The sequence below is a fragment of the Elaeis guineensis genome, chromosome 3 (genome assembly GCF_000442705.2).
Source record: "Elaeis guineensis isolate ETL-2024a chromosome 3, EG11, whole genome shotgun sequence".
In the NCBI taxonomy this organism is placed as follows: Eukaryota; Viridiplantae; Streptophyta; class Magnoliopsida; order Arecales; family Arecaceae; genus Elaeis; species Elaeis guineensis.
Window position 1 is genome coordinate 106,174,653 of NC_025995.2, and position 71,898 is coordinate 106,246,550.

General features: G+C 38.1%; 4 protein-coding genes and 1 non-coding gene across 7 annotated transcripts; 2 read left to right on the plus strand and 3 right to left on the minus strand.

Moving 5' to 3' along the window:
• Window positions 1-2,029: 2,029 nt before the first annotated feature.
• Window positions 2,030-14,164, minus strand: LOC105041174 (uncharacterized). Of its 2 annotated transcripts, none has more exons than XM_010918028.4 (10): window positions 13,987-14,164; window positions 13,153-13,781; window positions 9,624-9,749; window positions 9,336-9,533; window positions 7,488-7,712; window positions 6,079-7,230; window positions 4,748-5,038; window positions 3,881-4,394; window positions 2,619-3,489; window positions 2,030-2,386 (listed from the first exon to the last, which is right to left on the minus strand). In XM_010918028.4, the coding sequence occupies exons 2-9, from the start codon at window positions 13,723-13,725 to the stop codon at window positions 2,684-2,686; spliced, it is 3,885 nt and encodes a 1,294-aa protein (XP_010916330.1). In that variant the 5' UTR covers window positions 13,726-13,781; window positions 13,987-14,164; the 3' UTR covers window positions 2,030-2,386; window positions 2,619-2,683. The 2 variants fall into 2 exon arrangements, with proteins under 2 accessions (XP_010916330.1, XP_010916332.1); XM_010918030.4 differs by having other exon boundaries at window positions 13,905-14,164.
• A 2,128-nt stretch (window positions 14,165-16,292) lies between these two features.
• LOC105041175 (ABC transporter G family member 7) lies at window positions 16,293-26,614 on the plus strand. Its single transcript, XM_010918032.3, has 11 exons — window positions 16,293-16,647; window positions 17,161-17,351; window positions 17,488-17,638; window positions 18,493-18,625; window positions 20,313-20,514; window positions 21,196-21,472; window positions 22,194-22,325; window positions 23,794-24,014; window positions 24,619-24,831; window positions 24,928-25,012; window positions 26,013-26,614. Exons 1-11 carry the CDS (start codon window positions 16,411-16,413, stop codon window positions 26,172-26,174), a joined length of 2,004 nt encoding a protein of 667 aa, XP_010916334.1. The 5' UTR covers window positions 16,293-16,410; the 3' UTR covers window positions 26,175-26,614.
• Window positions 26,615-28,280: 1,666 nt separating this feature from the next.
• Window positions 28,281-32,015, minus strand: LOC105041173 (small ribosomal subunit protein RACK1z). Its single transcript, XM_010918027.4, has 2 exons — window positions 31,047-32,015; window positions 28,281-28,573 (listed from the first exon to the last, which is right to left on the minus strand). The coding sequence occupies exons 1-2, from the start codon at window positions 31,917-31,919 to the stop codon at window positions 28,472-28,474; spliced, it is 975 nt and encodes a 324-aa protein (XP_010916329.1). The 5' UTR covers window positions 31,920-32,015; the 3' UTR covers window positions 28,281-28,471.
• Window positions 32,016-33,510: 1,495 nt separating this feature from the next.
• LOC105041171 (uncharacterized) lies at window positions 33,511-39,503 on the plus strand. Of its 2 annotated transcripts, none has more exons than XM_010918025.4 (6): window positions 33,511-33,809; window positions 36,747-36,823; window positions 36,928-36,998; window positions 37,098-37,619; window positions 37,691-37,781; window positions 39,235-39,503. In XM_010918025.4, the coding sequence occupies exons 1-6, from the start codon at window positions 33,668-33,670 to the stop codon at window positions 39,319-39,321; spliced, it is 990 nt and encodes a 329-aa protein (XP_010916327.1). In that variant the 5' UTR covers window positions 33,511-33,667; the 3' UTR covers window positions 39,322-39,503. The 2 variants fall into 2 exon arrangements, with proteins under 2 accessions (XP_010916327.1, XP_010916328.1); XM_010918026.4 differs by having other exon boundaries at window positions 33,512-33,809; window positions 36,753-36,823.
• Window positions 39,504-48,536: 9,033 nt separating this feature from the next.
• On the minus strand, window positions 48,537-48,642 carry LOC114914037 (small nucleolar RNA R71). The gene has a single exon (XR_003800470.1). It is a non-coding gene; the product is annotated as a small nucleolar RNA R71 (small nucleolar RNA).
• Window positions 48,643-71,898: the final 23,256 nt, after the last annotated feature.

The following is a 71,898-nucleotide window of genomic DNA, read 5'->3' on the forward strand; positions in this document are numbered from 1 at the left end:
AAATAGATCGAGTTGACTTATGAGCTAATCCGACTCGATTTATTTTAAAGAATTCGTGGGGTTAGATAGAATTTTAAAATAGGATATGTTATATTTTTTTGGATTGAATTTGGGTTTATTAAATTCTAGTTTAATCTGATCCATTTGATTTCTGAGCTAATTTTTTATCTTTTACTCAGTAACTCATCTCGATCTAAATCTGATATATATCGATCTGAACCTATTTGAGCCTCTAAATTATGATTTAAAATTTATATGTACAATATCTTAAATATAAAGATAAGTTTAGAATTATTTTTCTATCTTAATTTGTCCTCAAAGCAATATTATTTATTAATTATGTTGTGGTTAATGGTTGTTGGCTCCATGATAATTAAAATATAATTGATTATATTTAATTTGAATTTAATTTAGATCCGATATAGATTCGAATTTTTCATATTAGAATTAGATTATACATGAATCCGATCTAATTTGAATAATTTATTGGATCGAAAATTATGATCATAAATTTGATTGGATTCGAATCAATCTTTTATTAGATTAGACTTAGATCAAATCAAAAAATTGAATTGGATCAAGAGCACTCGTAACCTGATTCCATTTGCACCATTACATCCAATCTATGATGTTGACTCACTTTAAACGGTCTTGGGATGCTTCAGACTCTAGATACAACTAGTCCGCATTCGATAGCATGTAGCGTGCATTTAAACAAAATTCACTGTCATTGGGTAATGGACCATACTGGTATCCGCAAAGAAAGGCGACATAGAAAAGCGGAAGAAGGACTTGTCACGGACCCACAAGCTTAAATATTTTTGATTGTTGGGAGGACGCGCGAAACTAATAAACCATGTGGCCCTTTTTTTTTTTTATAAATCAATAACGTACCATGGCAATCTCTCGCACCCAACGCTTTTGTCATAATATGGCCCCTACACAAGAGAGAGCCGCTCGGGTCCTCCTCAACCCTCGCCGATCCTCCTCGACGCTAATATCTCCCAATGAAAGGTGCGCATTTTTCTTTGCAATATTTTTTATGCACACCACAGATGGTACAAAATATCCGATTTAAAATACATCATCTTATTAAGATTGACCCATATAATTATTATTTTTTTAAAATATATTTAATATTTATAAATTAATATTTTTTTAAAAAAAAATTATATTAATAAAAATATTTTTATTTTTTAAAAAAAATATAATATTCTACGTCTATATTATAATATTCTACGCTCATAATATACACAGGATGTCATAATTTTTTTTAAAAAATAAAAATATTTTTATTATTCAAAATTTTTAAATAAAAAAATTAATTTATAAATATTAAATATATATTAAAAAATAATTAGATAAAAATATCATTCTGATATTATGATAACTTATCTTAAATCATATTATGATATCGTGAATTATATTATGTTCCAAGATATCATAATTTTTTTTAAAAAATAAAAATTTTTATCACATAAAATTTTTAAGCAAAAAATCAATCTATAAATATTAAATATATATTAAAAAATAATAATTATATAAATTAATTATACAAGACACATTCTACATTAAATTTTCTACACAACCTTTGATGCACAAAATTTTTTTTTTTTTTTTCTCCTGCAACTCCACAAAATGGATGCAGGTGAAGGAGGATTAAAAGGTGGAGGATGAAAAGGCTGGTCCTGCCTACGTGAGCAAGCAGAATGGTCTCATTTTTGGTAGACGCAAACTGATGGCAAAACAAGGGCTTTGCATCTCCTTGTTTTCGCCATCTCCGGACTCTTCACAGCAAGTTCTCTGAAGCCTTAGACATCTCCACACAGTCAACTGCCGGTGCAATCATCTGTGAGAGAACAATCAAACTTTATATCGTTAATAAGCAAATCAGATTGATAATTCTTCACCGCAAGCTCTCTGAAGCTATAAACATCTTTACACCGTCAACTGCCAGTGAAATCATCCATGAGAGAACAATTAAACTTTATAACGTTAACAAGCAAATCAGATTCATAATGCATTCGAATGAACACCAAAGCTATGCCTTTAACTAAAGAAAAATTGTAAAGATCAACAAGTATTTATTGCATTCAGCAAAGACCACCAGCAAATAATGATACAATCAATAGCCTCACGATTTAACACTGCTCAAGAACTATGTTGCAGTGGAATTAAGGATTCAACCCTAAGTCCCATCTTCTTTTGTCTTTTTTTTGCCAAACTTTTTCAAAAGTCATATTATATTCCAGTATGACATCGTAAACTGACCAAAATTTCAGGCCTATTGTCAAGAATCCAATCAGCATTAAAACTGGCTTCCCTCACAGCAGCTATGAGCTGAAGCTTGACTGGTCATCTCCAACGAGCCTCTAAACAACAACACCTGTGAGAGTGAAACATAAGAATCCATGACAAGTCAAAGAGAAGCAAACTTCAGCTGGCAAGGAAATACTAGGCATTATTATAAAAGCCAAAATTTTAGTAACAACATTTTTTTTTTTTAAATGGTGGCCTCAAAGCTGATAGAAATAGACAATGAGATTTAGCAAAAAAATCATCTGATAAAGAGTTCCAAAAGGGCGAAGAAACAATTGAAAAGATACAAGAGAACTTGCCAGAAAAATTACAGCCTCTAGCATCTTCTTTCACCATCAACTCAAAAAGCCTCCTAGCGTTTGACCTATTTTGTAGGCATCCTGAAGGGAAGAAATGCATCCCCTAGTTGAGACTCACAGAGAAAATAAGTTTCTGGCTTCAATGCCTTTAGAAAAGACTTGTTCAGGCTCAATGCTGAGACTGCATGCAACACCCGGGTGCAAAACCGATGCACTTCTCCCCGCCTCGATTGTTTTTTTGGCAAATTGCTCAGGAGTTCTTGGATCAGCTCACAAAGTGCATGCAAGTGTTTCTTCAATAATTTAGTTTTACTTGATGAATCCTTATCTTTCTCTGCTTTCCCAGTTGAGATACATGATTTCATGATACAGTCTATGAGATCTAGCATTTCAATTCGTCGAAATTCTGATTTTGCACTCCCACATTTCTCCAAAAGAAAGCGAAAAAGCTGCAGCCCAAGCCAGGGATGCCTTCGAATAACCTCTTTCACAAACCCAGGTTTCAGCCGGGACTTCTTACTATTGAAGTAGTCATTTAGTATATTTCTAAATATACTCACCACCCCCTCAAGCTCAGATTTGGAAAATTTTTGCGAATGTATGATTTTTAATATCCAGAAAGATGAGGTCTGAGCTAGAGAAGAGACGGTCTTGTACCGTGACCGTGATGCCAATTTCAGACTCTTCTCCAACAGGATTGAAAGATTACTTAGCTGGATGTCATCACCTTTTGGATAGTCTTTTGCCTTGAATATTTTCTTCTGCAGAATTCCTCCAATGCGTTGCCTGACATGCTCACTACCCTCAGTGCTATGTGAATTGACAAAAGCTTGAACCAAGTAAGAATAGACCATCAAAACCTGAGGCTTGCCTGTTCCCAAACTCCAATGAAGTTAATATATACTATCAGGAAAGAAAAAATAAATAAATACATATGGGTATTAATTAACATATCCCTCATGTCCCTAAGAACTTTCACCCAACATATTTTTGGAAAATTGGATTTATCAGGTTCACGAACTTGGGAAAACATGGAATACATTTTAAAAATAAAAGAAATAAATATCACAAATGAAAAAAAAAAAAAGGAAAAAGAACATAGTTTCCTGTAGTTTTGAATGTTTCTAATTTACAAATCAAGGATGTGTTTCACAAATTGCTTTCCTCATCCTATTACCCAGTGCAGAAGTTAAGAGATTCAGAAAAAGCTTTTTGATGCTAAGTAACAACACCCAATGAATGAAGTGTATTTAAGTGTTTACCTGGATTCTTCTGTAGATATATTTCCAGAAGCGAGAGCACACGAAGTTTGAAAGGTGTGAGCTGAGACTGTGCACTGTCATTCCCAGAAATTTTCCTCTCCTTGAATATCCGTGCGATATAAGAATCCATCCTAAACATGGCATCGTCATCCATACCACTATCAGAATCATCCAAAGAAAGGTCTTTATCATTTTTGGTAACTTCTTCATTAGTTGCCTCGTCTCCATCTATTCTCTCAGAATCCTCCTCATCATTTTTGGTAACTTCCCCATCAGATCCCTCAGCTCCAAGCATTCCTTCAGAATCATCTGCATGGTCATCGGTATCGCCTGTCTCAACAACCTCAGCTTCATCAGTTTCCTCTGCTTCTTCAATTCCAAGGAAATCATCATCATCTTCATCGCCATCACTGCTAGCTGCTTGATGTCGGGGAGGCTTCAGATCTTTCTTGACAACACGCAACATCTGGAGGAGTCCAGCATCTGTTATATCATCACAGATGAACCTGAAAACCTGGAGAAAGTAAAAGGAACAATTAAGAACTGGATGTTACTCCATTAAGAGAAGCCATATATTGTGTTTAAAATAGCAAGAGTTTCTGGAAACAGAACATCATGACATTAATTTATCATAAATTGCAAAGCTTTTATTAACCTGTTCTCAAAACATGCAGGCAATGCCACCAGCTCATCATTTTGTACTGAGGGGATAGTTGAGTAAAAGGTCCAGAACTAGTAATATTCACAACATTTGCTATTTTAAAAATATTTAAGTGCCTAGTAAAAGTTTTATGGAGTAATGGTATTCATGATTCAAACACATGGAAAAAGTAAATTTTGTAATAACAGCTGCAGAGTGTAACTTGCCTGTTCAACAGCAAAACAAATAGGACCAGATGACTGAGGCAAGAGAGAAAGCAATGTATCTACTAGGACATCCATCATCTCTGGTGCTTCATTATCATCGAATTGGTCTTCTTCCTCTGAAGAGTCACCATGAGCAACAGCAGGGAAAGCCTTCTTATAACATATGTTTAGCTCCAGCGCTGCCTCAGAGAACTCGCCTGGACGGAGGAGGACTTGCAGCAGCAATTGAATTAGCAAATAACGAACTGCATGCAATTTATTTGCATCTGGTTCAGGCCTCATTCTTCTTTCCTGCAATGTCAGACATGTGACTCATAGAGTAAATCGCAAGAAAATTAAGTAATAATAATTGATGAAGCTACACTCATAAGATCAGAACAAACAAGAACATGATGATTTGGATTTTGAGATGGTTTTTTTTTTTTTTTTGGAGAACTAAAGATATATCTGAATTCAAATGGCTATTTAAGGAGATCTGACATGTGCATGCTTCACCAAGTCATCATCAACAATTCAATGACAAACAAATTATTGGGAAAGCAATATCTGGCCTTTGTGCATACATTGTCAAAATGTGGCATTCTTTTACAGCATAAAACAGAATAATCAGCATAAACAATAACAAATTGCATCATAAAGTCTATAAGGCTCTTCTTGTTTTCTGTTTCTTTAAACTACTCTTTTCACTGTTACTGCTCAACAGCGAATAAAGTGCAGGACAGGATAAAAGGTGGATAAGGACAGATAACGCCAATTGCAAACAAATGAGATAAGGCTTCTCCACAATAACTTTGTCAGTGACGGGAGCACACTGTTGGTGAGGGATTTAGAAAAGATACTCTAAGATATTCCCTACTTTCACAGTCTAAAGGTGATTATTACTGGAAAGCAAATTTTATTGTTTATTGACTTGAGAGATATATTGTATAATCAGTAATCACTAATAGCAAGACTATATACAAATCAAAAGCAGCGCATATGCAACTAGTCATGACATAAAGGACGAATATCCATTCATGGAAATATTACACACTTGAAGCTGCCTAGACATCTATTGTTTGCTATTTAGATAACCTGCCCGACTTCAACACATCTTTCGATTTAAAATGACTACTGCCCAAAATCACGTGAAACAGAATGATAGGTATTATAAATTTATTAATCTAATGAATATTCTACAATTTGTAAATATAAGGAATCAGTGGTTCCAGAACCTTCGACAATTAATACATTATTATATTGGTTATCTCAAGAAATGGATAAATGCCAATCAATACTCTAGCAATATGAAATATTTATGAAATATTTTGGACTAGAAATTTAACAAGTACCTCATGGCAAAGTTTAGACTCCATTTCTTGCAGTTTCTTAAATGCCCTCTCATCTTCGTTGCTCAACGTCCTGTAGAGTGAAACAGAAGGGATGTTGCACAAAGTGTTGAGGAAACACATAAAGTACGATCCAAGATCATTGAACTCAAGTCCATTTAGTATATGTGAGCCCTCTCCTTTCTGTGCATCTTCTAGTAACAACTGGAGCTGCTCTATGCACATCCTGCACAAAGAACTGGATGCAGCAGCTTTTGGCCATTTGAACTTCTCCTGCAATTCAAATGATGTAACTTCAGTGCCTAGAGATGAAGAAAACAAACCCTGAACTGCCAGGAATTTCATTATTTCAGTCTGCACACGAAATTTTTCTTCTATGAATTTTTCTTTTTCTGTATGAACCAAAGACTTCACATTAGAATCGAGTTTTAAATTTTTCAAAACACGAGGCATGGTATCTATAACCCAATTCTTCAAGAAGTCTGTGTTCCCTGATACAGGAGGTTCCTTATCTTCTGTTGAGCCCATTTCTGAATTTTCATCTGTAGTCTGACTTTGATCAGATGGTTCATCTGTGAGGGCCCCTTCATCTACAAACAAGCTCATTAAGTTATGCACAAAAAGCAAGCAACCTGGTCCAGTATTGAATTTCGCAACCAACTCTTTGACTGCCTGTGTCCTTGTGATACTATCAAATTTACCATTGCTGTGTTTCTGCAAGGACACGATAACTGCAACACGTCGATCATCATCATCCCCAACCCAGTTTAGTAATTCCTTCAGAAAAAGCTGAGCAGCATTGTACAACCAGGAACCCTTGTTTGAAAGGATGTCCGCTAAACAGTGCACAAGCTTGTTAGATAAGACAACCTGAATGCATGATACTGGCAACCTCGGCAGGAGAAGAAGCAAAACATTTAATGCCAAATGTTTCCTATCATGAGATGATGAAAGAAGTGATCCTTCAACAACCACCTCACAGAAAGAGCAAATATTCTTGGCAACATCCCCAAAGGAGTTCTCTTTCCTGACCTTCTTGTGTTTCTTACTAGAACTTGCTGCAGCATCTTCGTCTTGAGATGATGATTCTGGTATAAGCAAATTTGCCACCAAGGGCCAAAGACTGTGTACACGCGGCGTACAGAAGGTTGATTCCTGCATAGCCAGTGTCAAAATTTAACAATAATTTAAATAGAAAAAAGTGATATGCACGTATTTTTGATAAAGCAAAAGCAACCGTCCTTCAGTATCTCCCATCATCTCTTGCAAAATTTATACTACATAAGCACCAAAATACTTGAAGTTGAAGAACCTCTTTGAAAAGCAAAGTTAAAAAATTTGTCAAAACAATAATGACTTATAAAAGTGATCTATTCCTAAAGTGCAAATAAATCATAGTTTAGAGATCTAACCTTGAAGCAAGGGGCAAGATACAACAGATGATCTCGAGTAAAGAAATTGTCATGACTGAATGGATATGGCAGGAGCTTGCCCAAAACTTCACTGTCATGTACTCTTTCTTGCAACTTCAAAGCTAAGAACAAGGCATCTGGATCTCCAACTTCTGCAGCTTTCTCGAACCACTCATGCATGCCAGGAGCTTTAAGAACTTGGCTCAACAAAGCTTCAACAGGTAACTGTAAGACTAGAAGAACAAAACATCAGATCTAATGAAAAATATAGACTCAAATAAGAACACAACAATCTAACAACAATAAAATCAACATGGAAATTGGAAAATATAACCAGAGACAGAGTAACAGCAGATCAAACTTATAAGCAATGGTGGCTTTCCCATTGGATATTCATATTACTAAAAAAAATAATGATGGAAAAAGGGAGTTCACAGACTGATTACTTAGCCTGATGGCCTGATCAGACCCAGCTACACGTTTTAGGTCAAATAGGCATCCCAGGAAAGAAACTGTCACAAGTGTAACAGCAATTGTCAGGGCTGTAAATGGGTCATACAGGTTGGATCCATGCTGTATCTGCATCTGAACTCGATAAGAAAATCGAATTCTAGACTCGATTTCAGATCCATCAAAGCGAGTAAGCTCTGAACTCACATCGAAACTGGATTAATAATCGGATTCAAGTTTTTGAGGTTCAATTCAGCACAAGATTTTAGTAGGCCAACTAGCCAAGGGTTAGCAACTTCTGAAACTAAGAAGACACGTATCACAATAGTCATCCATGCATAGCGAATCCATAGCAGATAGCAGTAGAAAAGGAGCACGATATGGAAGGGAAATGATTGGTTTTGAAAAACAAAACAAGCGCTTTTGAAATGGATTAAATATCTATTTTATGTTTAGTTTGATTAAAGCATAATAAAAATCCACATGTCGGATGAGATTTTGGAAATGAAATAGCAATGGGTGAGATTTACGGAGAGCATGTGTGAGAAAAAGGAATAAATGCACACATAAAGAAAAATAATTAACACAAGCCATGTAGCCAATTCTCTTTATATTCATATATTTATATATATTACATATATAGTTTCTTTATATGCATTTGGGATATTGGGTTTTCATATTCGAACATAGATACATCAAGTTCGATCTAATATGAAATCAGATCCGAATCCGACTTTGATCCAATAAGGTTATCAACAACTTAATTTGGATCCATACCCAATTATTATAAAATAATCAGGTAGGGTTATCGAGGATAAAGTTTGACACCCCAGTAACTGTGATTTTTGTTCAGATTCATGCTGGTGGATGTGATTACGCAACTGAAGATTGTCAGCATTTTACAATAAATGCCAATCGATACCCTAAACTGCAGATACATGATGTAAGCCAAAATCAAACTAAGCAGATATAGAGCTGAGTCCAATTATAGGACCACTTACGATTACTCATCCATCAGACTCACTAAGAACATAGTATTTTCAATGTTTGTTCAAGAGAAGGATAATGCATACAGGACTTTGTTGGGATATAGCCCTATAATAAGCAGGATAAGCTGGTAGAGAGCCATTCAACTCCAATTGGTACAAACAGAGTAACAAATAGCAACTATAGATATGCTATTGAAAGTCAGTAGCAGTGCAACTGATGAAGACAACTAGGATGTTGTCTCTTCATGACAATCAAGGACTAAAGGACCAAAGAAACAAAACAGCAAGAAAACTTGATATCAACATTAAACATTAAAAGAATAACTTGCAAGCACCCCTTCTATTGATTCAAAACAACCAACAATATAGCCATATAATATATATCAAGAATCAGGAGCATAAGATATACCTTCTCAACCATTTCCAAAATGACTGCAACAGCTGGCTCACTTAAGTATCTCTTCTTGCCTGCAAGCGAAATGACTTGACTTGTAAAATCCTTTACAAGTGATGTACTGTTATCCAGAATCCAGTCTGTAGCAATTCTCCCTGATCTAGCAAGGGCTCCGTAAGCAAAGAGGTGACCCAAAAGGCAATCTCTAGCTTCCTAAAATACCATCAAAATATACTCAAATTAAAACAGAACGAAAACAGCAAATTATTAGCTTACATTCCATAAATATGTTTTAAGCATTACCTGACCCTTCATTGAAGATGAAATTTCCAACATATCGACCATCAATTTCATCACCGATTCCACTTCAATGGTACGAATTGCCCCAACAACAGCTGTTAACCCCAATGCAAACCCTTGTCTTGCACACTGTATAACAAACAATGATCACAAAGGCTAGTAATTAATTCCCACCAAATTTCCAACAGTTGATTATGGTCTAAAAAGAATAGCAAAATAATAGGACTTTCAACATTCATAGACTATGTACATGGACTGAAAGGATGCAGTAAATAATATATAAAACTTTTTTTTTTTGGTATCAAAAAAATAGATATAGCACTATTTTTTCATTTGAAGCATCAAATACAAGCATTATTAATTGTTTACCAACCCTGGCTAAAATCTATTTCTTATGCATCAAAGTACGCAGATTCAACCAATAAATGATCGAAACAAGGTCCAGACAGTTGATGCAATGCAATGCATGCATAGCATACTTTGTACAGCAAGAGGCATTGCAAGTTTCAGCACAAATTGAAATACATGAGTTAGCAGGATGCACATACCATGTTAACTTGGAAAGCATCAGAAAATTACAACTTTCTGGAAAATTGGATATCACTGTATGCTTTCCTGTCAAACACCTATTTTGGATAAGATATTCTTCATTTTCTAAAGAGATTGAAGGAGATATTACTTAGTAGCCTCAATACAGCACAACTTGAGAGGAGAGCACAGGAACAAATTCTAGAATCCTCCAATTAAATCTGCATATGTTGTGCCTGATTTATCTTGGCATTCTGATATACTAGTTCCACCCATCTGCAGACACTAATACTTAACAGAGCTTCTTCAGATAAAGCAAGCAAACAAAGTCTGCAAGAACTCATTTCCAAATTATTCATTTAACTCTAAAACTTGAGTAGCAGGTTTCAGATGATTTCCAAATCAAACAGTATTATATCAAAAGAGATTTAGCAAATTTAAATTAGAATAAGTTCTAACCCGTCACACATAGCCTATGAATATTGCATGCTACTAAGTATTAACAAGTGTATAAACCTAATTCACATACGTACCAGTTCTTTAGCCCCCCAACTCCCCACAACCCCGCCCCCCCGCCCCCCCACCCCCCCCCCGCAAACCAAAAAAAAAAAAAGAAGGAAAGAAAAGAAAAGAAAAGAGAAGTCTTGAATGATAAGTATGAGAATAGAGTTGACCAAAGATCATCAAAAAGCAGGTATATGTTTCTTGTATTGTGCTGATGCTTGTGAGAGTTCAGGACAAGGCATATATGTTGCAACATTCCATAAGTTAGCAAAGAGCGGCAATGTAAAAAAGAAGAAGACGAAGAAGAAGTAGCACTATTAAAGTATATTGCATAGAATGGTAAGATAAACTATAAAAAAAGAAAAAAGAAAAAAAAATCAAACAGGAATTTTGACACTTCAGACAAATCTTACACCTTAACTAATAGTCTATTAAAGACAGAACATTGTTGATTAATAAGTAGATACTATGCATATATTTAGACTTTCTCAAGAAATATAATATACAATTTAATATAAATAAGAACTGTATAAAACGAAACAAGCAAAATCAAGGAGAAGCTACCAATTAAGCGTTCAAATGTTTGAGGAAAAAATAATAACTAAATAATAAACAATCCCATCTGAAGCAAATGAGATTGACTTTGAGTAAGTTTAGATGTATACACTACAAGCAAACTTATATTCTACCATCAAGCTGCGATACAAAACAGTTGCTAATAGTACCCGCCCCAAGGATCCTGCCAACAATAATGTTGTCAAAGATGACCTGCTGTGCTGAGCGAAGGCCATAAGACCACACTGCCCTAAGACCAAATGCAGGGTTTGTCCTAAGTGCTCAAATGGACACATCAACAGGTTTCAGTTAAAGAACTAATACCAAGACAGACAGACAGACAAGCACGAGCGCGCGCGCGCGCATACATACATACATACATACATACATACATATATATATATATATATATATATATATATATATATATATATATATATATATATATAATGTAATATAATATAATATGACAGTTTCAAAATCAGGAAGGATGCATAACTCCCCCATTAATCCACCTAATATTTACAACTGCCTACCCTGATAACAAAAGATAGTTCAAGATTAACCTGCCTAGACTGCCTTAGGTAGCCCTTTGTTGCCTGCTAGGTAGCTACACTACAAATATAATTGCAAAGAAACTAAGCTCTGAGCAGGCTTCAGCAAGTGTGCATCTAAGAGTAAGCAATTACATAAGCCATGTGGATTTCACCAAATGGAAGTATGAATCTTACAGCATGTTACCAATTGCAAATACAAATAAAAGTATCAAACAATTATATCATTTTAAAATTAAATAATTGACTCTTAGAGAAGCACTTCATTTATCATGACATCAAGAACTAAACTAGAAAACAAACGCCCAAACAGCACAAAAGACACGAAAGCTGAACAGTTCCAAAATAGTGCTAATAGTGTTGCTGCAGTTAACTGCCTAGGTATTTCAGTAAAGACAGCCACCAAAATATTGGCCGTTAATCCTTGGTGAGAATAAGCATCATCTTGAAGGCCCATCATATGTTAATCTAAGATGTTTTAACATACAAGTAGCAATATTGAGGATCAACTGAGCAATAAACAGAATTTTAAGTTATCTATTTGAATAGTTCATTTACTAAGCCCTAAGTAAATAACTAAAGGACTTGCTAACATTTTGACATATGTCATACAAAAATAAAATTTCCTTGAAATTTTTCATCACCTTTCTTAATTAACTGTTTCATCATATATTGGTTGAGAAGCCACGTTGAATATAAAGAGATGTCTTTTTTTTGTTTTATTCAATGAAAAAAATCAGACCTGGATTCAGATGTCTATAACTTGACGTCCTAGCTGACCACATCTAATGCATTTAGTGCCAATCATGTTGGCATGACCTCTTACTAGTCATGATTGAATGCATGGAAAAGATATCAGACTTTGTTGCTTCCGGTGTGATGATTTCTTCTTTGACTCTTTTAACTATGTTGACGAGATAAAGTTCACTAATATGCAGAGCCCCATACCATAGTATATAGTTTACATTTAGCTATACTTACATCTCTTTGCGATTAGTTAAAACGAATCAATACCTAGAAGCAGCTACAGGCATGGATTGTTACATAATGAATTTAAGAAAAAAGCAAAATAACTGGACTATAGAAGGCCTTTCCAACTTTTCTTTTCTTCACAATAATCTAGGAAAGGCCAGTTATTAGTAAAAATGAGCTAATAAGTCTCATCAGAAATTATTGACCCAGATCCACACACTCATTCTTCCTTATCTCATTCTAACGATGAGTTAATGGCTCAAGCATTTAGAGAGCCTCTAACAGATCCATTGACAAATAAATGAGCAACTGAGCTGACTAGAAAGCAGAAAATATGATATATCATAATGGAATGACAAAACCTTCAGCACCATAATAAGCAAGCAATAGGAAACAAAACCAAATTATCATAATCATACCTCCCTTGAAGAAGACACTCCACGGATAAGTCGACGAATAGCATATCTCAAAGTAGGCGCACAGTGCTCCATCCCATCATCCTTCTCAGCTTCCAGTTGAACCGCCCCGTTTTGTTCTTTCTTATTTTCTAACTTCTCATATGCCTTCTGAACGTCGCGCAGCTCTGCAACTAATTTCTCTGCTGCTGCTTCCCTAACCGACGAGTCTAGAGATGACAGATCCCTAAATACATCAATATGGAACCCAGGCAGGTTGCTCGAGGACAAAGAAGGCGAGGATGTCTGATCTTCGGGAGGGCGTTCACTAGACTTCTTAGCTTGCGATTGCTCCTTGTTTTCGGAATCAAGTCGATGCCTTTCTTTATCCATCGTTTTCCTCTTCTTCTTTCTTTCCATGGGTTTCAAAGACAGAGGGATTGCCGGAGGGGGCGCATCCTCGGCCTCAGTCTTCTCATCAAATATTCTGCCTTTTTTCGGTTCTTTCACAAATTCTGGAGTAACCCCGTCAGCAGGCGCATTTTCCTCGCCGTCAAAGTCTTCTGTGGAGCTGGAGGGCCTCTTCTTGCTCCCCATTTAAGCCAAGAAACGATTTCTTGCGACCAAATCCTCTTGTATATCAATCCACGACGCTGTCAGAACAATTTTATGAATCATATTTTAATAAATCAAAGAATAATGACGGAAAATGGACTATATCCGCTTTTATGGAAAAACAAAGAGAAAGATAGAGAGATAGAGAGGGAGGGAGAGACTTATAAAAATCGTTCCACCGAAACAAAGAAGCTCTGCCGTCTCGCGAAACCAAATCACTCGCGGATAAAGGACAGGACTTACCACGAAACAGAAATCTTGGGAAGGAGATGGAGATCGAGGATATCTCCTTCTTCTAGGGTTTAGAGAAGGCGAGCGCGTTGGTTCTTGGGATTAGGGTTTCGACTGGGGTTTGGAAAGATGGAGTGATAGGAACCCACTCGAGCCGGAGGACGCTGCTGGGTGATCGATGGACCGCCGCTGACGGAAAAGAGACGGAGGGGTTTGAGGCCGTTATATAGCTCTGCTAAATGACGAAAATGCCCATGAACGTGCCATAGAAACGAGTCGACCCCTTGCCCGGATCGCTGGACCTTTACATTTGATCCGAGCCCGAGATGACATGATCTGTGGCCGTCTAATTAATGTTTATATTTTTTGTGTTTATTTTATTTGCTTAACATTATGTGTATTTATTTTTATTTACCTGAAACCTATATCTGTTTGGGATACATTTTAAATATTAAGTATATTTATTTGCCATGGATGCTTTACAATGACTTGCCAAACGATTCGTTTGATTACTACCTTGGACTTTTTTCATAAATGGAACAACCAATTTCTAAATAAAGAAGAATAATTGGTGATGTATCTCATATGATAGATTTTTCTTCAAGTTTTTTTTTTGATGATGTTATTTTTTATTAACAAAAATGAAGAAAAATTTAAAAAACTATCTTGGAAACAAAAATTATTCAAATCATGTCATTTTTGGTAGATAGTGAATGATGAATGCATGAATCTTATGATTACCGATTGAAATGGATTGAATATGGTTTGTTTTCGAAAGACAAGTGATAGTTGAATTTATAGCTATATGGAATCATACTTTTATAATTATAATTTTTTTAAAATAAAATATATAAGTTAATAAATAAATATATATTTTTAATGGATATCGTTGGATATCATCATTGTAGCTCTCTTTTATATTTATGGAGGGAGAGATAGGCACAAAGTACATTTCACTTTAAAAAATTTGTTTATGTGGGTGCTAACTAATATCAAGTACATAGTAAATAAAATTTCATATATAATAGCTCCATATAAATAGAGACACACATTATATATATATATATATATATCAGTTTTATTTTTATCTCCGTTGATGTCTATACACATCACTTTATCCTTCTCTTTGCCCAATGTTAAGTTATTTCTCATTAAATAATTAAAATGAATGAAAAAGTTTGTTATTTCCAATTAGTCTCTGCTCACTGATATGCATTTCATTCATATGCATGTAATATGTGCGTAACTTTCTGAGTTTTGTGTATCACATAGGGTAGAAATAAATTTTACATGTAAAAATATATTTTGTATGGCAGAGCTCATATGATCGATTTTTTTTTTTATTTTTTATGATAAATAAAGATTTTGTATTGAAAAGACTCAAGAAATTTATGACCAAACTTTAAGGAGACGTAGAAGAAAAGATTGTCTGCATCATGTTTGGACCACATACAGCATCCAATAAATGAGATGGCTCTCCTTCGAGAAGACACGTATGAGACCTGAACGAACATGCATTTAGAGCTCAAAACCCTAGAATTGGACAGACATCCATTAAAATCATCGTATGATAGTTTAATTATTTTAAAATCCAAGTAAATTTACATGTCAAACGTCATACATTTGTACAGCTCAATCTACCTTAGCATCTGTTCCTCTATTTATGCACGTTACATCGAACCTAGTATTCATGCCCATCAATTAGACACATTATACTACAATTCAATGTTCCCAGAGTCCTCAACATTATTTTTTCAGGTACCAAAGGAGTGCAGATTTTCCTTTCTAGATGAGATTCCACAATGCCCAATGATCTCCTAGCTCCTAAGCCCCTACCGCTTCCAAAATGGTGGGATTTGATCCCATATCGTACAAATACGTTCGATCTCACAACCTTCATTTGGATATAGGTCCCATCAATCCGTTGTCTTCGCACAAGAATTTGGTAGATACTTTTAAAAAAACATATTTTTCTCGCCAAATTTAAGGAATTATATATATATATATATAAAAGAGACAACACACAACATTCCCTGTTCTTTAGGCCATTGTTTTGTGGACCTTATCTTGGTGCTGTGCCATTGTTCTTCCATGGCCATTGAAAGGAGCATCCTGTGTACCAAAAAAAAAAAAAGAAAAAGGAGGCACCAAGATTTGATTGGGCCAGCTCTTAACACGACACATGTCTAACCCAGCCCAAATCAGAAACGGACCGATAACCTGGACCTATTTGCTCTCCCGGCCCATTTTCTCGACCGGTCTCGCATTAGTTAGCAAGCAAGCGACTGTGGCCACACGTTCCGGCTTGCAGGGGGATCAAATCCTTCTCTGTTTTCGTCCGCATCCCAATTTTTACGGCGACAGATGCCGAGCTATCCCTCGCACAAATAGAGCAGGAGTGACAGAGCGCGAGCTGAGAGATAGAGAGCAAGAGAGATGGTGGGCATCGGCGGAAAAGGGTTGGGCCAGCTCCTGGCGGCGCTGGCTGCGGCGTTCTTCCTCCGGGCAATCACCGGCCCTGGCCCCGCCCTGGCGCCGGAGGAGGAGGAGCAGTCGGACGATGCCGGGAAGATCGCCGACGACGAGGAGGCTCCGGACTCCGCCAAGGTCTTTCCAGTCACCATCCAGTGGAGCGGCATCACCTGCTCCCTCTCCGACAAGCGAGGAAAAACGGTAAGCCGACGGCGACGAGACCTCCTAACTATTCTGTCCATTTATCGGATTCCTCACTGCACGCGTGAGTTAGTCCACAGTGCATCGTCACGCTATCTTGCTCCCATAGGGTTGTGTAGGTTAGCACGAGAGCCGAAGCTTTGCTAACTTGCTCCGTCCCCACATTGTCTCCGACCTGGCACGAGGTCTCGAGCTGTTTCTTGATTGGTGAATTTATATCATACATATTCGTGAATTCATGATATTTCTTCTAATATTAACAATACCTCCTTTCTTTTAATATACAGCATATTTCTCGTCCAATACCCAAGTTAATGTAGAATTCTATGTTTCACTGTAATTTTTGGTTTCTAATTCTTTGCCATCTTTTCTTTCATCGTTAGATAATTGATTCATTCTTATACCTCGGTTGTATATGTCAATTTCAACAGGGAGACATGGAAAATTTGGCTACGAAGAACATTGTAGACACTCAAATTAATTGTTTTTTTTTCGTTATAATGCATTTCTTAGGTGAGGTTTCTGCTGACAAATGTGAGTGGGGAGGCCAAACCAGGAAGATTACTAGCAATCATGGGGCCATCGGGGTCAGGGAAGACCACATTGCTCAATGTGCTCGCTGGGCAGCTTGCAGCGTCCCCCAGGTTGCGTCTTACCGGGCATCTAGATGTCAATGGACGGCCAAGAACAACTGGAGGTTATAAGTAAGTTTCCAAGTGTCTGGTTGTCGGTACTTCTTTGTGGATTGTTCAAGAACGGTGAAACTTTTGTCAAAATAAGTTGCCTTGGTGAATAGATTTTGAAGTTCTTTCAGAACAAAGCAAATATGTGGTTTTGCAGGATTGCTTATGTGAGACAGGAGGACCTTTTTTTCTCGCAGCTGACAGTTCGGGAAACACTTTCACTTGCTACTGAGCTCCAGCTTCCCGAGTCATTGTCTGCAGAGAGGAAGGATAAGTATGTGAGCCAGCTCCTATTCCGATTGGGCTTGGTAAGTTTGGTATCATCATTAAAATAAGATAAATTGGTGGAGCAAAGGATTGTGACCGATGCCATTTGCATATAATAAAAGTTTTGGATAATTTAACATAGTGATACTGAAACTCGAGACATGCACCAAGAAGGAAAATTGGTTCTTCAGTCAACAAATCAGGAGGTCTATTTCAGGTTTGAAAGTTGGCTGACCAATCAAGGAAGCCAATTGACTGATGTCTGGAGTTTTTTTTTTTTTTTTTTTTTTCTGAACCTCCAAAAGAGAAGTCAAAACTGAAATATTTGAATTTTAATCGAGAATTCATGATCAATCTGTACGGGATCAAAAACTGCCAAAATGGCCAAAACTGCAACTCATGTTGTTCAACTGAAAGTTAAACCAAAACAAAACCTAGTAGACCCTTAAAATTTGAAAGAAATTTTTTTCCTAAAAGTCATTAGATATACCAAAATTTTTGCAAAGTTGTTGTGAGTTGCAACAAGCTTCTTTCACTCTCAGCTTAATGCATATCCTTTCTTGGTCAAAGTCTCTTAAAATGTATCTCATCTTTTCATTACCTATTTATTATTTTATTTATTTCTATCAATACTAGAACTTTCAAGTCATGTTGATCAGACTTTTTTCTTCCATTTATTTGATTGAAAATGGGAAAAAAAAAAAACTATCAACTAACTAATTTTGAAAGATTTGTGCCCATGAAGAAATAAATGTTTTGGGTGAGAAAATTGTACCTTTGGCAAATTCTAGTTTTTATAATTCATTCTTTTCAATTTCTATGTAATGGATACAGGGTACAAGCTGTACTTATCTTCTTTTATTTTTTGTTGAATATTTTTTATTTTTGTCAAAAGGTCAACTGTGCTGATTCTATTGTTGGCGATGCAAAAGCTCGTGGAATTAGTGGTGGTGAAAAGAAGCGTCTGTCACTTGCTTGTGAACTGATTGCTAGTCCATCTGTTATCTTTGCAGATGAACCTACAACTGGTATGACTGTGTTTTCATCACCAATTACCAACACCACTATTTTTTTGTCTTCTCCAAATAACTTATTGGTATCTTCTTTATCACTATTTAGCAATTTGGTCTGTGAATAACTAATCAGATTTCTTTTAGAGATATGTACTTTTGAAAAAAAGTTGTAACCCAGCCATCTGCTTGAACAAATAATTGAACATGTGATCCACTAACATTTCATAGTTTAATACATTGTCTTGCAATGTGAACTTTTTAGATGTGTTTATATTATTTTTTACTAATGAATTGGTCAAGTGAAAATAAAGACTAGTTCCAGGCTGGAGGTTAGGCTTTTTGATTAAGTTTGAGGTGCGGTCTACATACATGTGATGCAGCCTGGCAATTCCTACAAATGCTGCTAGCACACCCAAAACAACAGCAAGTGGGCCTTGTATGGTAGGAGCTGTGTGCTGATGGAGGGTAGAGGTGGTGTTAACCTAGCATATCTTATGTCTTGAGCCAGTGATTAAGTTAAAGAAAATAATTACATAGAATCAAATATGTCAACATAACTATACTATTCAAGTTTCAGCATTGAAAATGATATACTGGTCTGTGAAAGGCATCATTGCTGACCTGTTTCTACCTTTTTCAAGTTTGCCGTCCATTAGAAATTCCTGAAAAAATATATAATGATTTGGTGCTTATTATTTGATGTAAATAAAAATAATTTCAAAACCTTTGTTATATAGATAGATCTATTGCTCAGGTGAAATATTTAACTCAAGATGTTGGAGATGATTTAGCTGAAGAATAATTCATAAAAATGCAACATAATGAAAAGTGAATCGTAAAAATGCAACATACTACCAGTTATTTTTCCTGCTTGGCTCCTATCATCTACTACTATAAGACTTAATACCGCTTAATATGAAAAGGTTGGATGAACAAAGGATAAACAACCATGGAATTTCCTTAATAAAAGAACGATGCCCCCATATTTTTCCTCGATTCCTTTTGTTCTTCCAGTTGAAGGCTTCCATACATATACGTATGCTTTCACTTTTCTGGAGCATATTCTAGTAGCAACATTATGTCAATTATAGGATGCTTTGCTCCAATGCATTCAAAGTAACCAGAGCTAGTGATCCACTTGACAGCAAGGTTTTAGAGAGGATGGAGCAGCTAGATGGTAACATTTTCATCAAGTTCACAGTCAAGAGGAAGAAGATAACCATACCAATCCACTAAGTTTAGAAAGAAAAGGCCACAGTTTGGATAATCTTTTAAACATGTCCTGGACTTATGGGAGCCTCAACTTTGAGGCCAACAATTACCATACATTTATATTTCTCTGTCAATACCTTTGTATCGGTTCTCATTTTTGCAAACATAGCTCATGGCAGGCATTTGCTCTCTGCATTTAAGCAGTGTGAGCTGATAGTTGTACCATGTGGGTGTGAGTTAACTGCTATCTTGGTTTTCTTGGACTAAACTTTTGTACTATTTAAAGATACTGATCGAATATTTAAAGTATCAAAGAACAATCCAACATTTCTTCTGTTTATTGTTTTCACCAGACTGGAAGCTAAATTTGACATTTGATCTCTCAGGGTTGTATTATCAGCTTTTTCTTACACATTTTTCCTAGCCAGTCAAAAATGGTAGGTCTGTTTGATTTTGTGAATGTCAACGGAATTATCTGTGGTTCATGCAGGTCTGGATGCATTCCAGGCAGAGAAGGTTATGGAAACTCTTCGACAGCTTGCAGAAGATGGACATACTGTGATATGCTCCATACACCAGCCTAGAAGTTCGGTATATGTCAAATTTGATGACATTGTGTTGTTATCAGAGGGGGCAGTTGTTTACATGGGTCCTGCAAAAGATGAACCTTTGACATACTTCGCAAATTTTGGGTTACAACTTTTCCACCTTTTGCATCCTATCATTGTTTCAAAGCTTAAAATATTTATACAACTTGCTTTAAATTACATGTATTGGTACCATGTCTTGTTCTTATGCAGCATCAAATTTTTGTTTCTATGCTGCTGACATTTTCAAATTTATGAAATTGAAACTTGAAAAGCAAGTGTTGGAGCAAATGCATTCTCATTAGCTTTTATAAGTAAATATACTTAAATGATTAATGTTAATAAGGATGGATATAACCCTTTTAACTGCACTATATATTAATCATGGATATGGCTATGGTTCACTCTTTTCCTTGCTAACATTCTATGAGTTTGTCTACTCAAAAAAAGGTTAAAAAAAAAAAAACCTTTTTATGAGTGTGTTTGCTGTCCCATATATTCTTACTCTTTTGCATACCATTCTGGTTCTTTTCCCCTTTGTTTATAAATGCAATGGAGATGAAGATGCACTAACTCTAAAATTGTCATCATGGCTTTCTTAATAAATGTTGCTTATTCTCATCTTTGAATTAGAAATAGATTCTGCTGACTTATTCTTGCATGCTAACTCCAGCAGGTATCAAAAGAAATGCTTCTATACTTGCATATTACCTCGTGATTTTGACTTTCTGTTATATTAACTTAGTACCGTTAAATCTTTTGACTTTTCTGATGCTGCCGTGTCAGGTATCATTGTCCGGACCATGTGAACCCTGCTGAGTTCTTGGCTGATCTCATATCAATTGATTACAGCTCAGCTGAAAGTGTACATTCTTCCCAGAGAAGGATTGATGATCTTGTTGATGCATTCTCTAAAAGCACTCCAACTATTCAATGCACTAGTCCAATTATGCAATGGGAGGTCTCCAAAGTTCCAGCAAAGTTGCATAGGAAATCTGTAGTTAAGAAGCGAGGTGGTTGGTGGAGGCAGTTCTGGTTACTCCTTAAACGAGCATGGATGCAGGTTAATGTCATTCATTCTTTTTCCCCTTTCAGTTTCACTGTGTGCTTATTTCTTAATATTTAGGGCCTGTTTGGATTCATGGGCCAAAAATGACCCACAGCAGGTCATTTTTTTCTTCCCATGGGATTGGGGCCAGCCCTCTCCACAGGCTCCTGGATATTTCTAGCTACAAGCCTAATCCAAGCTCATTTTTCGTAATTGTATTGGCCTAAACCATGAATCCTATGGGATTTTTGGCCCATGAATCCAAGCAAGCCCTTATATTTTTAAAAATCATATGCTATTGTCAAAGATTTGAGAAATCTCAGTACAATGAAGGATGTGGACTGTTAAGTAAGAAAATATGATGAAAGGTCAATCCTGAACGAATTGGAACAGGCCTATTGCTCGATGTCACATTGCTGCTATGTGAAAATGAACTCATGTCATTGTTCAAAGTAGGATAACCATGAGATAATAATCAGGATCAGATCATTGTTGCAAGTTGCAAGGTACATCAAATCAATGTGTGAAAACAGATCCCAAAGAAGGTATTCCAATTATGCAGTTATAACTGCTGGTCTTGTAATAATTAGTAATGTATCATCAACGTCTATAATTCTATATGAATGAACCTTTGGAACTTTTTTATCCATGAGCAATTTGAATTGATAATCATGTTATTCCATAATCACCTTTTGAATTCATATCAATCAACACTCAAGGGTTCTGTCATGCTTAGGCTTCTCGTGATGGACCTACAAACAAAGTTAGGACAAGAATGTCTATTGCATCAGCAATCATATTTGGATCAGTCTTTTGGCGAATGGGTAAAAGTCAGACCTCAATACAAGATAGGATGGGACTTCTTCAGGTATGCATCATCCTTGTGCTTTTTGGTCCTAATGCCTTATATTTATTTTTTTAAAGGTTCTGTTCAGTGGATTAAAGCTTCATGGACACCTTTTATATGATGAATCTTAACATCTTATAACATCTGTTGCTTAAACACTACAATGGTCAAAGAGCTATTAATCTTCTAAAATATGGAAGTTCTTTCAAATGCCAAATCAAACAACATGAGCCTAGTCTTGCAACTGATAATATCCTTTAATTCTCTCATTTTCTTTCCTTTTTAGTTAGCCTGAGAATGGTGTCTTTCTATATTTATCAAGAACTCCATGAAGCAGTATTAAATCATGTGTGGTTAGAATGAGAAAATAAATCTCCCAGTCAATCAGCTCAGCCAATGAAATCTCAAGGTAACGTGAACATTTGGTACTGATGTCAATTGTCTAGGTGCCTCAACATGACAACCTTGAAAAAACCCAATCCGTGGACATTTCAGTACCTTACAAGTTACAAGTAAACGAATAAATGTATACTTCAGTACCCTGAAAAGACCAGTTGGCAGTGGTGACTTCTTTTGACAAAATGTGAGCTCAGTAACTTGACTATGCTGTTGGAAAGACCCTGAGTGTGTCTTCACTCTTCACCTTCAGGACACATGTGGCAAGCAGGGCATCCAGCATATTGGATGTTTTGTAAGCTTCAGAATGCCCTTTTTTTCCTTAAATAGAAATGTTTATTGATCCAAGAGAATGGTAAATAATATATAAACATTTACTACAGAGGCATAGGTTTTCTTAATGAAAGAACTGGACCTAAGGAGCAATGAAAGTGCCCTAATATGGATATTAGGTTTGGATACTATTTCCAACCTACAGATTGAAAGCTAATTGTTACAAATTGACATGACAATGTCCAGCCATAAAAGGAGCATATTTAGATAATCATACAACAGATTATGTTCAGCATTAATTGGTACAGAACCTGCCAACTACTTTTTGTCCATCTGCTGGCATTGGAGGATGGTTGCATGGTATTTCTTTTTTTTTGTTTGTAAGTTAAACTTTTCTTATTGATGAAAGCTGTGTTTTGAAGCCTATTGGATGTTTCAATCAATTTTTTGCTGCTCTACCCTCCTGACTGGACATTTTTCACAAACTTTGCGGCACCAGTTGCTTGCACCTGAAACACCAAAGACTTGGTCTTTTTCAGCTAATTTTACATATCATTGAACCACTAAGTACATGGATATATATGGTCTCTTTTATATTTCATTTATCCTCCTCAAATAATGGTATTATTACATTTGTGGCTTCATTGGAAAAGTTCTCGATGAACCTAAATTTATGACTTGCCAACAAATAGTAGTAGCAATCATTGATTATGGTAGTGTAGTCTCCTTTGTCAAACACTCAGTAAAGAACTTCAAAATTTTCATAATGTGTTAAGCATTGATATATGTCTCTTTGTTTTTGTTGAATATATGTACGAAGGTGGCCGCAATAAACACAGCAATGGCAGCCCTTACAAAGACGGCAGGTGTATTTCCAAAGGAACGTGCAATAGTAGACAGAGAGCGTGCTAAGGGTTCCTATGCACTGGGTCCGTACTTATTATCTAAATTGCTGGCTGAAATCCCTGTAGGAACAGCATTCCCATTAATGTTTGGGACAATTCTCTATCCCATGGCTCGTTTGCATCCTACTCTATCCAGGTAAACTATGTATTGCAACATTAGATTCTTATGAGTCAATCTTATAGGAACGCTACAAACTTCTCTTGCACAATGATGCTGGCTATAAATTGCATTCTAAGTGTCATTTTCCAACTATTTGGCATTTAGATTCATAATGCTTTCTTAAATTTATGTTATACTGTTTGCATATATTTAATGGTCTTTCCACTCCCTCCGTACGGTGTCTATTTAGGCCTTTTCTCGACTCCAACACAACCCAGACCATCTTCATTGGGTTCTGCCTTTTTTTTTTTTTTTGGCTTTGCATGAGCTCTTACCATCTCGACTGGCTTTTCTACCTCTCTTTCCTAATGCATCATCTATGCTTAAAATATATTCATTTTGACTTTATCCTTGAGTTTTTTCCATGGGACTGTCTTACCATTCGCATCTTTGTCTTGCTCACCTTGTCAGCAAAAGTTAGTATGAGTCAAAAATTAGAAATTGGGCACCTGGCTTGATATGCTTTCATACATTAAGCCATTATTTTCTTATTTAGAATATGAGATTTGGTTCATTTGAAATCTTTCTTGGTAACTCGGCCAAGTTCATTAAAGCCTTTGACATGAAATTTGGAATTCAGATTTGCAAAATTTTGTGGCATTGTGACAATGGAGTCATTTGCTGCATCAGCAATGGGTCTTACTGTTGGGGCTATGGTTCCTACAACTGAAGCAGCAATGGCCGTGGGACCATCCCTTATGACTGTGTTCATCGTCTTTGGGGGCTATTATGTCAATGCTGAGAATACGCCTGTGATTTTTCGATGGATCCCTCGAGTCTCCCTCATAAGATGGTATATCTTGTATTTATGAATTTGCAAGCTGGTACATGAGGTGGTCCCCTAGGTGATGATTGTCTGAGCATTATTATTTGTTTTTGTCACTTTCAGGGCTTTTCAGGGGCTCTGCATCAATGAATTTAGTGGACTCCAATTTGACCATCAACATTCATTTGATATACAAACTGGAGAACAGGTATCAATAGATGTTGTAGTCTTTTCTCAACAGCATAACAATTTCTTCTGGGCTGAAGTGAGATATAAATAGGCTGATTGAGAACTTGAAAGTGTACTTACAGATACTGGTAGATCATAAATAGAAACAAGATTAGATTCTTTGAGAACTTGATGGCTTTTTCCAGACACTTTGTCATTGTAGTAGAAATGGCTAGCCCAGAATAGCTAACGTACGTTAGACCAGATCTGTGCACCAGTCACATCTTCCATCTGAATGGTATTTTTTTATCATAAGACCAGTGTCAGGAATCAAGACCAAATCCTTGAATGGGCTTTTGTGCACTAACATGGCAATAGGACTGACTGAGATACTTCGACACCTGAAGGTGTCTCTGCTTATTATGAGACTGAACGCTGTTAATCACTGGTCAGCACAGCAGAGGAGCATTAAGGGAGGGATTAAGAATCTGGTAGATATTCTCAGTGTTCAAAAGCTCTATAGCTTTTTTAACTGTTGCGAACATACAAGCTAAAATTACCTTTTCTGGTATATATATATACATATATCCATCACAAGGAAATGATTGTATACTATAATCTACTTTTGGTATAGCTAACAATGTTCCTACAGTGTGAATAATACTTCCCAAACTACTGGGACTCTCCAATACCTATTTATCCCTAAGATTCCAAGAGTTCAGCTGGAAGAAGTCTGTAACTATCAGATGCTGACTAAGCACCATGCTAAAATTTTAAACCTGAATGTGCAGTAACAAACATGGAGCGCTGAGACAATTTTTAGCAATAGACTTCAATATGCATGGTAACATGAATTCCTAGTCCAATTTTCTTGGTTTTTTCTTCTCCTTAAAAAAGATAAAAAGTAAACAAAATGTTGTAGATATGGATGTTGATGGGCTTAGGGTTTTTCAGTTCCTTTATTCTTTGATTTTAACTCAGAACAGATATCTGTTTTCCAGTAAATAAAACATTATTTAATTTATCTTCCTCTATGGCAGGCTCTGGACAGGCTTTCTTTTGGAAATAGCCGAATCAGGCATACGATAATTGCACAGGGCAGGATACTCATGTTTTGGTATTGGACCACTTACCTTCTCCTTAAGAAGAACAAACCAAAGTATCAGCAACTTCTATCTCCAGAATACCAGCAACAAGAATAACAGAACTGATTCGTGTTCAGCAGTAGATAATCAGACAATAAGTCGACTTCTGCAAAAGGCTTGCGCAGCAGGTGTTGGATTTTAAAGATGAACTTGTGTTCCCAAGTCATCTGGAAGAATTGAGCGCATGCAAATACTGCTGGGATCTGGGTGGCAACCTAATGTTGGATAAGTTTGAAACCAAAGTTTGTTCCATCTCGTAGATAACTGGAAGTTAGATATGATGGTGAATGCATACAATATACTTCTGCATGAATGCATGCAAATACTGCTAGCATGTGGGTGGTAACCTAATGTTCAGTTCTTGGCAAATAAATATATGCTGGCTTAGTTCAGATAAGCTGAAAATCATGTTTTGTTGCTTTTGAACTGGCTAAACCAGTTCTTTCTTCCCGATTAGTGAAACAATTAATGATATTTGTTCGATCTTTCTTTGGACACATACTGGTTTAGAAATTGATAAGCAATATCTTATTATATTTTAAATTATTTATGATACGTTTAAGTTATCTGTTGCTTTTTTTTCAAAAAAGAAAAATGCCATTTTCTGCTTATTCTGTTAGCAACGAAAAATATGTTAAACTTATAAAAGTTATCTTATCTCTCATGGCACACTCTTTCTTGATTCCACCATACGAACATCAAAAGCGACTTAGCCGAAAGAATTGCTATTACTAATTTTCATGAACCTAATAGAATTTTGGACAAGACCGATCACCAAAATCATGTATAGAACCGATCGGAAACCGTTTCTATAGTCTTGTTTTTTTTTTCCCATGAAATCATATCTCTCTTCTGGACCATCACATCATGTCAATCTCGCTGCATTAGCTTGCAAAATCTCCACATAAGTTGAGATATCATGGCTCTAGAAAGGGATTCCAAAAATGGAAACTTGGAACTTTGGAAGGCATCAACCACCCGCGCTGCACTCTGGTTGGGACTTACACAATTTAAATGCCATTAGTGAAACCCTGCCTATATTTCAGCCAAAAAAGCATGACGCACATGGTTGGTATTCTTTAAGCGTCCGTTTAGACTCGCCGCTAGAAGTATATCACTGTCATCACAACTGAAGCGCTTCTGGACTCCGCATTAATCTTATGGATATAGTAACAAATTATAGTAACGAATACTGGGAAAATTAAATCACTGAAGAAGTATAAATAAAAGAAATAGGGACGCACAATGGCAAGCTGAGCTCGATGCCCTTCTCTGCGCAACCCCGCCTGGGTGTAAGAAATGTGCAGAACTCGGGAACGGCCAAGCCAGAAGTATACGCAAATCTGTTGCATTTCATGGTAACGCATGTCCCTAATAAATCCCCAGATATAATCAATTTACCACTTCACATGATTTTCGCATTAAATCTAATCCAGCATTTGTAGCCTGGAAAATTGGTAAAGTTCTTAAAAAATCTGCCATAGTACATAAAGCCCTGATATAGTATCTGAAATATACATGAAGTGAATCTTTGAACTAAATGCCACTGAAATAGTGATAATGTCCTTGCTTGAACTACTTCAAGCAACCTAAATCAAAACATATTTTATACAGAACTAAGAGGCATAAATGCTAATGTGAATTAACAAGAGGCATGACTAGCAGGAGACATAAGTAGCACTATTGTGTTTGTAGATATATGTTTCATCATTTAAATATATCCACCAAGAACTTTTAGAAGCATGACAAGATTTTCATCACTGAATGGCTAGTGCCCGTCCACAGGAAAAGGCTTGGATTACATCAGAGCACTGCACTGAATAGCCTGAGGCTAAATTAATGCAAATGGCTAGCTGCAGATTTTCAGGATAATTAGCACTTTAAGTAATTTCTACAACAAAATCTGGCCTTTGGGCATGAAAAGATTGGTATCACTATTACATGCATGGAACTGACATGCATATGGGATAAAAATCTGTCAAAAACTACTTACTAGGTAACAATTAAGCTAGGCACCAATGAACAATTAAAATCAAACATTACCCTGTAAACAATTCTACCATGTAAGCTTAAAACATGCCCCACAGTATTGAAGAGAAATAAGAACAGTGAAAACTACGATATAATGCCTTCCAGAGAGAAGACATCAGAAACACCATAGTCTGGAAAGGACCTGCAACTTCAAAGATCTATTCTAGGCAGAGCCAAGAATAAACTCAAATTTCCAAAAGCACAACCTAAATACTTGAGTCAAAATTGACAAATGCAAGCTAACCAGATAACTCATCCCACTTGAAGAACAATATTTCAAAAAAGTTAAATGAGACCAAAACCTCTGACATAACTGCCAGCTTCTAATAACGAGAAATGCCCCACACCCTGATAACACCATCGGTGTAGCCAGTAAACAGTGTGCTTCCATCAGCACTCCAGTTCAAGCTTGTGCAGTATAGAATCTGCAAATATAGAAAGAGAAGATGAGCTTTTTCTTAAACAAGCATATAGTACAAACAGACGGAATAATAGTTTTTCTTTTCTTTTTTCTGAAAAAAGAAACACTACCATACATGCAATAGTCACTAAGAACCAAAGTTTTAAATTGACAAGATCTTGGCCATCTTGGAGGGTGCCCAATGCTGAGATTGGAGTACTGCCGCATGTACCAGACTGTGTGCCCGGAATGAGTGTAATCCAGGTTTTGATGCCCCATACATGGCAGGTAAGAGGTCTAATAGGAGGCCTCATACCCATTTTACTCCTGGAGGTTCGGTGAAAACTTAGTTGGGGTATCCACTAGGTATGCACTATTTACACAAAGCCTCATCCATACTGAGATCTTGGTTTATCTCAAGACAAAACAAGGGCTTAAGTTTATCTCGGACAAAACAAGAGTTTAGGCTTTCCATGTATGCAGCCACAACCCCAAAAAAAAGCCAGATGGGATGACATTCAGATATCCAAACACTTCCCATCGTCATAACCCATTGTATTAGCATCCCCTAGTCACCCATTCATTTGATAGTTGTGGTCTCCATGTATAGAGACCTAAATCTTTTGCAAAGGAAAGAGCCAAGATTATGAAAATCTCAACCAATATTATAGGAACCAAGATTCCAGTGATCTTGGTTAATATGGTAAGAATCGATTAACTTCCATATATATCAGCTGATTTGAATGATTAATAACCAAAGTATTGCCTTAAAAACAAATCAGAATATCTTAAACGATATTTTGCTATCATATCAGCCAATAAACACACATATAGGTTTGTAGCAGGCAATATAATAAACAGCCAACATATAAACTATACCATGTCAGAGTACCTGCCCAACACTAATGCAAACCAATATCTCAGCCAAAATATCAGCCAAAATAAAAAGCTTGATAAGAATTGCAGAGAGGGCAGGCATCATTACAGCAGATCTAAATACATTAGAACAACTATTATAAGGATGCTTTGTATTTTACCATCTTGACAAACGAAGATTTTGAACAGGTGCTCTGTCATCATATCAAAAAATATGTTTTGCCAACACATACTTCAAACAAATACTGTTTACTGATCCAGCAGTGAATCGCATAACCAATCAACTAACCATTTTCTCCACAGTGGACATGCAAAAAAAAGACACTCCTTTCTCGTGGTAAAATATTCAAACTTTAACCATGCCTAGTGAATATGATGTTATGCTGGTATACGAGAAAGCATTTGGCAAATGGTCCCTAAACATTCTAGATTTCTACGACATGGTCGGTGTTGCTTCTGCTTTGTAAGCAAAGAAGGACAAGGCTTTTCTTCTCCTAAAATGCTGATGACTTTTCTTCCCGCAGTACTTTTTTGATCATATTACCTAACACTTAGGGTGCGTTTGGTTAGCCATTAAAAAAAAATTTTTTTTGCTTTTTGATTTTTAAAAAGCAAAAATCAAAAAGCAATGTTTGGTAACACCATGAAAAGCAAAAATCAAAAATAAAAAAAAATTAAAATAATTACTTTATATACAAAGCAAAAATTTTTTGCTTTTCAAAACTTACTTTTCTGCTTTTTTTTTTGCTTTCACATATCTAAAACACCAAACCAAAAAGTAAAGAATCCGAATCCTTCTCCCTTGTCGAGCTCTTCACCTCTCTATCCCCTTCTCCCTCCTTTTCTGAACCATTCTCCCTCATCGAGCTCTTCATCTGCCGTCCCCAAATGTTGCTTTTTGCTTTATAGCAACAAAGTTACCAAACATACTTTTTACTTTTTTGCTTTTACTCAATAGCAAAAATAAAAAAAAAATATATTTTTTAAAAATCAAAAAGTGTAACCAAACGCACCTTTATTTTTCAAAAAAAGGGTTTTTCGTTTTAAAAATCATAAAAGCACTTTTTTTTAAAGTAATACAAAACAAACTCCTAGCCTCCATCCAAAAAGCAACTAAAGGTATAACTTAAAACAAGATAAAACAGGCAAAAGAAATGATTAAACAGAAATTATGGAATAAAAACAGAATTTTCCCAGACTAAGGAAAGCAGCAAATCAATACTGGAACTGCAATTTAATTTACACAAGATCTTACTTTGCAAATTAATTAGCAAAAACTCTGAGACTTAAATAACAAAGAATAATTGCGCTGAACTTAGCATGAGAATATCCCACCATGCTCAAACATGACAATCATGTTAACAACCAGATCTTGCAAATCACACATGTGCTGCCGACAAAATAATATCGGATTCATGCTCGTTAATTTTGCGCTAACAACAACAACAACAGACCATAATAAATCCAAACACAACAAATAGAACACTAGCAATATTAAAAAGCGAGGAGGAGGAAAACAGTAAAAATTCAATCTTTATGCATCAAAAACTTTAACAAAACAAAATTTCACTCCAAAATAACAATAAGATGATGTAAAAAGGGCCATGGATCTGATACAATACCTGGTTCTTGCTGGTGGGAGTCTCCGGCTTGAGATCCTGGACGATGGACTTGCTCTCGAGGTCCCAGATCTTGACGCTGTCCTGGGTGGCAGCGCAGAGCCAGTAGCGGTTGGGGCTGAAGCAGAGAGCATAAATGATGGCCCCAGCATCAAGCGAGTAGAGCCTCTTCCCCTCAGCCAAGTCCCAGAGCAGCGTGACCCCGTCCTTCCCGCCGCTGGCGCAGAGGGAACCGTCCGGGCTAACGGCGACGGCGTTGACGTAGCCGCCGTGGCCAGTGAGGGTGGAGCGAAGCTTGCAGTTGGTGAGGTTCCAGACCTTGACGGTGCGATCCCATGAGCCGGAGACGATGGTGGGCTGGAAGGTGTTGGGGCTGAAGCGGACGCAGCTGACCCAGTTGGTGTGGGCGTCGGCGTCCTGGATGGTGTACTTGCACTCGCCGAGGGTGTTCCAGAGCTTGATGGTGCGGTCCCGGGAGGCGGAGACGATTTGGCGGTTGTCGACGGAGAAGGCGACGGAGAGGACGTCCTTGGTGTGGCCGACGAAGCGGCGGGTGGTGGCGCCGGTGGCAAGGTCCCAAAGGCGGAGCTCCCCGTCCCAGGAGCCGGAGAGGGCGAACTGTCCGTCGGAGGAGAGGACCACGTCCTGGACGAAGTGGGAGTGGCCGGTGAGGCGGCGGCGGGGGACGCCGTAAGCGGAGCCGCCGGGTTCGCCGGCGGCGGCGGCGGGGGAGTCCTTGGTGAGGTGCCAGACGAGGACGGACTTGTCGCGCGAGGAGGAGACGACCATGTCGGAGTTGTCCAGCGGGGCGGCGATCGCCGTCACCGCGCCCGAGTGGCCGCGCAGGGTGCCCTTAAGGACCAGTGTCTCTGCCATGGCCGTAGGATGCGCAACGAACGATAAGGAAGAGAATACGATCCCGATCTCCTTTCTTCGCCGCCGAGGTTATTTCCTCTAGGAAAGGGAGGGATTTTTATACGGCATAGCGTGGTTAGGGTTTTGGGAGAGGAATCAGGGATGCAGATCGGACTGGGCCAACTCTTTGGCCTGCTTCGAGATGTCCCTGTCTATCTAAACGATCCTATCTTGGGCCTTGGGCCATCAGCGTGCCGCCGAAAGTCGGACTTTAACTGAGAATATTAACTTAAAGAGCAAAAAAGAGAATGTTAACTTAATTTATAATCCCAGATTAAATGCTAGATTACTTATTGCTCTCATCAAAAAAAAAAAAAAAAAGAGCAATATGTAATCCAGCATTTAATCAGGGATTATAAATTCTGTTCGATATTTTTTAGGAAGTCTGGAATTCCGAGGAAGTTTGTATTTTAAACTTATTAAAGGTTCCAGCTAATCAAATAACCTGGGATGAAGTCCCAACTTATGACTTAAGCTTGATTATGAGATAATTAATTCGTTTACTATTATTTCAAACCTCATGAATCGAATTTTGTTCAATACCAGAAACTATACTTGGTTTAAAGAATAAACAAATACACTAATAAAGATTAATTAACTGATATTGATATGATCTATAGCGTTTACAATATGGAGCCAAGACTTGATTGCTCATTTTTATTTTGGATTCAAGCTTTGACTTCTTTAGCTACAAATCAAATTTCACAGGAGTCCTTTTGGGTAGAGCTACAGGCGGAGCTAAAAATGATGGGTTTATAGAGCGCCCTTTGTATCGTTCCTTAAAATTGGAAACGGGTTAACTAACCTTCATTTTCAGTTCATTAGAAAATGTATAGACTATCGATAGTATGTAAAACATTTAGATTACCATAAACAAGTACCAATAATATTTTAGAAATGGATCGCGACAAAAGTAAAATTGAGAAAATTAAACTTGGATGGAGAAAATAAATAAATTTATAAATAAATAAAATTTAGAAAACGCCAAGCCAAAGATCTCAGTTTCTGTTCAAACAAAGTCTGATAAAATCTATTTTCAACAACACGTTATATAAAAGACTAGAAGCTACTTCTCTTCAAACTCAAGCAAGCGTATCATCAATTGTTTATTTCCACGAAGCACATCCTGGCCACCATGATCTCCCCGCCCACATCGCCCTCGTCTCCGCTCTCGCTCGCCACCGCCGTGATCCTCCTGTCCCGCATGCCCTGGCGACGGCCTCCACCCGGCGCCCTACACATCCTCCTCCTCGGATGCCTCTCGGCCGTCGCTGTCCTCCGCCCTCCTCCTTTACTTCCCACGATTGAGGTGCTCGAACTCATGGCGGCCACGCTTTCTTATACGGGCCCTTTATCCACGGTCGCCGCCGCAGCGCCGAACTAACGGAGGTTCCGTTATTCCCGCTTCGTTCCTATCCGGTCTTGCTTGCTTTGAGATTCTAACTTTGGCTGACATGGCGCAATATAAGGATCCGTCCATATGATCTATTTAGTACGGCGGACACCAAGCCTCAAAAGCTTGCCTTTGGGGCGAGCACGGTACTTAATTGGAATCCACTCATCACCATCACGAGCACCTAGCTAAATATCGGATCCGATCTCTTGGGCTATCTTAAATTCTTCAGTGAGATTGCGTTCGTTTGTGTGCCCGATGGTTTTTTCGGCCTCTCGAGACATTCGGAGAAGACCCTAAATCCAGAGTGACTGAGATGGCCGACAAGCCAAGCCGGGCGCTGGTGATATACGGGGACGGCCACGCTCCTCTGCTCTCTCCCTCTCATGCCCATCTCAATTCATTTGCCTCTCGGGCCTCCTGCGGCTTTCTTTCGCTACGGACTCCCCCTCCCACCGGTGCCTCTCTCTTTCCCTCTCTCATTCCCTTCTTTTCTTGTAGATGTTAAATTTGAAGCATTCCTTCATGTTGATCTGGCATAAAGGTCGAATCTCCAGTTAAAAATGGTTGCTATGCTCCAAATTTCCATTTTCTTTTCCCAATTATAGGAGAGGGGAATCGGATAGTCTGTCATTGAAAAGGACTGTTAATGGTGGATGCTTCGTTATTCACCTAACTGCACTTAGGTTATACACCTTGAAATCACTTGCTTTTTGGAAAGGCAAAATGGATTATGCTTTCTATCCCAGCCAGAACAATGTGCCACAATGTGTTTGTCTAAATTATTCAAACAGTAAATTGAAGTTTCTTATTTTATCTCGTGAAGTTTATGAAGATAGTGCCATTATGATCTTCAGTAGGGTAGCGATAACATAATTTGGATTCTAATTAGAGACTTCTTTGGATTACTGTTACTTTGGAAGATTTGGAAGGTAATGGTAGCTGCCCATTGGATTGGAGAATGAATGAAAGAGGTCCTATTGCTGGCAAAAAAGAGTGAGTATTGGTTTCGATAAATAGTAGGTAAAAATAACGCCTAGTTAGCCTCAATCCTTGGAAGGTTATCTTGATTGTTCTTTTCGATTACAAACTTCTTGTGGACTAGATAATTGCATGCTGGCTACAATTGGTGAAATATGGAGCTGTTGGTACAGATCCGAGCTTTAAAGGTACTAAGTTACTTACAATGAACAATTATCCACTCAGTGAGCATGCCATGGTAGAACTAAAGGTGATATCTTCACTGACTGAAGCTATTGAAGTAATGAAAGAGGAGAGGCTTGCCAATACCCAAAATTATATTCTCCACACTGTAGACCTGAAATATGCAAAGAATTGTGGACCTCAAGCTTGTCTTTCTCACAGTTAGAAATCACCCTTCATGTTTTTCCGAGTGATAAATTGAGAATGGCTTCTTCCTAGTTTTTATTGAAGTGGAAAATAAGAGAGGGGCATTCTCATCAGGTAAATCATGGGATACTTTTACCTTAAATTTCCTTTTATCATTTGACTGTTGTTATGTGTAGTCACACTGGATTAAAGTATTGATTATGAGGCCTTCTCTCTTGTTACCAAGATAACCACCATTCATGTGCCTATCGCTAGAGGAGTTGTTTTGGCCACCATTCATGTCCTTATTGCCATGGTTGTTGTTTGAGATGACCATTTGATTAGTTGGATATAAAGAATGCCTTTCTTCACATTGATCTTTATGAGATGGATGTGAAGAATGCCTTTCTTCACATGGTTGTTGTTTGGGATGACCATTTGATTAGTTGGATGTGAAGAATGCCTTTTCTTCACATTGATCTTTATGAGGTGGATGTGCAGCCGTCATATCCACATACATACCATCAGTGTCATCTCTTTTACTGTTTATGTTGCATTCTTAAGAATCTCCTTGTGCTTTGATTGGGCAATTTGCTAGCATGTGTGGTTGCTACATTTATCTGCACTAAAAGAATCATGCCATTTTAGGCTCTTCTATTTTTGCAAGGTGCAGTACTTTGCTTTTGTTTGACAACATGATCACTGATATGATGCCTTGCATATTCAATCACTTAATTAATGCCTTCACAATAACTAATTTGAGATGAAGTGCCTTGGCTTTCTTTTCTTTTTTCTTGGCCTTAAGTTTGTATCTTAGTCGCTAGAAGTGGAGTGGGTGCAGGGATGAGGATACTTGAGAAACACTTCTAGTAAGGACACACTTAAGAAGTGGATGTGAGTGTAAGACTACTGGAAGGCTTTGAAGTGGGTGCAATACCTTAGATAGAAGATTCCGGCTCCTAAAGTTTGCAAATTGCAATAGTGATTATCTACCCATTTATCAAAAGTTTGTTTATTACTTTGTTTCTTTCTTGTGATTACTTGATTGGGTCACCATTATTCCTGGTCCCAACTATTTAGATCCTCATTTCCAGGCTTTCCTTTTAAGGGATACCTCTGACATTATAACAGGGATGTCTAAATATTGAATTTGGACCCATGTCATAACTTGTCATGCTTTTTATGCTTGGCGATCAATATAACATCAACTTTCCATCTTCCTAATCCAGAAATGAGACAAGCATCAATGGTGTTAATAGCCAGAAATACAATTACGATATTGAATTGTTAATTATTAATAGAAGTCAATAAGTTAGGATGGAAGCATAATTGTGTTCTTTTTCTCAAATCCAGTTATACTTTTTTTCATTTCATTTTGTTATGTTGCATTTCATGTTTTTTATAGTTTGGGCTTAATTTCATCTTGTGAAATATAGCAGGTTTAGTCCTGCAGGCTGCAGCTTTTGCATGAAAGAATAGAAATATTTGTTTATCATCTCATTATCAAGCTGTAATATGGAGAAACACTTTTAAAATTCCATGCCTTTGTTCATAGAAAAGTTATTGCAACTTTGTTGTAGTGGCACAAGTGAGAATATGAATTCATTAAAGCACCCTAATGCCCAAGATGACTGCAGGCATATGTGCCTTCCCAAAAACAACCTTTCATGTGTCAGCCTTTTAGAAAAATTAAGAAGTACTGATTCTAGGTTCTAAGTTATGCCACTGGAATTCTATTTAAAATGCAATATGGATGACCAAGACTAGATCGCTCAAGTATATATCTGAATGGTTGTTCATGTGAGCATTTCACTGATTCAATTTATTTTCCATAAAAGCCTTTTAATCTGCTTTATGTAACATGGTGGGTAAAAACAGGGGGCTGCTATCTCTTTTTCTTCATTGGGACATCTGTAGTTTTAATCTCAATGGTTGTTTGCAGAGCAATTATTTTTCTTGATAGAAAATAAGTTTCTTTTAACCGAATAGCTGGATAAAGTGTCCGACTCTTTTTTTCTTCTCTTTTTTTTTCCCTTTTCTTTGCATGTGATTTTCTTGGGTTTAAGTCTCAGAGTCTGAAGATGACAGAGTGGTTAGAGAACTAGCACAGTTATTGGACGCATATGATTTCTATACAGCAAGGGTGAGCTAAGTTTCCTTGTAAAGTTGCTGTACATTTTGTGTAAGAATAACCAAATGACAAAACACTAAATGTATGCTTTGTCAAATGTATTTCTGGTCCTTTAGAATGGACAACATGAAGAAGCAGATGCTTATGCGAATCCGAAGGAATCTTCCATCCTGACAGTGTCACAGAGGTACAATAATGTTTTCTTTTTTCACTGAATTGATGCAATTTTTTAAGTAGCATAAATTTTGTTGATTAAACTTTCATGCTTGTTGTTATTGAACTTCAGGTTTAATGGTTTGAGAGCTGCTATAATTACTGCTTGCCCAAATGTTAGATCTTTTGCTAGAGAGCTTGGTTTCAGTGTGTTGAAAATTGATGAGTTGATCATGCAAAATGATCCCTTTGAGAAACACCCTCAAGAACTTCCTGAAGAATTAACATCTAAGTTACTAAAGTTGCTAGGCTTTGCTGGAGGGAAAGTTCTTGAAAAAAGCGAGTTTGATCTCGTGATTTTGCACATCAGAACTAGTGAAAAGTCAAAAGATCTGAAAGAAAAGATGGTCGATGGCACTGGTGTTGATTGGCTCAACATGCTTATAGGTGGAATTATGCAAGCAACACAGCCTGGATTAGATATTGCTTCTCGTCTACACTTCTCGATCATATTGAGTTATGGAACTGTTTCTGCAAGCCAGGATAGTTGCTCCTTTATTTTGAACTCTGGAACAGAAACAAATTCCAGTCTATCTTTTCTTCGCCCTTGTCAAAGTTATAACATGAAAGGAGGAAAAATATTAGATGGCATCAGGTAATGTAATGCAGTCACAGTCTGAGTATGGTAGGGTGACATATCGTGACCGACTAAATTGTGTTCTGCAGGCGTCACCATCCAATGCTAATTGCGCAATGGCAGGAGGGAGTAACCCGCAGGGATATGGCTATGGAATTCTCTTTTAAAGAATTTAAGGAGGTATGTAATCTTTGTAGCGTACTTAGCCTTAGTGCTTGCCTTGGAGTATTAAAGCTGAAAGCTTGTTGAACTTTTGTTTAATTGTCTTCTTACTCATAGCTTCAATAAAGATTGATCACTTTGGAAAAACCATAATGATAGAAATCATATATATGCTGCTTTTAGCAGCTTTTTTTTTTCTATTTAGCAAAACATGATGCATAATATTATGATTGAGGTTGTGGTACACTTGGTTCTATCTATGTTTCTGTCCCTTGTGTTTTTGAGTTAAAGAGGAAACTAGACCATATTTAAGGTTGGTGAATGTTGATCTCAGAAACTATTAGATATGCATGAAAATAATGTTTGGAAAAGAAACCAACAATAGCACTATCAACCTTTCTATGTCCTAACGGATGTTTATTCACCTACCCATGTAAATAACCAGACTAGCAGACAATTATGAGAACACCCGTAACTAATTTCGATTCTTAAGCTCCTGTTCATGTCCATGCCTATGCGAGAAGGTGGCAGGGGTTTTTAAGTGCAATGGTGTGTGCAATTACGACAAATTTATTCTGAAATAGATATATGAGCTAGGAATCAGCTTGACAAATATCTAGACTAGTAGACATAATTATGTGCATTCCTCTAATTAGTTTCAATTCTTAAGCACTTGTTCATGTCCATGCCTACATTAGAAGTTAGCTGAGGTTTCCAACTGCAATGGTGTATGCCATGACAACACATCTATTCTGAAATAGATGTATAAGCTGGGGATCTGGCTTGATGGATCTATTGAGTGCTGCAAATAGTATGTTGTAGTTTGAGGCTTCATCCACAAGTATGGGATTGACTATGTGGAGATGTTTTGCTCAAATGGCCTATATGACTTCCTTATTTGCTCCAATTGCTAATAGCCTATAATTAATAATCTATTTGTTAACTTGATTTGAAGGACTCATTTCTTCATGATGCTCTTTTGGTTGAGGTATATGTTAGTTGTTAAATGATTTTGTGTTTATTATACTCAAAGGGAAAAAAAAGGTGGCAACAAACAATGGATTCCTATGCTTTGTTTTGACACATTGCTTCCCCAGGCTTGCCCCACTGTATTCTTTTGCTCATGTACTTTTTGAAATTTCCTTTCTGAGAAATTGTTTACTTCATTATTGAGGTAATGGACTCTTGAAGTAATCCCATATACTGATACATAAAGATTGTGCTATCAAGTTATTGATCTTGTAGTGAAAATGGAAATGGTTCTATTCCAATCCCTTCTCTTGTAGAAGAGATTCTAGAGTTACTGATGCTGGTTTGTAACGAGGTGCATCTAAAGTTAGGCTTGTGCTGTAGAAACCCACATTCTATCTTGGCTTCCCGAACAATTAATTACCATCGTAGTCATTCATTTTTCTAATTCAATTTAATCTACTAAAAAGGCAATGTACCATGTTTTCTTTGTATCATGCAGCGTGGTGGAAATCTTGCTATACTTGCAGACAGATTCCTGCACGAGGTGGCATTTAAGCTTTGGAAGGCACCTAAATATGGAGCTTGATGCTATCATTCATGAAGGTGCAATTTCTTAAATAACTAACCTGTTCTCAGACTTGTAAAACCGTAAGTATGTTTAAGTGTCTCCGCAACTTCCGGGTCATCTGGCCATTTTGCTTTCAGAGTTTGTCATAAATCACTTATGAGACTCTGAGTTAATCCTTCCAAGAATAAGACTCTTTTGTACTTTCACTGTCCCTTCTGTTTAAGTATTAACTTTTTTCTTACAAAAGTAGGAATAGGCCTCTAAAATCTCAGAATATTTTCTTTATCTGGAACTTACACAATCATCTGAACATGTGCATGGAACATTCAGGTTTGTCAGAAATTGTTTCTTTAGTTAAAAAGCTGGAGTGGACAAAGTATCTTTTTGATTTGAGGACTAGGTCAATATCAGTGTGAACATTTGTGCTTCTCTTAGGAAGCTTGGGTATGGTGATGTCTAAGTGAGCATGACAAATTTTCTTCCACCTACTCTGATCTCTCTGGCGCGCACAAACACACACACACACACAAAAAAAAAATGATGATTAGACGTGCATAGCGAAGCCAATCAGTCTGGAGGCCGGTGAAGAATAGCATGTTTTTATAATGTTAGGATTTGACGCCTTGAGATTCAGCCTACATTGAGCCCATAGCGAGGTTCGCGGCGAAAAACGGAGTCCAACGAGATCAAGATCACCTGAAACGGAGCTTGGATGAAAGAGATACGAATTTTTGAAGTCGGCACGAGATTCGAGGCGGCGGAGGATCATCGGCGGTGGGTGGCAGCGGCGCGGCCGCAGGCGGCGGCGCGGGGGACGTGCGACCCAGGCCCGCGCGGGACGCGCGACCCACGCTGGTGGGCGGCCTAGGCGGGCGCGCGGCCCAGTCCGCGCGCAGGCCCACGTGCAGGCGCGGCCCAGGCCCGCGTGCAGGTGCGGCCCAGGCCCAGGCCCAGGCGGCCTGCCTGGCCCTTTACCCCGGTCCACCATGGATCGGGCGGTCCACGGCTGGGCCTGTGGACCGCGCGGGCGTTTCCCATGCGTTTCTCACGGTCCACGGCACTATTCCGTGGATCGGAGCGTGATCGAACGGCGTGGGTGGCTCTCGATCTTGATCCGACGGTTCAAGGGTTATTTGGGTTGATTAAGGAGTCATAATCATGATCTAAGTAGTGATTAAGGTCTATAAAAAGCCCAGTGGACGAACAGTAAAGTGGTGGTTCGATTTTTTGCCTGAGACCGCACGGAACCCGAGAAGAGGAAGAAGAGAGAGGCGAAAGCGCTGAGAGAGAAGGAGCAGGAGGCTCCTGGACAGCGGTCGTCAAGCACTTCAGGGGTTCAGGGGGTCTTCCAAGAGAGAGAGCTTTTGTGAGGGAAACTTCTAGTGAGAGAGAATTGGGTGTACAAGGGTTGAGGGTGAGGTCTCCTCTTGTAAAATTTTTTTTTTCATAGTGAAGTTTGCATGCCCCGTGGAGGCGAGCCCTTTTGTGGCTGATCCACGTATTTTGATTGTTTTTTCTTTTGTTTTGTTTCTTCTTTCTTCCTGCTGCATCGCATGGTACTGAAAAGGTCTTGAAAGGTGGTGTCCAGGCCAGACATCCACCCAACAAGTGGTATCAGAGTAAGGCGGTACAAGGATGCAGATTACAGTGGTGGTGAGCAAGACTGAAGATGGAGAAGACAGGAACAATCAAGATGGAGATCAACAAGTTCGATGGTAAGAGCAATTTCTTCTTGTGGCAGGCAAGGGTGAAGGACGTGCTCATCCAACAGGGGTTGATCGATGCTCTCTTGTGCGATGAGAAGTCGACCACCATGGAGGTGCGGGATTGGAAGCGACTACAGATGCAGGCGGTGAGTACCATCCGCATGTACCTGGCGGATGAGGTGGTGATCCATTTGCTGAGCGAGACTTTCCCGACGGTGCTGTGGTCGAAGCTCGAAGAGTTGTACATGGTGAAGTCTCTCACCAACATACTTTTCCTCTGGAGGCAGTTCTACCAACTGCGGATGACTGAGGGACAGCGTGCAGGAGTATTTGAGCCACTTCCAGAAGATCCTCACCGATCTCCTCAGCATTGGCGAGAACGTTGAGGAGAAGACCAGGGCGCTGGTTTTGCTGGCGTCGCTTCCCCCTTCGTACGAGTCCTTGGTGACTGCTCTTCTAGTGGGGAAGAGCACTATCAAGATGGACGAGATCACTGTGGCGATACTCCAGAACGAGGTTCTCAGGAGGGAGAATCCAGCTTCGAGCTCAGGTGGTGATAGCTCAGCTTTGGTGGCTTCTGGAGGAGCAGGAGGCGGTAGACAGAGCGACAGGAGATCGCAACGAGGGCTGTCCAAGTCCAGGAGAGATTTGAGCAAAATCAGGTGTTATCGATGTGAGGAGTTGGGGCATCTAGCCAGAGATTGCCCTCAACTCAAAAATCAGACGGTGGCTGCTGTAGCGACGGCCAGCAGCGATTCAGATGGAGATGTCCTGGAGATATCTGATGAGGTATCTATTTCTTCCCAGCAGTGGATATTAGATTCTGCATGCCCCTATCATGTATGTTGCAGAGAGGAGCAGTTTGACTCCCTGGAGAACAGTGAGGGCACTGTATATCTGTCGGATGGATCGAGCTGTACGATCAAAGGCATTGGGACGGTCAGCTGGAGGATACATGACGGTGCAGTGAGGAGATTGGGGGAGGTTCGATACATACCCGATTTCAGACGAAATCTTATCTCACTTAGCAGACTTGATTCGAGAGGCTACAGGACGGTAGCTGGTGGAGGAATCCTGAGGGTGTTACGCGGCAATAGGATTGTGCTGGAAGAGAAAAAGGAGAGCAGAGGACATTATTACCTGATAGGGAGCCCAGTGCGAGGTGGAGCTTCGGGAGCCAGGCGGAGCCCAGAGCGAGGTGGAGCTCCAGGAGGCGGATCGGGCACGAGACAGGAGACTCAGGAGGACGAGAGGCGACGTCGCAAGGTGAGATTCCTATTGCCGCAGGACGATACCCCGAACAGGTCTCAGGTCAGGAGGAGCACAGCATACGACGGAGATGGAATCGAGCAGTCTGGCTCGACTCCCATGTTTGTCCATCCATGATCAGCAGGCGATTGCCCCAGGGCATGGGGGCGAGGAGATCCAGAAGCTCTCGGAGTTTGGAGGAGGCCGAATATCGAGTCGAGATGGAGATTGTTAGGATTTGACGTCTGGAGATTCAGCCTACATTGAGCCTACAGTGAGGTTCGTGGCGAAAAACAGAGTCCAACGAGACCAAGATCACCTGAAACGGAGCTCGGATGAAGGAGATACGAGCTTTTGAAGTCGGCACGAGATTCGAGGCGGTGGAGGACCACCGGCGATCGGTGGTGGATGGCAGCGGCGCGGCCGCAGGCGGCGGCGCGCGGGACGCGCGACCCAGGCCCGCGCAGGACGCGCGACCAACGCAGGCCGGCGGCCCAATCCGGCGCGCGGCCCAATCCGCACGCAGGCCCGCTCGCAGGTGCGGCCCAGGCCCAGGCGGCTTGCCTGGCCCTTTACCCCGGTCCATCATGGATCGGACGGTCCACTGCTGGGTCTGTGGACCGCGCGGGCGTTTTCCATGCATTTCTCACGGTCTACGGTACTATTTCTTGGATCGAAGCATGATCGAACGGCGTGGGTGGCTCCCGGTCTTGATCCGACGGTTCAGGGGTTATTTGGGTTGATTAAGGAGTCCTAATCATGATCTAAGTAGTGATTAAGGTCTATAAAAAGCCTTGTGGACGAACAGTAAAGTGATGGTTCGATTTTGTGCCTGAGACCGCACGAAACCCGAGAAGAGGAAGAAGAGAGAGATGGAAGCACTGAGAGAGAAGGAGCAGGAGGCTCCTGGACAGCGGTCGCCAGGCACGTCAGGGGTTCAGGAGGTCTTCCAAGAGAGAGAGCTTCTGTGAGGGGAACTTCTAGTGAAAAAGAATAGGGTGTACAAGGATTGAGGGTGAGGTCTCCTCTTGTAAAATTTTTTTTTTCATAGTGAAGTTTGCATGCTCCGTGGAGGCGAGCTCTTTTGTGGCTGATCCACGTATTTTGATTATTTTTTCTTTTGTTTTGTTTTTTCTTTCTTCCTACTGCATCGTGTGGTACTGAAAAAGTCTTGAAAGGTGGTGTTCAGGCCAGACATCCATCCAACATATAAAATCTGGCACAGAGCAGTTGTTATCATCCGTGGACGTCAATTATTGGCTCTGGTGAAGAACAGTGTGTTTTCCCGCTTTGCATAGCGGGATGAGAGACATGCAAGCCACGCCTAACAGGGAGATAACTTCAAAAGGACTAGATGCAGTTACGTAGGCGAGCACGAGCCGTTCTGCTTCTAATTCAATCAAGCTGTGGCTCTAGCCTTCTTATTGGGACCAACAACTGAAGAATTTTAGTAATGTGAAATCTATAAAAAGTTTGAATCTGAACGGCCAGAATCTCACTCTCTCTCTTCTTCTTCTTCTTCTTCTTTTGCGCGTGCGTGCGTGCGTGTATTACAAAGAATCTCAAATACTGCATCGAACTAGGTGGCCTCGTGTTGGCTAATCACACCGAGAGAACTCTATGGGACTCCATTCAAACTATTCCTTCCCAACTCTGATAACCATCATCTTCAACTCTCTTGAATATATCTGTACCAGGACTGTATCATATATGACGGGGAGAAGTGACTCACTTCTCTCTTCATTGTCTCAATATATATCCTACCAATATCGATGATTGTTGAGTGATTGAGTGATTTCCTTTTTTTTATTATTATTTTTTGAATGACATTCCGAGTCATCCTAGATACAAGTATCATCAAATATCCGTTCATAAAGTTTTCTGTTCATAACCCAAACTCCTAGGTGCTCTGCTGATAAAGTCTTCTGTTCTTGCGATTCCATTCGATTTTATATCCTTCCTTCCTCCCCGAAAGGCAAAGCTAGCTCATCAAATCCCCAAGTAACATTCCCTTCTGCTGCTTGCCAACCAACGAAAGCTTCACTTGGCCAAACGTGGAAGCAATGTCCCCCATCTTCTCTTACTCCAACACCACTTTAACTGCCTATCAGTCATTTTTGAGATATAGCTTCTATTAGTCGTTGCTTACACGATAACATCAAATGCCTACCACCTACCTTTATTTATGGTCTAACCATAGGTAAACCTTGCGTCCAAGTCTGCACTCGAATACGCATTTTTTGCAGGCTGAAGCCTTCCTTCCTCGAACCGTTTCCGCAGTCCAGCTGAGGACAAATCCTTCCATCTTTTTCGCGGCAAAAGGCAAATCCTTCATCATCTCACCAGCAAGTTATCCCACGTGCAGCCACATGAAGCGGCCACGTGGTATTCCAACAATCTTTTTCCTCCTAATATTTCCGGGACTGTTGCCAACCCTACAAAGATAACGCCCCATTTTAATGTTATAGATTAAGAGACTCCCAGGTTCCAATGATCCAATCCACTACAATGGCAGCCTCTTCGTTCTGTTCCCTGATGCTACCTCCACGGTTTCGGACACACTTCTCCAGGAGACGGCCTTTCCGCAGAGCAACGTCTCACGGCCATGGCAAGCAACTTAGAAAGGTTCGTGCCACTTGGAATCATGAAGATACTGGTGATGATCGCCGCAAGCATGAGGAAGGCGTCGTGGACGAGAACATGAAGACTCTTCGACAGCGCCTTAGGGCGATCAAGATGATGGATAGGGGTGATGGGCTGCTTGAGGAATGGATCGAGTGGGAGAAGCAATACTATCATACGTTCTTCCAGTCCAATAACTGTGAGATACTAGGGTTGCTGCAACTTTATCCAGTGGACGCTAGGCCAAGCTTGGCAATCGGGGTGACGATGATGGTGAGACTGAGCATCCCCATCTCAGTGCTTGTAGTGATGTTATACTTGATGGATGCTGCAAAAGGAATTCTTGATCATATGCATCTAGATGATGAAGGATTTACCAACCATTAGTCGTCTACGGGGTTAGCCTCGGTTGTGATGTGAAGAGGATAGCACCATATATGTTAGACAACAGTGGATATTAAGTAGCTTTTGCACGTTATAATTCCTTGAATTATAGTCAAAGTTTCGTTGGTAGAGTATAATTTATACCAGATTTGAATGTTTAAGCATTAAAGAAAAGTATTCTTTTGAATTAGATTTGCTTCTGTCAGTATTGCATGCATGTTTGCATTTAATTAGAAGTAGAACTTTATATAATTGATATCAAGATATTCTACTGAAAAAAGTAATTCAATTAACTAACATGCATTCATTAACAACACTATTTCTACTATGCTTCCATGCAAAGCTGATTATGAGCAGGACCTCACATCTAAACTCTATTTATTCTTAGCCGGGTTTTTATAAAATTTGATATCTTATGTGCCCAAGCCCAATCCATGATTAGCTTTACTTCTCCGAGGATTGGGACTGATGAATACTTAATTTAGGATGCTAGAGGCACTAAATATTGTAATCATTAATATTATTTTATTAATAATTTAATACTATCTAGTCTAGTTTGCAAGTAATTGGGAGTTTGGGTTCATACGATTCAATTTGAACTCAAATTGGTTCAGATTTGAGTGAACCAAGCAATCAGCTCTTATTTCAGTGTGAACACAACTTAAAGATCAAGGATCAAGAAGCAACCTCTCCAATCAAAAGCCCAGATTAAAAGATAAATGGAACTAAGTGTGAACACGACTTATTGATCAATGGAGGAGAATCAATATAAAAATCCAAGGGTCCTTATTCACACTCCCATCTCTCTTTTCATGAAACCCTAGCCTCCTCACTCTATAAATAGAACCCCAAGGCCTCCCTCTTTTTCAGTCAATCCAACGCCTAAGTTCTCTTCAAGCTTCTCTCTTTCTCTCTCCCTCTTTCTCTTCTTCATAAGTCTAGGAAAAGTACTAACCTTAGCACAACATATTCCTCCATAGATCCCTTTTTCACATCCCATCAAATCTAGAAGAAGTTCTAATTCTAGTGCCGCTACCCTTTTTCTGTTACATATCCGCTTCCATCAACCTTTCTTCCTTGGAGTTCCTGTACCAAGCCTTCCAGCCATCCTGTCGCTGTCTGCACGGAGGAAGACGAAGGATTTAAGGAGACACATCTACCATCGGGCGCAGCAAGAAGATCAACTTGGTTTAGTTATCTTGTATCGCAATTTTATTTCTTTTCTTTATGTATGCTTCTTTATTAGATTAATGAAAAATAATTTTATTTTTTATGCTTTTTTCTTTCTTACTTTTTTTATAATTTATTATTTTTTTCTTTTACGTTTTCAAAACAATCAACTAAGATCTTTGCAGATACGATCCCGACTCACCTTATCTACATAGTAATGAGTAGGGTTAATTTTGGTGTGCTATGACACGCATCAAATTTTGGTACCGTTGTCGGAGATTTTGGCGCGATTGTTTAAAAAAAATCTATAAAATAAAAAAAATATTTTACTACTTTCTAGATTTTTATTTCTTACTTTAGATTGCTTGATTGCCTTTTATGTATTCTTTTTCAAAATTTCTACCTCATATTACTCTTCGTATATGGTAGATTTACTATTTTATATTTAGATTTCTTTATTTGCATGTATAGAAATATTTTCTACTTCTTATAATCTAGCAATTTACTGATTTCTATAGATTAAAATAATTTACTGTTTTATATAATTAGTGATTTCCTACTTCATAAGTAGATTAGATTCTTAACCTTTTATTTGGATTATGTAGTTACCTTTTATTCTTAACTGTGAGATTACCTTATTTGCATAGTTAAGTAGTTACCTTATTTATTATTACCTATTATTCTCAGTAATTTACTGCTTTCTATAGCTTAGAATAATTTATTATCCTAAAAGTAGATTTAATTTATTGCTTTATTTGTAGAATACCTACTTGCCTTTTAATCTTAGTATGATTTACTTTTCATTTAGTTAGATTCACTTGATCTTCTAATATCTAATTAACCTAATTTAAAAACTTACTTTTTATCTCTTTTTGCTAAAAGATAACATAATATAAAAGGAATACAACGATAATACATAACACTTGATTAATATAAATAAATCAATTAAATTTTAAAATCCACTTAACATGTTTGGACATCTTTTCCTTTTGCATTGCATATTTTTATAAAAAAAAAAATCTTAAGGGTAAAACCCTAATCAACATAAGGTGGGGATTTCATCACCCTTCCTTGACCCACAAATCACCACCTTACAATTACATTGACTTAAACTTTTAATTTAAAATCAATTAGACGTTAATCCTTAAGAATCCTCGAGCTCAGTAGGACAAGGAACCCTAAAAGTTAGACCAGGTTCAGGTTAGTCAATTTAACTGGTGTCTAGGAAAGTGGTTCAGAGATTACGTCCCAAAGGAACGTGGTTCATTAATTGGTTCCGTTCGTTAACCTGACCAACACAGTTGGTGTCTAAAGAAAGCAACAAGGGGACCCCCACCAACCTTACACTTATCTGGCCAGTTAAGCGGCTAGTCTGCTACTTGGAGTGCTTGAAGGTGACCTTAGCAGTTAGGAGCTGTCTAGATCTAGGATAATCCATAGATAGGATTGATTGAACCACTTGATTGTTGACTAAAAATATCAAATCTAATTAATTCTTCTCTATCTTCTTAGCATTAGAACTCCTTAGGTTCTCTTCTTTAGAATTCTTTTCCCTCCTCTTACTCTCCTCTTCTCTTTCAAAAAAAAAAACTTGTTGAAATTAAAACTCGATGAGATCTTTTGGGTGTATGCTAGGACGCCAATCATTACAACCTGATTTACACCCATTAGATCTAGAGCTAAAAAAAATGATTCGAATAAACGAAATTAAAACCATGGATCCAAAACAAGAGATTGACCCACCACGACAATTGAGAGAGTATTTTACTCCCTCATCTTACACTTACTCGTCATGTATCCAGTCTCCTCTTGTGGAGGCGACACAATACGAAATCAAGTCCAGCATTATTCAAATGCTTCCATCATTCTATGGACTGACGAATGAGGATCCGTATAAACACTTGGACAAATTTCTTGATATATGCTCCACAGTAAAAATCCAAAACTTCTTCGATGGTGCCCTCAGGTTGAAAATGTTTCCTTTTTCACTTAAGGACAAAGCTAAGTATTGGTTAAACTCTCTAGATTCCATAATTATTTCAACTTGAGACCATCTTCAGAGAGAATTCCTCAAGAAATACTTTCCAATTGGAAAAACAAATCAAATTAGAAAAGCCATCACTAGTTTTTTCCAATTGGATGGTGAACTTTTTCATGAGACATGAGAAAGGTTAAGAGATCTTATTCGTAAATACCCCCACCATGCTGTCCCCATATGATAATTTATTCAGTGTTTCTACGATGGTCTATCAGATAAATACCGATAAATGATCGATGCATCGTGTGGTGGGACATTCATGCTAAAGAGTGAAGACGAGGCTTAGCAGCTCTTTGAAACACTTAGTGAGAACTCCCTACATCACATATCTGCCATCTCTAGAGAACAACCTATATCTCAACAGAAAAAAGATGGAATCTATCAGATTGAAAATGTTATGGATATCCACGGTAAGGTAGATGAGTTATCCCAAAAATTAGACCATCTTCTGAATACCGGACACTCTTCGATTCTACCTAATCCAGTGCAAGATGTTTGTGCATGGTGTGCAAGCCCGACTCATTTTGTTAGTGAATGTCCAACCGCACCTCAATTTTTTGAATTTGTGCATGAGCAGTTCCAACAAGCTCGTAGATCAGGAAATGATCCATATTCGAACACTTATAACCTCGGTTGGAAAAATCACCCAAATTTTTTTTAGAGATCACAGCCAGTGGTTGGCCCTACTGTACCTAGATCAAATTATCAGGACCCGACATATAGGCATGGACCATACCACCAGTTTCAAAATACTCCTCAACCATCTATTAATGGTCACAACTTAGCTTTTGAGGATAAGGTTCTAAAAAATGCTAGAATAATTAGAAGTCAACACCCAGACCTTTAACTCCCACACGTAATCTATTGCTAAGCTAGAGATCCAAATAGATCAACTAGCAACCGCAGTCAGTAGGAGAGGAGGAAAATTATCTAGCCAATCTGAGAGTAATCCGAGAGGATAATTCATGGTTGAGAGCTCCAATACTCTAGATACCTTTTCTGAACATGCCAAATCAATCATGACTCTCAAAAGTGAGAAGGTCATTAAACATACGAGTAAAATCAATGAGACCGATCCTACACCTCTGACTAAGCCCAAATCACCTAAGAGCAAGGAGGACACAAAAGTGAAAAAGAGACCAACTGCATCGAAATCACCTTACTTGCCTAAAGTCCCATTTTCGAGTGCCCTAAAAGCCCCCACTCTTGTGGATAAGAAAGGAGGAAGACTTGATGAGATGTTGGAATTATTTAAGCAAATCCAAATTAATCTTTCCCTTCTAGATGCAATCAAATAGGTCCCAGCTTACGTAAAATTTTTGAAGAAATTGTGCACCCAGAAACGTAAATCTCGATCACAACTCTCGAAGAAAGTATGCCTCACCGAACAAGCTAGCTCTGTATTCCAGCACGCTACCCCTCCAAAGCTTAAAGATCAAGGTACCCCTATCATTTCTTGCATTATAGGAGACCTTCACATCAAACAAGCTCTCCTAGATCTAGGGGCGAGTGTGAACCTTTTACCTAGCTCGATTTATGAACTTTTTAGATTTGGAGAATTGAAACCCACATTGGTCACTCTATAGTTAGCTGATAGATCAATTAAGACACCACGTGGGATAATCGAGGATGTTTTGATCAAGATAGATGAGTTCTATTTTTTAGTTGATTTTTTAGTCCTTGACATAGAACTGAGTGGCAATCTAAGGCAAATTCTCATTATCTTAGGCAGACCCTTCCTAGCTACAGTAAATACGTGCATCAATTGTAGGACAGGAGTTATAGACGTATCATTTGGAAATAAGAAACTGAGATTAAATGTGTTTAGTGCATCCCAGGAACCATCAATGGATAGTTGCTTCGAGATAGATACATTCAAGGATATTATAGAGGAAGCAACATCAATGATTTTTGCACATGATTTTCGAGACACCCATTTGACGTACTTTGGAGTGGACGACTGTGATATGGAGGGAGGTAATGAAGAAGTAAATATTTTAGTTGATACATCAAGTGATGAAACTACTCCCCATTGGACAATCAAGTATGAGCCATTGCCTGCATTAGCCAATACACCCACAGCCCCATCATTAGAATCACCACCAATACTAGAATTAAAGCCACTTCCGGCCACACTCAAGTATGCATTCCTAGGACCTAATGACACTCTTCCGGTGATCATTGCATCAGACTTGATCCTAGATCAAGAAGCACAATTGGTTGGTGTTCTGAAGGAAAATAAAGAGACTATTGACTGGTCCATTACAGATCTAACAGGAATTGACCTCTCCATCTGTATGCACCATATTCATTGCGAGGCAGATGTCAAACCCTATTAAAATATGCAGAGGAGACTGAACCCAAATATACGAGAAGTAGTGAAGAAAGAGGTGGTAAAATGGTTAGACACTGGAATCATCTATCCCATATCTGATAGTAAATGGGTCAGTCCTACTCAAGTAGTACCTAAAAAAGTAGGTATTACTGTGGTGGAGAATGAAGAAAGTGAATTGCTTCCCACTCACACACCATCTGGTTGGCGAGTGTGCATTGACTATAGAAAACTCAATGTCGTTACTAGAAAAGATCATTTTCCATTACTCTTCGTCGATCAAATCCTAGAATGGCTAGCAAGTCAATATTTTTTTTATTTCCTAGATGGTTATTCGGGGTACAATCAGATACTTGTATTTTCGGATGACCAAGAGAAGACCACCTTCACTTGCCCCTACGGTACTTTCGCTTTTCGACGTATGCCGTTCGGACTCTGTAATGCATCCGCTACATTTCAACGGTGCATTTTGACCATTTTTTTAGATATGGTTGATAAATATGTCAAAGTATTTATGGATGATTTTTTCATATTTGGAATCACTTTTGAGGATTGTCTTCATAAGCTCTCCAAAGTTCTTAAGCACTGTACGGAGACAAATTTGATTTTAAGTTGGAAAAAGAGCCATTTCATGATTCGAAAAAGAATCGTATTGGGATATATTATTTTCGAAAGGAAGATTGAGGTAGATAAAGCAAAAATTGAGGTCATCTCAAAACTACCACCCTCCACTTCGGTTCGACAAATACGATCTTTCTTAGGTCACGCTGAATTTTACAGATGCTTCATTAAAAATTTTAATAAAATATCGAGACCTTTGTGTAATCTGCTGGCTAAGGATACACCATTTGTCTTTAATGAAGAATGTCTACAAGCCTTCTACACGTTACGAACAGTCATGACAACAGCACCCATAATAAAACCTCCTGATTGGTCCTTCCTATTTAAAATCATGTGTGATGCTTTCGATTTTGCAATAGAGGTCATCTTAGGTCAAAGAATCAATAAGGAGCCACATGTGATCTATTATGCTAGCAAAACTCTATCCGATGCTCAATTGAACTACATTACGATAGAAAAAGAGCTACTAGCGGTGGTATTTGTCCTTGATAAATTTCATTCATATCTGTTAGGGTCTAAGATTTTAGTGTATTCTGATCATACGGCTTTGAAACATCTGCTCTCAAAGAAAGATACTAAACCACGATTGATCAGATGGATCCTTCTGCTTCAAGAATTTGATCTAAAAATTCGAGACAAGAAGAGTTTCAAAAATATGGTCGCTGATCATATTTCTAGAATCTTAGTTGATCATACGATGGGTACAGATGAAGTCAAGGAGAAATTTTCTGACGAACAACTTTCTGCAACATCCTCTGACCAAATCCAATGGTTTGTCCACATCATTAACTACTTGACAACAGGACAAGTTCCTCTCCATTGGACAAAACAGGAGAAGGATCGATTATTATTATTATTATTGGGAGTGACAAAATAGGTCAAACATTATTATTGAGAGGAATCCGAATTGTTCAAATATTGCCCTGACCAAGTGATTCAACGCTGTGTCCCTGAGGGTGAGTATCAAAGTATACTTATCTTTTGTCACTCTCATGCACGCGGAGGATATTTCAGTGAGAAGAAAACGGCCGCAAAAGTGTTACAAAGTGGGTTTTACTGGCTGACATTATTTAAGGATGCACATAAATTTTGCCTTAAGTGCTTGCATTGTCAGCAAACGAAAAATATTCCTAGAAAAAAACATGATGCCCCTATCTCCCATCTTAGTCGTGAAAGTTTTTGATGTTTGGAGAATCGATTTTATGGGCCCCTTTCCTCCATCCTATGGATATGAATATATTTTGATTGTGGTAGATTACGTATCTAAATGGGCTGAGGCTATGGCAACTAGAACGAATGATCACAAGGTGGTAATCAAATTCATCCAACAGAATATCTTAAGTCGATTTGATTACCCAAGAGCCATTATTAGTGATGGAGATACACACTTTACGAATAGGCACTTTGAAAGTTTAATGAAGAAATATGAAATCACTCACAAAGTTGTCATACCATATCACTCCCAAACTAGTGGCCAAGTGAAAATCTCCAACAGAGAGATCAAACGACTTCTTGAGAAGATGGTTAGGCCTGATCGAAAAGATTGGTCTGGATGATTAGACGATGCATTATGGGCCTACCGTACTGCATACAGGACTCCGATGGAAATATCTTCTTACCGACTCATTTTTGGAAAAGCCTGCCATCTGCCGGTAGAGCTAGAACACACATATTTTGGGCCATAAAGCAATTCAATTTCGACATGAAAAATGCGAGTAGTAATAGGAGACTACAATTGAACGAATTAGAAGAGCTACGTAATGAAGCATATGAGAGTTCACGAATTTATAAGGCTCGAACTAAGGCTTATCATGATCAATATATTTCACGAAAAATATTTGAACCTAATCAAAAAGTGTGACTTTATAATTCGAGGTTGCGATTATTCCCTGAAAAACTCCGTTCACATTGGGATGGATCATATGTCGTAACTCAGGTGTTCTCTCATGGAGCAATTGAAATCAAAGATTCTAAACAGGAAAACACCTTCAAAGTAAATGACCAACAATTGAAACATTATGTGGATGAAATTAGAGATGACGAGCAAGTTAACTCAATTGAATTACATGATCCAGTTTACAATAGAACTTTGGCTTGGTCTGGCTGAAGATCTTCAACTTAGTTGGAAGGCAACTCAATATTTTATTTTTCAGCTATCCAGTTTCTTTTTATTTTATAAAAATTTTTAAAAAGGATAATTAGCCAAGTTGGGAGGAGCATCATGATCAATGGAGTCAAGAACACACTAGCCCAGTAATGAACGACATCTTAATCAACATTACACACATCGAACTCAAGTGGTGTCCTTCTTTGTTACACTTTATTTTTGCTTTGTTATGATTCTCTTCTTTCATTAGGGACAATGAAAATTAAGTTGGAGGGAGAATAACTAATTAAGTTCTCGAGTATGGTCAGAAATAATTAGTTTTGTGCATCTAAATTTTGTCTCAATTTAAAGTTAACTAGGTACTCTAATCAATAAATGATTAACGGTCTAGATAATTTTAGAGATATCGAAGAAAAAATTATTAAGGACATCCAATTAATGGAAGAATTTAGATCAGACTAAATTTTGAAGTGATTCTAGAACCCTTTTCCTACCATCTCAATGAAGAATCTGCTTTATGGGGATATGGGTGGAAAGATCGAGATATGCAAAAAAAAATTATTATTTAAAAAAAAAAAAGAGATAAAATAAAAAAAAAGATTTTTAACATTTCTCGTTAAGTAACTGAGCCCCTTCGCCTAAGTAAGCATTGTTATTCGCGTCAAAAGGTGAGAATGTGAAGAAACCTCTTGTATAGTCAGTTTTAACTCGTAGTCTTTTTGACTTGAGTTAGTAAGTCTGAGGGGTGCCTTACACCTAATGCCCTAAAGCCAACTGGTTTAGGAGTTATTGGCCTAAAGCTCGCTATAAGAGTCAATTAGAAAGCTTAAGGGGTTAGGACATTGCACTGACTATACATGTAAATATTTCTTCAAAAACTAAGAAAAAAAATAAGAGGACTAAATTGTAAGAAGACAATAAACTCTACTTACATCAAGTTTGAGGACTTAAAGAGTAGAGTGGGAAGTCGGTGAAAGAAGATCTCTAAAAATTTTATAGCTAATATTCAATCATTAATTGGATCGAATTGATAATCCAATGAAGTATCTTTTTAATGATGTAGCTGGATATCAATAATAGTTAGGAATATCTAGGATAACTTTCAATTCAAGGATAATTTGGTGTACAATACTAATGTATCTATTTTATTCAAGGACGAGTAAAGTTCAAATTGAGAGGTGTGATGAATACTTAATTTAGGATGCTAGAGGCACTAAATATTATGATCATTAATATTATTTTATTAAGAATTTAATGCTATCTAGTCTATTTTGTAGGTAATTGGGAGTTTGGGTTCATACGATTCAATTTGGACTCAAATTGGTTCAGATTTGAGTGAACTAAGTAATCAGCTCTTATTTCAGTGTGAATGCAACTTAAAGATCAAAGGTCAAGAAGCAACCTCTCCAATCAAAGATCCAGAATAAAAGATAAATAAAACTAAGTGTGAACACGACTTATTGATCAACGGAGGAGAATCAATATGAAGATCCAAGGGTCCTTATTCACACTCCCATCTCTCTTTTCATAAAACTCTAGCCTCCTCACTCTATAAATAAAACCCCAAGGCCTCCCTCTTTTTCAATCAAGCCAACGCCTAAGTTTTCTTCAAGCTTCTCTCTTTCTCTCTCCCTCTTCCTCTTCTTCATAAGTTTAGGGGAGGTACTAACTCTAGCACAATATATTCCTCCATAGATCCCTTTTCCACATCCCATCAAATCTAGGAGAAGTTTTAATCCTAGTGCTGCTACCATTTCTCTATTACATATCCGCTTCCATCAATCTTTCTTCCTTGAAGTTTCTGTACCAAGCCTTCCAGCCATCCTGTCGCTGTCTGCACGGAGAAAGACGAAGAATTCAAGGAGACACATCCACCATTGGGCGCAACAAGAAGCTCAACTTGGTTTAGTTGTCTTATATCGCAATTTTATTTCTTTTCTTTATGTATGTTTTTTTATTAGATTAATAAAAAGTAATTTTATTTTTCATGCTTTTTTCTTTCTCAATTTTTTTTATAATTTATTATTATTATTTTTTTACGTTTTCAAAACAATCAACTAAGATTCCTGCGGATACGATCCTGACTCACTCTATCTACATAGTAGTGAGTAGGATTAATTTTGATGTGCTACGACACGCATCAGGACTCATACCCAATAATCGATTTATTCTCATTTAAATTTGACTAATTGAAATATTCAAACTCGGGACCAAAACTATTTTATATGGCGAGCTAGGCCAAAATCAAACAAGTTGAATCATTGCAAAATTAGAGAGGCATCAATAATGAATCCTAAAGGACTATTGCACCACAATGAACAATTGCAAGAGGAAGAAAGAATGCAAGGAAGTGCCAAAGAGGAAGGGGATAACGAAATCCTGAAGAAAGCTGAGCCACAATTATATGCCTCCATTTAGTAGTGAAGCTAAATTTAAGTGATACTAAGGCATTTTATTCAAAAACTAATTCAATATAAATATGAACTGATCGTCTGGCCTATTTCAACCTAGTTTAGCTTATTTTTTTGTCTAGCCAAAACCACGTCCAACAAAACAAAAACTAGGAAAATGGGGAAGTGGTGAAAAGGAGCTTGCTAGGGATAACATGCAGAGTACAGCAACGTCTAAAGTAATTACCAATTGCATGTTATAACGACTATTGTGACAGTTTGGAGGGGATCTGTTAGACATGTTCCTGAATTATCCTCTAGTCATTTTTCTATGATAGCATTCTACAATGAAAATAAAAGTTGTCATCTAATATCTATGATACACAATAGACATTCTTTTCCTTTTTTTTTAAATTTTAGGGAACAATAGTTTGGACAAATGACATTGTTATTTTTATTATTAATCATTTTCATTATAATGGAGAATAATAGCTTGAGAATAATTATTATTTTATTTCTCGAATAATCTTAGATTTGGGAAAGTAATGGCGACTATAACCATTTATTATAGTCATAAACAATTTCAGATAGAAATCATAATTACAGCATTAATGTAGCATCACTTAAATCTCGGTTCCCACTCCACGCACACGGACAGAGAGAGGATCAATATCTTCCACCAAAAAACAAGAGCGAGAGAGAGAATCAATATCACACGACATGACTACTTGTTATATGAATTCAAATCATCCATCCATTGGTCCACATCTTTGAACGTCCACTCCCCATAGGCTACCGGACAGGTGCACAGAAGTTGGTCCTCTCAACTCCCTTGTACCGAACCCTTCAAGCCCTTTAGACCTCAGCAAAGGTTCGAGATTATTGGATGGAGACGCACAAGCACTAAACTTACCATTGAATTGGTATCTTCCGACATCATATATACATGGGCCCATTAAGCATTTAAGGAATTGTAAGAGAAATTGGTGATTAGAGTCTGTTGCCGTGGAGCTTCGGATGGCTCTAGTCGAGAGAGCCAAACTGAAGACCAAGATGAGATAAGAAAGATTATCGAAATCTGCAACCATAAATTTACTTATTGGAGATTGTCAGGCATATTTAAGATTCTTCGATACTTAAATTAATCAGAACTTGAAAAGCAGTAAAAAAAATTTTTTTTTTTGCTCAAAAAAATTAACTTATCCGAATATCCTTTCTTCCTCTTTTTTTTTTTTTTTATATATATAGAGGGGGAAGGATCAGCCATTACATCCAATCTTTCAAATATAGTTATAGTATTAACGGGCCTAAAATATGGATAGTTATTGTATTCATGATAGAATAATTATCATGAATAATTATTGAGCCTATGATAGCAGACATATCATCCTATGGATAAATAAACAACCTAAAAATTTTTATTGGAGCCGAATAGCTCTTGGTTTTGTCGATAAATGATCGAGGAGTTAGCTTGATAAATGATCGTGGTTGAGAAAGTTATCTGTAGATAATCGAGGAGGTGAATCAATAAATGTATAGTTCAAAGAATTTAATTATCTCTATAATAGAATCATTTCACCACTCGTTCCTTCCATCATCTAATGACAAGTCGATATATCATTTATTATTAAAAGAAATTATTGTTATCCACATTTTAGTAAAAATATTAAATGAAAAAAAATTCACGGCCAATCATGATTAACTAGCTGACGTGTTTTACTGTTTTGAATGGGAAGAAGTTTTTTTTTTTTTGAATGATACATTAGTTTTTTATTAGATAGTTCAAAGCATACACAGTAGAATGGTCCTAATCAATAATTCTTTGCAATTATAGGCCGTTCACGTTGCGACATGGATCCCACGTTTCTCAGGGACACCACCACGTAGTTGTGCAAGTACATATTGTATTGGTTCAATAGCTTTAATAATGATGCGTACCTCTACACATCTAGCATTTTTCCACTTGTGCATTGCACATGTTTTTATTCAGGAGGAAAATTTCATGGAAGTTAGCCTTGCACCGCGCAAGTATGAGGACCATGCACACAGTAAAAGACATGAAGATCTAAAAACAATTACGATATTTTCTTTGTGAGAGATGCATATAAAAAATAAAAAAGAAAATACCAGCTTATCAGTGGTAAAGTCTTTCACGGTTAGAGCGAGTGACCTACCAAATTTTGTCATTATTATAGTGTAGATTGTATTAGTCAATTAGAAACATGACCTATATTTTACCGTTAGGAAATATTAGAAATGGTTGCAACAGTTATATAACTATTGTAACCCTAATGGGTACATGATTGGAATTTAAGTCGAAATAAAATGCTCTAATCTATTGATTTAAGTCTAAAACCCCTCAACCAGACAACTGCATAAAATGTACCATGACATTATTTGGCTAAGTGAAAAACAAAAAAACTTGTGTCATTCAAATGATTAATGGTTAATCTTTATTATTTTCAAATTTTTTTTGAAAAAATTATAGTGACACATCCTTAACTTTAGACATATCTCAAAAATATTTTTTTAATTTTAAAAAATTTTAAACCTGTCCTTAAAGTTTCTAACTAGCACCCAAATGATCCTCTGGCTCCCTAACTAGCTAACACAAACGGCCTGCCATTTCAAATGACCAAAACACCCTCCTCCTCTTTTGATATCTACGCATATCTTTTGACTGAAAGAGTTCGGGTGCTTAGAGATTTGTGCCATAGGTAATTTTTAGCATGGCTGGTACTAAGAATGCTTTAAAATTTGTACAAATAGATGAATAAAGTTGGAGTGCTTTGAGATCTGTGACCAAAGATGCTTTCAGATCTATGTAGGTAGATGAATAAATAGATTTGGAGTGCTTTGAGATCTATGAGGTGGGTGATCCTTAACTATAGGCTATATACTAAGGATACTTTGAGATTTATGTAGAGGTTTGGAGTGCTTTGAGATCTATGAGATGGGTGACTAGGCAACATACTAAGGGTGTTATGCAATCTATGCAGACAAATGAATAAAGGGGTTTAGAATGGTTTGAGATCAACATGATAGGTGATCCTTAACTATAAGTTAGATACTAAGGGTGCTTTGAGATCTATACAAGTTGATGAACGAAGGAATTGAGTGATCTTTAATTATGGACCATATATTAAAGAAGCTTTGAGATTTGTTTAAATGGATAAATGAGGAAGTTTGGAGTGTTTTATGGTCTGTATGGGTGATCCTTAACTATGAGCCATATACTAAGACTTAGACCTATGCAGGTGGATGGATGAATGAGTTTGAAGTATTTTGTTATTTGTAATCGGGTGAGCCTTAACTATGGATTATATACTCATGACTCATTGGTTCATGAGAAAGAAAATTTTTTATTGGAATATTTTTTTGGAAAGCTAATCCTTGAAAATATGATGTAAAAATTGATTTTCGTATGTTTGGTTGACCACGAGAAAGTGACATATTTCATAGTATTTTATGTTTAGTTGAGCATCTATTTTTTTGATAAAATTAATATTATATTTTTAATAAAGAAAAAATCTGACCTCATTCTATTCATGATTTTTAAGGATTTTCTTTTTAGAAAAATCTCAATTTCCTTCTTATGGGAAATCCAAGATCCCATGTTTCATATAGATTTTTCTTTTCTATAAAATATAAGAAATTTATCCCGATAGGAATATCATTTTTCGATCTTTTCTTTGAAAATTTCAAACAAATAAGTGGAGTTTCTTCATTGACTTTACTTTCCCCCTTCTATTTCCATCCATCAAATGCATCCTAAAGATAATGATTTGAGATCTATTGGTTGAAAAGATCTTCGAGACTCCAACCTTATTCCACACATATCAAGAGTATTTTTTTTTCTACAATCATTTTATGCCATCACATGGTGATCATGTACCATCACTTTATTAACAAAGATGAATCGAAGGGTTTATTAACAAAGATGAATGGAAGGGACATTTGTGGAACGATATAGAAGTCTAAAGTTGATGGGGGCGTCGTTAGGATTTATATTCTTTTCTTTAGGGTTGATGCAGGCCAGCCCCATCTAATCTTTTCTTTTTTGTTGGTGCGTACGTGAAATATCGAGTTCGTTAGGATTCGGAAGTTGCCTAGTCCCTTCTCCCCTCAATCAACGAAATTAGCAAAGTCCAACCTTATAATCTAATCACCGAATTCCATCCACGACGCCGACCCTACCCGGAACACCGCCGGTCGTCGGCCTCCTTCCTAGATTCCTATTAGGTGTCACCATCACAGCATGCCACTTGGCAGTGGCCCTCCCAAAATCTAATACCAATCCGCGGCCAGTAGCGGCCGGTTGGCCCACACGCTTTCCCTCACCCTTCACCAAGAGCTCCTTGGATTCCGGGCTCGTCACATGTTTCCCTCCCCTTCCTCTCCACCTCCACCCCAACCCTCAAGCCTATAAGTAGATGGCACCTTCGATTCCCTTCTCACCGTCCAAATCTCTAATCTTGTCTTCACTTGCTTCTAAATCCCAGTAGTTCATTCATTTCCTTCTCGTTTGCTTCTAAATCCTAATACTTTCTACATACACCCTCGAAGCCAATGGAGACTACTTTGATCACTTCCTCTTCTTGCAGCTACTCGCCACCGTTTCCTCTCAGGTTGCCACACCGACCAATGGGTCTCTTCCTGGGGAGGAAGTCACAGATGATCCAATTTGCCCATAAGAGAGACACCTACGGCTGGGATTATGGTGGGGGGCTGGTGGACGAGAACATGATCGTGCTGCGAAAAAGAATCCATGAGATGAAGATGGCAGAGATGAACTATGAGGCTCCATCCAATTGGATGGATTGGGAGAGGCGATACTACGCAAGCTATCAGTCGGATGTGTGCGGGATTGTGGGTCTACTGCAGAAGGTTTTGATGAACACAAGGCCTAGCTTAGCCATTGGGATGATGGCACTTCTCGTGTCTGGTGTACCTACGTCGATGGTCTTGATCTTGATGCATTTGATGGAGGCTTCATCATCAATTCTCTGCCGGATGCATCTTAAATAGTTAATATTGAATGATAGGGTAGACATTAAGACAAATGGGATTACTTTGTTGTTTATTTGTTTCTGTTCATTTGTATATGTCTCGATTTATCCCAGGATAAGGTTGGAGATCTCATGATTAGACTCTCCATATTTAGCTCTCTTCATCAATTAAGGGGCTATTACGTAATTACCTAGCTCTTCATTTTTAAAGTAGATTGATTAGCAGCTAATTCATTTTAAATTTGATTTAATCTCAAAATTGGTGTTTGCCTTTAAGGAGGGTGCGAGGGTGATTACATGCCCAACGTTGATGCTTGGGATGTCCTATCTCCCTGCAAATGAATTAGAACGTCCTGATGGTTGTGCCACGGCTATGCAGATGGAGTTGGATTGTTTAAGTAAATCAGTAGTCCATTGAAATGGTTTTCCATATAAGGTTCCAAATATTAGCTGGGCAGCATCCCCTGAAGCGAAAATTCAGTGCAGGGGCAAAATGATAATTTTAAAATTTTTTCAAAATTACTATTTTATAGCAGAATTATTAATTAATCTCATTAATTAATACTAATTAATCCTACACTAAGATCTAAATACGATACAACAGCATGCATTTAAATTTGAAATTCAAATTTGAAACAATAAACTTTTTACTGTACTGTGTTCAGAACACATCACCTTTTGCGGATAGTCGATCACCGCAATCTAATCACCGTCGGGGGACTCTGATCGTCACGTCGCGGCCACACTAGTGTCTGACCTCTGCGGATCGTCCACACGAAGCTCCCGTCTGATCGGCTCCTCACGAATGCTAGTTCGTGATTTCACCCTTTTGATGGCTGATATTGATTGAACTCCTTCGATCGATGTGTGCCGACTCCTCGGATGCTCCGGATCGTCTGCACGGTTGGTTGAGAGGCTGATGGATCTCTCCCTGAAATTTGGTGGACTCACGACACTCGTGGCACACCAATCTCACTTTCCGAACCCTAGGTAGAAACCCTAGGGTACACACCAAAAATCCTGCGCCCACTTCTCTCTCCTTTTTCTCTTCTCTCGGTAAATTTTGAACACTTCAAAATTTTTTCAGAACCTCTCCACGCCCCTTATCTCTTCTTTCTTTTTTTTTATTGCCCACGCCCCCTCCCTTTCTCATTTTATAAAACATCACAAGAGATGTTGAAAGTGTGTGAGTGGATAAGAAGAGGTGGTTGCTCACTTAAATTCAAATCAAATTTGAATTCAAGTGTCAACCAATCTTATCCTCATCCATTTGTGCAAGAAAGAAGAGATGGCGTGGCCTATTTTTTTTTTCTTTTTGTGCGTGGAGACTTTCACGAGAAACCATTTCTCGTGTGGAATATGGGGCACACAAAAGAGGATAAGCTGGCGCATGGTTATTTGGTTATCCATTCAAATTCAAAATCCCTTTGAATTTGGATGGGTAACAAACCAAGTTAATCCAAATAATTGGCGCACAGAAACATGGGCGTGAGAGAGCTTTGCGTGGGAGAAAATTCACGAGAAAATTTCTTCTCGTGAATTCAAATGGGTGCAAGGAAGTTGGGTGGCGCAGAGAATTTAAAACAAGGTGGTTTGATTCAAATTGAGCCAACCTAATTAAAATAGATTAAGCACAATTAGACCAGATTAAACCCAACACAATTAGGCTTAATTAGGCTCAATAAAATCCTAATCAAATCAGGAATTAACTAAGCCAACCTCTGATCAAATCAGGGACTAAACCACCTTAGCAATTAGATCAACACTTAACCTAATCGGATCAATCCAAACTGAATCCAATTCAATTGGACTTGATTTAAAAATAATTACTCAATCAAATTGAGTTAATTAGCGATCAAATCACTAATTAAATCTTTCATAAATATTGAGTCCAAATCCGATGGGCAATTAGGCATCAGAGACCATCGATATGAAATCCTGATCAAAGAGTTCGAATTTCAAATTCAAATTTGAAATTCAAAATTTTGATCCCGGTACCCAAAATGTGTGGAACTCATGATCAGAAAATCTTAATTCTCAATCATAGAGTTCCAGACATATAAGACTCATAATCAGCCATCAGATCAGAAAGAAACCTCTAATGTGTGTGACCCCACAGGTTCGAACCTAAGCCGGTAGCACAGGAACCAATTCCTGTACTAATTGAAGTGACCATCTAGCAATGGTACCCGACGACCGGATAGGTCGAATAGTCGCAATCGCAACATTCAGAACCTACGTGAATATGGTTACCATATAATTCATCCCTTTTGACCTCTGTGTTTAGGACGACTCAGGATTAAACTGTCAACCCTGATGAGATTATCCGAATCGTGCTCAACTCAATTAGTCCTGTGACTCCTCACTAAGACTACCCTGGCCAAGGTTTTGCTAAATTGAAACACGACTGTACACAGCTCCTAAACTGGAGTGGTCAATTCCATCTTGACACACGCACCGACAAGTCAAGTACTTGACTACACCCAGCAGCCTTCCGTCACTGAATTAGAAATTCAGGTAGTCCAGTGCCTAAGTGCAGTGAGTTGCTTGCAAGTCACCGTGGCGGTCTCAGATCGGAGGGACATTTATACCCATATCCCATCGGAGCAAATCTTGACAGCAGAAATAGCTCCGGAGTCGGTCACGTTCAGTGTAGATGTACCATTACATCTCACCTGTATGCCATATCAGTGTCTCCACACTCCTTGGTTATGAGGATAACCAACCCATATGGCACACAACGACCTATGCTCGATAAACGTTGTCGTCCTTGGTAACAACGTATCATTTGGTCGTAAACAGGTTTAAGAACTAAGCGACAAATCTTCTTTTGTCGAGTCTAAATAGTCCTAAGGACTTCACCACAATATAGGAGTTCATTAGAAGATGAAACATTTGTGATGAAAAAATATCAAAATAATTTTTATTTATTTATAATTCATGTACTAATACAAAAGGAGTACAACCGTCAACAGGCTGACGATTGGCTTTGGGATACTATTTTCAACACCCCAATCCCTCCTCCTTCCTCGAAGTTTTCAAGTTGTTTAAAGAAGGCAAGTGCAGGAATAGTTAGTTCGCATTCAATCATGTCCTTGAGATGCTATAACGTAGAGAAGATGTACCATTCTATTAATGTTGAAGGAGGAAAGTTTGTCGCAAATAAATATCTAGTAAAATTAAATTTATTAAATCAATCTGATAAAAATACATCTATATAAATTAAAAAATAAAAATATATAAAAATTTTGAATAAAATATTTGATGCATCAGTCCAAAAAGTTATTTTCGTATGATTAAACGAATATACTTTCTACAAACTCTATATAGTCCTATAATATGACTCTTGTACAAACTCAATGTGCACGATAGTGCTTCCCCCGACCAACCATCGCAAAGCCTCTAAATTTGAATTCATATTGCAAATGTTAGCTCGTATGTTGTCCCATGAAATTATTAGTGCATTGTGGTAACCACTGAGGATAATATGTTAGTCTTGTAGACTTCTATGATTGGAGTTATATGCGCCAGCACAAAATAGTAAATGGTCCAATCAAAAACGACAAGCACTCAAAGAAAATTAGACAACTTTAAATAAAATTAATCATGTCTTTGTTTTCATAATTTTGCCCTCTACTGTCCAACTAGGGCTTTAGATTCCGTATCCTTTTGTGCATGTCAATGGTATGACCATAATCCATCTAATTTGCATGGGTAAGAAAGATTCATAACAAAAAATTTAGTATTTCCAAATAATTCAAAAAATAAAAAATAAAATTATCAAAAATTCAGAAATAGTTCATAAAGTTAAAATTTTAATTTTTCTATTTTATTTATCTATTTTTGTAAATTAGTTAAATTAAATTATTTGAGAAAAAATAGATCTGTGATGTTAAAAAAAAAAACTAAAAAATTAAGCTGATGGATCTACTGTAGAGAATTATATTTATTTATTAAAAAAAATATAAAAGATAGAAATAATTAATAATAGAAATCCGACACCAGCAAGAATATTTGGTATCATTGGATTATAGCATATAAAAATTTATTGAATTAGTTCTAAAATAACTTGTGAACAAATTGTAAAATCATGTATAACTGAAAAATAATCGGATATTCTGTATTGATTTAACTATTAAAAAACTACATCTTGCCAAAAGAAAAATTAAAAAATAATTTTAAATTTCTAAAACTAAAGGGAAAAAAAAATTGTCACCTTGGGTAAACTCAGCTGCCAATATCGTCCCGCTAGGTAATGGACACCATCAGATCGGAAACTTGGGTAGCCGTCGACACCAAAGCTAATTAATTGCCTCGTCGGCTAGGGCGTAGCCGCGAAGCTACCTAATAACGTCCCGTTCTAGTAACATACATCAAAAGTACATCCAGCAGCCGCCCAGTACTACCGCCATCTGTCTGTCTCCTTCCCATGCGCCAGCCACGTGTCGCGATTACAACAGGCAATAATTTCTCGCCACGGACACGTTTCTGTTCACCAACACGCTTTCTCCCGGTCCCACGATCCGTGTCACGTGGCCCCCTCACTCCACCCACGCCTATTTATACCCCTAGGTCCCCAACTCCACGGGTAAACCCTCCCAACCCTCTTAGCTTCTGGTTGAATTCGATCTTTTGTTCTCTTCCTTGGTCTTTAGCAAGCATCTCTTCCTCTCAAACCAATGGAAACTTCCATCATCACCTCCTCACTGCACCGCTCTTCACCATTTCCGGCCAAGCCACGCGGACGCACCGCTCCTTCCCTTAGGAGGAAGGGAAAGGCCGTCCGATTTGCCCACAAGAGGGACACCTACGGTTCCGATTTCGGAGGCGGGCTCGTCGACGAGAACATGATCGTGCTCCGAAAGAGGATCCATGAGATGAAGATGGCGGAGACGAACTACGAGCCACCGTCCGATTGGATGGAGTGGGAGAAGCGGTACTACACGAGCTACGACTCCGACGTGTGCGAGGTGTTGGGTCTGTTGCAGGCGCTTTTGATGAACACCAGGCCCAGCTTGGCCATTGGGATGATGGTACTTGTTATGTTGAGTGTACCCGCATCGGCGATCTTGATTTTGTACCACGTGATGGAGGCAGTGAGGTCCATTCTCTCATGATTGGATCTCAGTTGATCAATACTTTGATGGCGGAGATTAGTGGATGTGTATAAAGAGTATAAATTTATTCATAGAATAGACTATTCTTGTTCATTTGTTTATACCTTTACGCCAGCCAGGTCGGATGGTATTCCTGTTTTTTATATTTAGGATATATTTTATGTTCAAAGTTGCAGATTTGAGATATGACGAGAATTTTGGGAACAAGGAGTGCATAATTTATCTAATGATCTCATAATTATGTATTTAAAAAGGATTCTGGACGTTAAGAAGATCGGTTAGGACCGGATGTTAAGGGTCTGGGTTGCATCTTTCGTACAAAGTGATGATTATTCTTCTTCCATGATATCAATCATTGAAGTATATTTTATATAAATTTTAAAATATTTTTAATTTATTTTTATTTATATAAATTTTAAAATAATCATTGTGCAATCGGACGACGAATTCATGTAAAGTGAATCCTTCCGCTGCCCAATGATGCCACCCCTGCCATGTACAGACCCTGCAACCTAACCATCTAACGACACCTTGCTGTTTGGGAGCCCAAGACAGCCGCCCATACAAAGTTTCAACTTTTTGCCTTTTTTTCATTGTTTTTCTAAAGTCTGATGCCTATCCGTTGTCCAGCAATTTTCCTTTGTCATTGTACTTTTCTTTGCTTTGGGTTGCGCTCTTTTTCAAAATAATATAAAAAAAAAATTTAAATATCAAAATATATCAAAACAAAACTTATTTATCAAACTAATGCAAAAGAAAAAAATATCATTTTGAATGACGTTTTTTCCTCTTCCACGTCACCCCCCATTTTCACGATGGCATCATCCCAAAAAAAAAAAAAAAAAAAAAAAAAAATCTTCATTTGGAATGGCATCTTTAAAAACGCCATTTTGAATGGCATTTTTAAAAACGCCATTCAAAATGGCATTTTCAAATTTTTCCACAAAAAAAAAGAAAAAAAATCGTGAAAAAAATGAAAAAATTGGTTTTTTAAAATTTAAAATTAATTAATAAATTAAAATTATAATTTTGATTGAAATTAAAAATATAAAGATTTGAATTTGTAATTCATTAAAAAAATTAATTTAGAATTTTTATTTAAAATATTTTTTAAAAGATGTCAAAAAAAATCTTAAGAAATAAAAAGAAAATTATCATAGAAAATAAAAAAAAGAGAAAGAAATATGAAAGAAATAAAAATATAAAATTTAATTGAAAAACATCATTCGAAATACTTGTCCTAAAAATTTTTAAAAAAATTATAAATTTTAAAATTTTTAAAAAATCAAAAAAAAAAAAGAATTATAATGTAAAAATTTAAAAAAATAAAATTTTAAAGATTAATTGAAATTAAAATATTATTTCAAATTACTTTCTCAAATTAAAAATAATTAATTTAAAAAAGATTCAAAAAAATTTGAAAAATATGCTAAAAAAATTTTATAAAAATATAAAGAATTGAAAAAAAATAGAAATTATAATTGTAATTGAATAACAAATTTTATAATTTTTAATTTTAAGAAATAAGAATTATAATTATAAATGAAATTAAAAATTATATTTTAAATAACTAAATTTATTTAAATATAAATTTTAAAAAAATATTATAAATAAAATAAAAAAAATACGTAATAGAATATCAAAAAGATAAAAATGAAAAAAAACTTAAATTAAAATTTAAAATTATAAAAATTATAAATTAGATTAGAAAAAATATATCATAAAAGAATAAAATTAAATTAAATTAATTACAATTTCTTTTTTAGGGTATTTTATAAATGTGACTTAAAAAAATTAAATTTGAATTAAATTTTGATAAAAAAAGAAATACATTAAAAAGTTTAAAAAAATGAGAAAAAGTTTAAAAGTTTAAAAGTGAAAATTTTTAAAAAGTCACAAAAAATAAGGATTATAAATTAAAAATTAAAAAAAAATTTAAAGTTTAATTGAAATAAAAATATTTTTTAAATGTAATTTATAAAATTAAAATTTATTTAATTAAAAAAATTTTCAAATAAAATTTAAAAATATCTTTAAAAAATTTCATAAAAAGATAAAGAATTGAAAAAAAATAGAAATTGTAATTGTAATTGAAGAACAAAGTTTATAATTTTTAATTTTAAGAAATAAGAATTAAAATTGTAATTGAAATTTAAAATAATATTTTAAATAACTAAATTAATTTAAACATTATTATTTAAAAAATATTTTAAACAAAGAAAAAAAATGGGAGGAAAATTTAAAATTTAATTTGAATTAAATTTTGATCAAAAAATAAATACAGTGTAAAGTTAAAAAATGAGGAAAAATATGGAAAAAAATTTTATAAATTGAACTTTAGAAAAAATAATATTTTTTTAATTAAAGGAAAAGAATACGTAATAGAATGCTAAAAAAAAAATGGAAGAAAACTGAAATTATAATTTCAAATGATAATTATTTTAAAATAAATAAAAAAAAGTATCATAAAAAAAATAATAAAATAGGAATTGTAATTATTAATTTTAAAGAAATTTAATTTTAATTTAAATTAAAAATTATCATTTAAATTATTATTTTTTTTATTTAATTTAATTTATTTATTAAAAGATTACAAATACATAATTAAAGAAATTAAAAAAAAAATGAAAAAAAGAGAAAACGCTATAGAGAATGGCGTTTTCCCCTCCCCTAACCCTTTTTCCCCTCTTCTTCCTTCTCCCCTCCTTCTCCCTTCTCCCTCTTCTCCTTCTCCCTTCTCTCTTCTCCTTCTCGATCTTCTCCGGCGTCTCTCCGGCGGCACGGCGGCACGGCGGCGAGGTCTCGACGGCGGTGAGCTCTTCCCCCCTCTCTCTCCCTCTTCCTCTTTCTCTCTCCCTCTTCCCCTCTCTCTCTTTTTCTCATGCCGGCGGTGGGCCGTGCGTCCCGACGGCGGGCCGCGCACCCCGGCGGCGGGTCCCGCATCCCGGCGGTGGTCCCCGGCCCCCTCCTCTCTCTCTTCCTCTCTCTCTCTCTTCCTCTCTCTCTCCCTTCTCCTTGGCCGCCGGCCACAGACTGCCGACGGCGGGCCGCGCGTCCCGACGGCGGGTCCCGCGTCCCGGCGGCGGGTCCCGCATCCCGGCGGTGGCCCCCGGCCCCCTCCTATCTCTCTCTCTCTTCCTCTCTCTCTCTCCCTTCTCCTTGGCCGTCGGCCACAGACGGCCGGCGGTGGGCCGCGCGTCCCGGCGGCGGGTCCTGCATCCCGGCGGCGGGTCCCGCGTCCCGGTGGTGGCCCCCGGCCCCCTCCTCTCTCTCTTCCTCTCTCTCTCTCTTCCTCTCTCTCTCCCTTCTCCTTGGCCGCCGGCCACAGATGGCCGGCGGCGGGCCGCGCGTCCCGGCGGCGGGTCCCGCGTCCTGGCAGCGGGTCCCGCGTCCCGACGGTGGCCCCCGGCCCCCTCCTCTCTCTCTTCCTCTCTCTCTCCCTTCTCCTTGGCCGCCGCCCACAGTCGGCCGGCGGCGGGCCGCGCGTCCCGGCGGCGGGCCGCGCGTCTCGGCGGTGGCCCCCGGCCCCCTCCTCTCTCTCTCTTCTCCTTGGCCGCCGGCCGTCTGGGCCGCGCGTCCCGGCGGTGGCCCCCGGCCCCCTCCTCTCTCTCTCTCTCTTCCTCTCTCTCTCCCTTCTCCTTGGCCGCCGGCCGTCTGTGGCCGGTGGCGGGCCGCGCGTCCCGGCGGCGGGTCCCGCGTCCCGACGGTGGCCCCCGGCCCCCTCCTCTCTCTCTCTTCCTCTCTCTCTCTCTCTCTTCCTCTCTCTCTCCCTTCTCCTTGGCCGCCGGCCGTCTGTGGCCGGCGGCGGGCCGCGCGTCCCGACGGCGGGCTGCGGCCCCCTCCTCTCTCTCTTCCTCTCTCTCTCTCTCTTCCTCTCTCTCTCCCTTCTCCTTGGCCGCCGGCCACAGACGGCCGGCGGCGCCCCGGCGGCGGGTCCCGCATCCCGTCCTTGGCCCCGGCCCCCTCCTCTCTCTTTTCCTCTCTCTCTCCCTTCTCCTTGGCCGCCGGCCACAGACGGTCGGCGGCGGGCCGCGCTTCCCGGCGGCGAGCCCTGCATCCCGATGGTGGGCCCGGCCCCAGCCCCGGCTGGTGGTGGGCCCGCGCCCCGGTGGCCAGGGCGGGCCCCGCGCCCCGACGGCGGTCCTCAGCCCCTCGCCTCTCCCGGCGGTGGGCCCCGCGTCTCGGCGGTGGGCCCAGACAGTTGGTGGGGCCGCATGCCCTGACGGTGGGCCCCGCGTTGCGATGGCTCCGATGCGATGGGCTGCGATGACGGTAGGGAATAGGGTCATGATCTTCGTCGCTGTCCTAGGATATTTCAACATACTTCAACTTCAAGCAGTGGAAGAAATTGAAAGCTTCGACAATTTATTGTTGTCATTGTTTTATGAATTACTGTGGGATTGTATTTGAATTTTCGTGTTTAATATGTTGGGATGAACTGAATTTTGTGTTTAAGTTGTATTTTATGATAATATTATATTTAAAAAAAATTAAAATATATTGTCTTATTTTTTTAATACATCTGTGATAATATTGCTTGAGACAGCGTATTATGGCTTACGATCCACGATATCTCGGTCCCCGAGACAGCAGCATTCTTACATTGCAGGAGCACCATCGATCATAGACTATTTTAGATGGCGGCGTAAGCATTACAATCTTATTTACTCTTTAAATTTTTATTTTAAAAATTATGTACGTTATCTAATTATTATATTTTATTGCAGGAGTCCAGACATCTTCGTCTACGACGATCCGATACAGATTTCTGGAGGACAGAGGACATCCCAGATAGAGTGTTAGATTATTTACAATATCTGAGATTTTATGGAGTATATCGGATCGGTCGTATAGAGATGGACGTTGGTCTTATTACTGCTTTGCTTGAGAGATGGCATCCAGAGACACACACATTTCATTTTCCATTTGGTGAGGCGACCATCAGTTTACAGGATGTCAGCATCCTTACTGGACTACCAGTTGATGGAGATCCAGTTACCGGAGTTGATCCCACACTTACCATTCCGGAGTGGCAGGCTTTGTGCTTGCGATTGTTAGGGTTTGAGCCCGACACACATTTTTTTGATCATTCACGACTCAGGATTGAGTGTTTGGATGATCGTTATCGTCATTTTCATATTGCGGATGATGCACCAGAGGAGATGGTGCAGCAGTATGTTAGGGGTCAGGTGCTGCGATTGTTAGGTGGTGTGCTGTTACCTGATACTTCATCGAATAAGATGAAGTTGATATTTTTGCCATTATTAGAGGATTTAGACTTCGCTCGTCGACTCAGTTGGGGCAGTGCAGTACTAGCTTGTCTATACCGAGCTATGTGTCGGGGTTCCTATACTGATCAGAACGAGATTGGCGGTTATCTTGTATTATTACAGGTACGTGAATTAAAATTTTTAATTTTTAATATTTAATTATATTTTACATTCGATATATCATTTATTTAATTTTTAAATTTTGCAGATTTGGGTATGGGAGCGTATGCCGACTATCAGTCCATTACGACCACGGGCGCCGCGACGTCCTTGTGGGACTTAGTCTTTGTTGTATTTGTATTTAGTATTTTTACATTTTTGTTGTACTATTTTTTTTTTATACATTTGACATTTTTATTCTATTGAATAATATTAAATATTGATTTTATTTTATATTATTTAATTTTAAATGATTGGATATTATGATTGGTGCATATGGATACACATACTCGAACGTGTCTCAGAACATTAGGAGAGAAAATGTTATGCTGAAAGGACTATAAAAATTATAACGTAAATAATAATATATCAAATGTTGTTCTAAAAAAATAAATATTTTTTTAAGTAAAGAAAAGGAATAC

What these genes read in the sequence shown, in the direction of transcription:
- LOC105041174 (XM_010918028.4), bottom strand. Translation starts at nt 13,725, where the DNA reads ATGGGGAGCAAGAAGAGGCCCTCCAGCTCCACAGAAGACTTTGACGGC. An exon ending in ATCTTGCCCCTTGCTTCAAG is followed by an intron (nt 7,231 to 7,487) that starts GTTAGATCTCTA and finishes CTGGCTATGCAG; the next exon opens with GAATCAACCTTCTGTACGCC. An exon ending in ATATCTACAGAAGAATCCAG is followed by an intron (nt 3,490 to 3,880) that starts GTAAACACTTAA and finishes GTTTGGGAACAG; the next exon opens with GCAAGCCTCAGGTTTTGATG.
- LOC105041175 (XM_010918032.3), top strand. Translation starts at nt 16,411, where the DNA reads ATGGTGGGCATCGGCGGAAAAGGGTTGGGCCAGCTCCTGGCGGCGCTG. An exon ending in TTGCATCCTACTCTATCCAG is followed by an intron (nt 24,015 to 24,618) that starts GTAAACTATGTA and finishes TTTGGAATTCAG; the next exon opens with ATTTGCAAAATTTTGTGGCA. An exon ending in ATATACAAACTGGAGAACAG is followed by an intron (nt 25,013 to 26,012) that starts GTATCAATAGAT and finishes CCTCTATGGCAG; the next exon opens with GCTCTGGACAGGCTTTCTTT.
- LOC105041173 (XM_010918027.4), bottom strand. Translation starts at nt 31,919, where the DNA reads ATGGCAGAGACACTGGTCCTTAAGGGCACCCTGCGCGGCCACTCGGGC. An exon ending in CTCCCACCAGCAAGAACCAG is followed by an intron (nt 28,574 to 31,046) that starts GTATTGTATCAG and finishes CTATATTTGCAG; the next exon opens with ATTCTATACTGCACAAGCTT.
- LOC105041171 (XM_010918025.4), top strand. Translation starts at nt 33,668, where the DNA reads ATGGCCGACAAGCCAAGCCGGGCGCTGGTGATATACGGGGACGGCCAC. An exon ending in AAAATATTAGATGGCATCAG is followed by an intron (nt 37,620 to 37,690) that starts GTAATGTAATGC and finishes TGTGTTCTGCAG; the next exon opens with GCGTCACCATCCAATGCTAA. An exon ending in CTTTTAAAGAATTTAAGGAG is followed by an intron (nt 37,782 to 39,234) that starts GTATGTAATCTT and finishes TGTATCATGCAG; the next exon opens with CGTGGTGGAAATCTTGCTAT.